Source organism: Nomia melanderi, unplaced genomic scaffold, assembly GCF_051020985.1.
Source record: "Nomia melanderi isolate GNS246 unplaced genomic scaffold, iyNomMela1 scaffold0045, whole genome shotgun sequence".
Taxonomy (NCBI): domain Eukaryota; kingdom Metazoa; phylum Arthropoda; class Insecta; order Hymenoptera; family Halictidae; genus Nomia; species Nomia melanderi.
In genome coordinates, this window is record NW_027475160.1 from 577,879 (window position 1) to 649,967 (window position 72,089).

The following is a 72,089-nucleotide window of genomic DNA, read 5'->3' on the forward strand; positions in this document are numbered from 1 at the left end:
CGACCTCGGACCACCAGGGGCCGAGAAAACTTCTGTCTCATGGGGCCGGACACTCAGGATCAGGGAAAAATCCAATATATATCTGGTGATATCTCGGGTGCTATTAGAGATAGCGCAATAAATCAAAGTGCATTGTCTGTAGGAGGCACTGGCGAATGAATCTGTGCAGCAGGAACGACCTCGGACCACCAGGCGCCGAGAAAATTACAGATATTCGGAATCCGTCACCCAAGGTCATGTAAAAATCCAATATATATCTGGTGATATCTCGGGTGCTATTACAGATAGCGCAATAAATCAAAGTGCATTGTTTGTAGGAGGCCCTGGCGCATGAATCTGTGCAGCGAGAACGACCTCGGACCACCAGGGGCCGAGAAAACCACCGACACATGGGGCCGGACTGTCAGGGTCGGGGAAAAATGCAATATATATCTGGTGATATCTCGGGTGCTATTAGAGATAGCGCAATAAACCAAACTGCATTGTCTGCAGGAGGCCCTGGCGCATGAATCTGTGCAGCGAGAACGACCTCGGACCACCACGGGCCGAGAAAACCACCGACACCTGGGGCCGGACTCTCAGGGTCAGGGGAAAATCCAATATATATATGGTGATATCTCGGGTGCTATTACAGATAGCGCAATAAATCAAAGTGCATTGTCTGTAGGAAGCCCTGGCGCAGGAATGTGTGCAGCAGGAACAACCTCGGACCACCAGGGGCCGAGAAAACCACCGACACATGGGGCCGGACTCTCAGGGTCAGGGGAAAATCCAATATATATATGGTGATATCTCGGGTGCTATTACAGATAGCGCAATAAATCAAAGTGCATTGTCTGTAGGAGGCCCTGGCGCATGAATCTGTGCAGCGGGATCGACCTCGGACCACCAGGGGCCGAGAAAACTTCTGTCTCATGGGGCCGGACACTCAGGATCAGGGAAAAATCCAATATATATCTGGTGATATTTCGGGTGCTATTAGAGATAGCGCAATAAATCAAAGTGCATTGTCTGCAGGAGGCCCTCGCGCATGAATCTGTGCAGCGGGAACGACCTCGGACAACCAGGGGCCGAGAAAACCACCGTCTCATGGGGTCGGACTGTCAGGGTCAGGGAAAAATCCAATATATATCTGGTGATATTTCGGGTGCTATTAGAGATACCGCAATAAATCAAAGTGCATAGTCTGCAGGAGGCCCTCGCGCATGAATCTGTGCAGCGGGAACGACCTCGGACAACCAGGGGCCGAGAAAACCACCGTCTCATGGGGTCGGACTGTCAGGGTCAGGGAAAAATCCAATATATATCTGGTGATATCTCGGGTGCTATTAGAGATAGCGCAATAAACCAAACTGCATTGTCTGCAGGAGGCCCTGGCGCATGAATCTGTGCAGCGAGAACGACCTCGGACCACCACGGGCCGAGAAAACCACCGACACCTGGGGCCGGACTCTCAGGGTCAGGGGAAAATCCAATATATATATGGTGATATCTCGGGTGCTATTACAGATAGCGCAATAAATCAAAGTGCATTGTCTGTAGGAAGCCCTGGCGCAGGAATCTGTGCAGCAGGAACAACCTCGGACCACCAGGGGCCGAGAAAACCACCGACACATGGGGCCGGACGCTCAGGGTCAGGGGAAAATCCAATATATATATGGTGATATCTCGGGTGCTATTACAGATAGCGCAATAAATCAAAGTGCATTGTCTGTAGGAGGCCCTGGCGCATGAATCTGTGCAGCGGGATCGACCTCGGACCACCAGGGGCCGAGAAAACTTCTGTCTCATGGGGCCGGACACTCAGGATCAGGGAAAAATCCAATATATATCTGGTGATATTTCGGGTGCTATTAGAGATAGCGCAATAAATCAAAGTGCATTGTCTGCAGGAGGCCCTCGCGCATGAATCTGTGCAGCGGGAACGACCTCGGACAACCAGGGGCCGAGAAAACCACCGTCTCATGGGGTCGGACTGTCAGGGTCAGGGAAAAATCCAATATATATCTGGTGATATTTCGGGTGCTATTAGAGATACCGCAATAAATCAAAGTGCATAGTCTGCAGGAGGCCCTCGCGCATGAATCTGTGCAGCGGGAACGACCTCGGACAACCAGGGGCCGAGAAAACCACCGTCTCATGGGGTCGGACTGTCAGGGTCAGGGAAAAATCCAATATATATCTGGTGATATCTCGGGTGCTATTACAGATAGCTCAATAAATCAAAGTGCATTGTCTGTAGGAGTCCCTGGCGCATGAATCTGTGCAGCGGGAACGACCTCGGACCACCAAGGGCCGAGAAAATCACCGTCTGAAGGGGCCGGACTGTCAGGTTCAGGGAAAAATCCAATATATATCTGGTGATATCTCGGGTGCTATTAGAGATACCGCAATAAATCAAAGTGCATTGTCTGCAGGAGGCCCTCGCGCATGAATCTGTGCAGCGGGAATGACCTCGGACAACCAGGGGCCGAGAAAATCACCGTCTCATGGGGCCGGACTGTCAGGGTCAGGGAAAAATGCAATATTTATCTGGTGATATCTCGGGTGCTATTAGAGATAGCGCAATAAACCAAAGTGCATTGTCTGCAGGAGGCCCTGGCGCATGAATCTGTGCAGAGAGAACGACCTCGGACCACCACGTGCCGAGAAAACCACCCACACATGGGGCCGGACTCTCAGGGTCAGGGGAAAATCCAATATATATATGGTGATATCTCGGGTGCTATTACAGATAGCGCAATAAATCAAAGTGCATTGTCTGTAGGAGGCCCTGGCGCATGAATCTGTGCAGCGGGATCGACCTCGGACCACCAGGGGCCGAGAAAACTTCTGTCTCATGGGGCCGGACACTCAGGATCAGGGAAAAATCCAATATATATCTGGTGATATTTCGGGTGCTATTAGAGATAGCGCAATAAATCAAAGTGCATTGTCTGCAGGAGGCCCTCGCGCATGAATCTGTGCAGCGGGAACGACCTCGGACCACCAAGGGCCGAGAAAATCACCGTCTCATGGGGCCGGACCCTCAGGGTCAGGGAAGAATCCAATATATATCTGGTGATATCTCGGGTGCTATTACAGATAGCGCAATAAATCAAAGTGCATTGTCTGTAGGAGGCACTGGCGAATGAATCTGTGCAGCAGGAACGACCTCGGACCACTAGGCGCCGAGAAAATTACAGATATTCGGAATCCGTCACCCAAGGTCATGTAAAAATCCAATATATATCTGGTGGTATCTCGGGTGCCATTACAGATAGCGCAATAAATCAAAGTGCATTGTCAGCAGGAGGCCCTGGCGCATGAATCTGTGCAGCGAGAACGACCTCGGACCACCAGGGGCCGAGAAAACCAGCGACACATGGGGTCGGACTGTCAGGGTGAGCGAAAAATCCAATATATATCTGGTGATATCTCGGGTGCTATTAGAGATAGCGCAATAAATCAAAGTGCATTGTCTGCAGGAGGCCCTCGCGCATGAATCTGTGCAGCGAGAACGACCTCGGACCACGAGGGGCCGATAAAACCACCGACACATGGGGCCGGACTCTCAGGGTCGGGGAAAAATGCAATATATATCTGGTGATATCTCGGGTGCTATTACAGATAGCGCCATAAATCAAAGTGGATTGTCTGTAGGAGGCCCTGGCGCATGAATCTGTGCAGCGGGATCGACCTCGGACCACGAGGGGCCGAGAAAATCACCGTCTCATGGGGCCGGACTGTCAGGGCCAGGGAAAAATACAATATATATCTGGTGATATCTCGGGTGCTATTAGAGATAGCGCAATAAACCAAAGTGCATTGTCTGCAGGAGGCCCTGGCGCATGAATCTGTGCAGCGGGATCGACCTGGGACCACCAGGGACCGAGAAAATCACCGTCTCATGGGGCCGGACTGTCAGGGTCAGGGGAAAATCCAATATATATATGGTGATATCTCGGGTGCTATTACAGATAGCGCAATAAATCAAAGTGCATTGTCTGTAGGAAGCCCTGGCGCAGGAATCTGTGCAGCAGGAACAACCTCGGACCACCAGGGGCCGAGAAAACCACCGTCTCATGGGGTCGGACTGTCAGGGTCAGGGAAAAATCCAATATATATCTGGTGATATCTCGGGTGATATTACAGATAGCGCAATAAATCAAAGTGCATTGTCTGTAGGAGGCCCTGGCGCACGAATCTGTGCAGCGGGATCGACCTCGGACCACCAGGGGCCGAGAAAACTTCTGTCTCATGGGGCCGGACTCTCAGGATCAGGGAAAAATCCAATATATATCTGGTGATATTTCGGGTGCTATTAGAGATAGCGCAATAAATCAAAGTGCATTGTCTGCATGAGGCCCACGCGCATGAATCTGTGGAGCGGGAACGACCTCGGACAACCAGGGTCCGGACTGTCAGGGTCAGGGAAAAATACAATATATATCTGGTGATATCTCGGGTGCAAATTAGAGATAGCGCAATAAACCAAAGTGCATTGTCTGCAGGAGGCCCTGGCGCATGAATCTGTGCAGCGAGAACGACCTCGGAACACCAGGGGCCGAGAAAACCACGGACACATGGGGCCGGACTGTCAGGGTCGGGGAAAAATCCAATATATATCTGGTGATATCTCGGGTGCTATTACAGATAGCGCAATAAATCAAAGTGGATTGTCTGTAGGAGGCCCTGGCGCATGAATCTGTGCAGCGGGATCGACCTCGGACCACCAGGGGCCGAGAAAATCACCGTCTCATGGGGCCGGACAGTCAGGATCAGGGACAAATCCAATATATATCTGGTGATATCTCGGGTGCTATTAGAGATAGTGCAATATATCAAAGTGCATTGTCTGTAGGAGGCACTGCCGAATGAATCTGTGCAGCAGGAACGACCTCGGACCACCAGGCGCCGAGAAAATTACAGATATTCGGAATCCGTCACCCAAGGTCATGTAAAAATCCAATATATATCTGGTGATATCTCGGGTGCCATTACAGATAGCGCAATAAATCAAAGTGCATTGTCTGTAGGAGGCCCTGGCGCATGAATCTGTGCAGCGAGAACGACCTCGGACCACCAGGGGCCGATAAAACCACCGACACATGGGGCCGGACTGTCAGGGTCGGGGAAAAATCCAATATATATCTGGTGATATCTCGGGTGCTATTACAGATAGCGCAATAAATCAAATTGGATTGTCTGTAGGAGGCCCTGGCGCATGAATCTGTGCAGCGGGATCGATATCGGACCACCAGGGGCCGACAAAATCACCGTCTCATGGGGCCGGACTGTCAGGGTCAGGGAAAAATCCAATATATATCTGGTGATATCTCGGGTGCTACTAGAGATTGCACAATAAATCAAAGTGATTTATCTGCAGGGGGGCCTGGCGCATGAATCTGTGCAGCGGGATCGTCCTCGGACCTCCAGGGGCCGTGAAAACCACCCTCTCATGAGGCCGGACACTCAGGGTCAGGGGAAAATCCAATATATATCTGGTGATATCTCGGGTGCTATTAGAGATAGCGCAATAAACCAAAGTGAATTATCTGCAGGAGGCCCTGGCGCATGAATCTGTGCAGCGGGAACGATCTCGGACCACCAGGGGCCTAGAAAACTACCGTCTCATGGGGCCGTACACTCAGGGTCAGGGGAGAATCCATTATATATCTAGTGATATCTCGGGTGCTATTACAGATAGCGCGATAAATCAAAGTGCATTGTCTGTAGGAGGCCCTGTCGCATGAATCTGTGCAGCGGGATCGACCTCGGAACACCAGGGGCCGAGAAAATCACCGTCTCATGGGGCCGGACTGTCAGGGTCAGGGAAAAATCCAATATATATATGGTGATATCTCGGGTGCTATTAGAGATAGCGCAATAAATCAAAGTGAATTATCTGCAGGGGGCCCTGGCGCATGAATCTGTGCAGCGGGATCGACCTAGGACCACGAGGGTACGAGAGAACCATCGACACATGGGGCCGGACTGTCAGGGTCAAGGAAAAATCCAATATATATCTGGTGATATCTCGGCTGCACTTTGAATTATTTCGCTATCTCTAAGTGCATGGTCTGCAGGAGGCCCTAGCTCATGAATCTGTTCAGCGGGAGCGACCTCGGACCACCAGGGGCCGAGAAAACTACCGTCTCATGGGGCCGGACACTCAGGGTCAAGGAAAAATCCAATATATATCTGGTGATATCTCGGGTGCTATTACAGATAGCAAAATAAATCAAAGTGCATTGTCTGTAGGAGGCCCTGGCGCATGAATCCGTGCAGCAGGATCGACCTCGGACCACCAGGGGCCGAGAAAATCACCGTCTCATGGGGCCGGACTGTCAGGGTCAGGGAAAAATCCAATATATATCTGGTGATATCTCGGGTGCTATTACAGATAGCACAATAAATCAAAGTGCATTGTCTGTAGGAGGCCCTGGCGCATGAATCCGTGCAGCGGGATCGACCTCGCACCACCAGGCGCTGAGAAAATTACAGATATTCGTAAGGCGTCACCCAAGGTCATGTAAAAATCCAGCATACATAAGGTGATACCTCGGGTGCTATAAGAGATAGCGCAATAAACCAAAGTGCATTGTCTGCAGGAGGACCTGGCGCATGAATCGGTGCAACGGGATCGACCTCCGACCACCAGGGGCCGAGAAAATCACCGTCTCATGGGGTCGGTCTGTCTGGGTCAGGGAAAAATCCAATATATATCTGGTGATATCTCGGGTACTATTAGAGATAACGCAATAAATCAAAGTGAATTATCTGCAAGGGACCCTGGCGCATGAATCTGTGCAGCGGGTTCGACCTCGGACAACGAGGGACCGAGAAAACCATCGACAAATGGGGCCGGACTGTCAGGGTCAGGGAAAAATCCAATATATATCTGGTGGTATCTCGGGAGCTATTAGAGATAGCGCAATAAGCCAAAGTAAATTATCTGCAGAGGGGCCTGGCGCATGAATCTGTGCAGCCGGAACGACCTCGGACCACCAGGGGCCGAGAAAACTACCGTCTAATGGGGCCGGTCACTCAGGATCGGGGAAAAATCCAATATATATATGCTGATATCTCGGGTGCTACTAGAATTAGCGCAATAAATCAAAGTGCATTGTCTGCATAAGGCTCTAGCGCATGAATCTGTGCAGCCGGAACGACCTTGGACCACCAGGGGCCGAGAAAACCACCGACACATGTGGCCGGACACTCAGGGTCGGGGAAAAATTCAATATATATATCTGGTGATATCTCGGGTGCTCTTACAGATAGCGCACTAAACCAAAGTAAACTATCTGCAGGAGGCCCTAGCGCATGAATCTGTGCAGCGGGATCGACCTCGGAACACCAGGGGCCGAGAAAATCACCGTCTCATGGGGCCGGACACTCAGGGTCAAGGAAAAATCCAATATATATCTGGTGATATCTCGGGTGCTATTAGAGATAGCGTAATAAATCAAAGTGAATTATCTGCAAGGGGCCCTGGCGCACGATTATGTGCAGCGGGATCGACCTCGGAGAACGAGGGATCGAGAAAACCATCGACAAATGGGGCCGGACTGTCAGGGTCAAGGAAAAATCCAATATATATCCGGTGATATCTCGGGTGCAATTAGAGATACCGCAATAAATCAAAGTGAATTATCTGCAGGGGGCCCTGGCGCATGAATCTGTGCAGCGGGAACGACCTCGGAACACCAGGGACCGAGAAAATCACCGTCTCATTGGGCCGGACTGTCAGGGTCAGGTAAAAATCCAATATATATCTGGTGATATCTCGGGTGCTATTAGAGATAGCGCAATAAATCAAAGTGAATTATCTGCAAGGGGCCCTGGCGCATGAATCTGTGCAGTTTGATCGACCTCGGAGCCCCAAGGGTCGAGAAAACCAACGAAACATGGGGCCGGGAACTCAGGGTCAGGGAAAAATCCAATATATATCTGGTAATATCTCGGGTGCTATCAGAGATAGCGCAATAAACCAAAGTGAATTATCTGCAAGAGGCAGTAGCGCATGTATCTGTGCAGCCGGAACGTCCTCGGACCACCAGGCGCCGAGAAAACTACCGTCTAATGGGGCTGGACACTCAGGGTCAGGGAAAAATCCAATATGTATATGGTGATATCTCGGGTGCTATTGGAGATAGCGCAATAAATCAACGTGCATTGTCTGCATAAGGCTCTAGCGCATGAATATGTGCAGCCGGAACGACCTTGGACCACCGGGGGCTGAGAAAACGGCCGTCTAATGGGGCCGGACACTCAGGGTCAGGGAAAAATCCAGTATATATCCGGTGATATCTCGGGTACTATTAGAGATAACGCAATAAATCAAAGTGAATTATCTGCAAGGGTCCCTGGCGCATGAATCTGTGCAGCGGGATCGACCTCGGACCACCAGGGGCCGAGAAAACTACCGTCTCATGGTGCCGGACTGTCAGGGTCAGGGAAAAATCCAGTATATATCCGGTGATATCTCGGGTGCTATTAGAGATAGCGCGATAAATCAAAGTGCTTTGTCTGCGGGAGGACCTGGCGCATGAATCTGTGCAGCGGCAACGACCTCGGACCACCAGGGGCCGAGAAAACCACTGATACATGATGCCGGACTGTCAGGATCAGGGAAAAATCCAATATATATCTGGTTATATCTCGAGTGCTATTAGAGGTAGCGCAATAAACCAAAGTGAATTATCTATAGGAGGCCCTGGCGCATGAATCTGTGCAGCGGGATCGACCTCGGACAACCAGGGGCCGAGAAAATCACCGTCTCATGGGGCCGGACACTCAGGGTCAGGGGAAAATCCAATATATATCTGGTGATATCTCGGGTGCTATTACAGATAGCGCAATAAATCAAAGTGAATTATCGGCAGGGGTCCTGACGCATGAATATGTGCAGCGGGAACGATATCGGACCACCAGGGGCCGAGAAAACTACAGTCTCATGGGGACGGACACTCAGGGTCGGGGGAAAACCCAATATATATCTGGTTATATCTCGGGTGCTATTAGAGATAGCGCAATAAACCAAAGTGAATTATCTGCAGGAGGCCCTGGCGCATGAATCTGTGCAGCGGGAACGATCTCGGACCACCAGGGGCCTAGAAAACTACCGTCTCATGGGGCCGTACACTCAGGGTCAGGGGAGAATCCAATATATATCTAGTGATATCTCGGGTGCTATTACAGATAGCGCAATAAATCAAAGTGCATTGTCTGTAGGAGGCCCTGGCGCATGAATCTGTGCAGTGGGGTCGACCTCGGAACACCAGGGGCCGAGAAAATCACCGTCTCATGCGGCCGGACACTCAGGGTCAAGGAAAAATCCAATATATATCTGGTGATATCTCGGGTGCTATTAGAGATAGCGCAATAAATCGAAGTGAATTATCTGCAAGGGGCCCTGGCGCACGAATCTGTGCAGCGGGATCGACCTCGGAGAACGAGTGACCGAGAAAACCATCGACAAATGGGGCCGGACTGTCAGGGTCAAGGAAAAATCCAATATATATCCGGTGATATCTCGGGTGCAATTAGAGATACCGCAATAAATCAAAGTGAATTATCTGCAGGGGGCCCTGGCGCATGAATCTGTGCAGCGGGAACGACCTCGGAACACCAGGGACCGAGAAAATCTCCGTCTCATTGGGCCGGACTGTCAGGGTCAGGTAAAAATCCAATATATATCTGGTGATATCTCGGGTGCTATAATAGATAGCGCAATAAATCAAAGTGCATTGTCTGTAGGAGGCCCTGGCGCATGAATCCGTGCAGCGGGATCGACCTCGGACCACCAGGGGCCGAGAAAACCACCGTCTCATGGGGTCGGGCACTCAGGGTGAGGGAAAAATCCAATATATATCTGGTGATATCTCGGGTGCTATTAGAGATAGCGCAATAAATCAAAGTGCATTGTCCGTAGGAGGCACTGGCGAATGAATCTGTGCGGCCGGAACGACCTCGGACCACCAGGGGCCGAGAAAACCACCGTCTCATGGGGCCGGACTGTCAGGGTCAGGGAAAAATCCAGTATATATCCGGTGATATCTCGGGTGCTATTAGAGATATCGCAATAAATCAAAGTGAATTATCTGCAGGGGGGCCTGGCGAATGAATCTGTGCAGCGGGATCGACCTCGGACCACGAGGGACCGAGAAAACCATCGACACATGGGGCCGGACTGTCAGGGTCAAGGAAAAATCCAATATATATCTGGTGATATCTCGGGTGCTATTACAGATAGCGCAATAAACCAAAGTGAATTGTCTGCAGGAAGCATTGGCGCATGAATCCGTGCAGCGGGATCGACCTCGGACCACCAGGGGCCGAGAAAACCACCGTCTCATGGGGTCGGACACTCAGGGTCAGGGAAAACTCCAATATATATCTGGTGATATCTCGGGTGCTATTAGAGATAGCGCAATAAATCAAAGTGCATTGTCCGTAGGAGGCACTGGCGAATGAATCTGTGCGGCCGGAACGACCTCGGACCACCAGGGGCCGAGAAAACCACCGTCTCATGGGGCCGGACTGTCAGGGTCAGGGAAAAATCCAGTATAAATCCGGTGATATCTCGGGTGCTATTAGAGATATCGCAATAAATCAAAGTGAATTATCTGCAGGGGGGCCTGGCGAATGAATCTGTGCAGCGGGATCGACCTCGGACCACGAGGGACCGAGAAAACCATCGACACATGGGGCCGGACTGTCAGGGTCAAGGAAAAATCCAATATATATCTGGTGATATCTCGGGTGCTATTACAGATAGCGCAATAAACCAAAGTGAATTGTCTGCAGGAAGCATTGGCGCATGAATCCGTGCAGCGGGATCGACCTTGGACCACCAGGGGCCGAGAAAACCACCGTCTCATGGGGTCGGACACTCAGGGTCAGGGAAAACTCCAATATATATCTGGTGATATCTCGGGTGCTATTAGAGATAGCGCAATAAATCAAAGTGCATTGTCCGTAGGAGGCACTGGCGAATGAATCTGTGCGGCCGGAACGACCTCGGACAACCAGGGGCCGAGAAAACCACCGTCTCATGGAGCCGGACTGTCAGGGTCAGGGAAAAATCCAGTATATATCCGGTGATATCTCGGGTGCTATTAGAGGTATCGCAATAAATCAAAGTGAATTATCTGCAGGGGGGCCTGGCGAATGAATCTGTGCAGCGGGATCGACCTCGGACCACGAGGGACCGAGAAAACCATCGACACATGGGGCCGGACTGTCAGGGTCAAGGAAAAATCCAGCATATATCTGGTGATATCCCGGGTGCTATTAGAGATAGCGCAATAAACCAAAGTGAATTGTCTGCAGGAAGTCTTGGCGCATGCATCTGTGCAGCGGGATCCACCTCGGACAACCAGGGGCCGAGAAAACCACCGTTTCATGGGGCCGGACACTCAGGGTCAGGGGAAAATCCAATATATATCTGGTGATATCTCGGGTGCTATTAGAGATAGCGCAATAAACCAAAGTGAATTATCTATAGGAGGCCCTGGCGCATGAATCTGTGCAGCGGGATCCACCTCGGACAACCAGGGGCCGAGAAAACCACCGTCTCATGGGGCCGGACACTCAGGGTCAGGGGAAAATCCAATATATATCTGGTGATATCTCGGGTGCTATTACAGATAGCGCAATAAATCAAAGTGAATTATCTGCAAGGGGCCCTGGCGCACGAATCTGTGCAGCGGGATCGACCTCGGAGAACGAGGGACCGAGAAAACCATCGACAAATGGGGCCGGACTGTCAGGGTCAAGGAAAAATCCAATATATATCCGGTGATATCTCGGGTGCAATTAGAGATACTTCAATAAATCAAAGTGAATTATCTGCAGGGGGCCCTGGCGCATGAATCTGTGCAGCGGGAACGACCTCGGAACACCAGGGACCGAGAAAATCACCGTCTCATTGGGCCGGACTGTCAGGGTCAGGTAAAAATCCAATATATATCTGGTGATATCTCGGGTGCTATAATAGATAGCGCAATAAATCAAAGTGCATTGTCTGTAGTAGGCCCTGACGCATGAATCCGTGCAGCGGCATCGACCTCGGACCACCAGGGGCCGAGAAAATCACCGTCTCATGGGGCCGGACTGTCAGGGTCAGGGAAAAATCCAATATATATCTGGTTATATCTCGAGTGCTATTAGAGATAGCGCAATAAACCAAAGTGAATTATCTATAGGAGGCCCTGGCGCATGAATCTGTGCAGCGGGATCCACCTCGGACAACCAGGGGCCGAGAAAATTACAGATATTCGGAATCCGTCACCCAAGGTCATGTAAAAATCCAGCATACATAAGGTGATATCTCGCGTGCTATTAGAGATAGCGCAATAAAACAAAGTGCATTGTCTGCAGGAGGCCCTGGCGCATGAATCTGTGCAGCGGGAACGACCTCGGACCATCAAGGGCCGAGAAAACCACCGTCTCATGGGGCCGGACACTCAGGGTCAGGGGAAAATCCAATATATATCTGGTGATATCTCGGGTGCTATTACAGATAGCGCAATAAATCAAAGTGAATTATCTGCAGGGGTCCTGACGCATGAATATGTGCAGCGGGAACGATCTCGGACCACCAGGGGCCGAGAAAACTACCGTTTCATGGGGCCGGACACTCAGGGTCAGGGGAAAATCCAATATATATCTAGTGATATCTCGGGTGCTATTAGAGATAGCGCAACAAACCAAAGTGAATTATCTGCAGGAGGCCCTGGCGCATGAATCTGTGCAGCGGGAACGATCTCGGACCACCAGGGGCCTAGAAAACTACCGTCTCATGGGGCCGTACACTCAGGGTCAGGGGAGAATCCAATATATATCTAGTGATATCTCGGGTGCTATTAGAGATAACGCAATAAATCAAAGTGAATTATCTGCAAGGGTCCCTGGCGCATGAATCTGTGCAGCGGGATCGACCTCGGACAACGAGGGACCGAGAAAACCATCGACAAACGGGGCCGGACTGTCAGCGTCAAGGAAAAATCCAATATATATCTGGTGATATCTCGGCTGCTATTAGAGATAGCGCAATAAACCAAAGTGAATTGTCTGCCGGAAGCCTTGGCGCATGCATCTGTGCAGCGGGATCCACCTCGGACAACCAGGGGCCGAGAAAACCACCGTCTCATGGGGCCGGACACTCAGGGTCAGGGGAAAATCCAATATATATCTGGTGATATCTCGGGTGCTATTAGAGATAGCGCAATAAACCAATGTGAATTATCTGCAGGAGGCCCTGTCGCATGAATCTGTGCTATGGGATCGACCTCGGACCACCAGGGCCCGCGAAAATCACCGTCTCATGGGGCCGGACTGTCAGGGTCAGGGAAAAATCATATGTATATCTGGTGATATCTCGGGTGCTATTAGAGATTGCGCAATACACCAAAGCGAATTGTCTGCAGGTAGCCCTGGCGCATGAATCTGTTCAGCGGGATCTACCTCGGACCACGAGGGACCGAGAAAACCATCGACACACGGGGCCGGACTGTCAGGGTCAAGGAAAAATCCAATATATATCTGGTGATATCTCGGGTGCTATTAGAGATAGCGCAATAAATCAAAGTGCATTGTCTGTAGGAGGCCCTGGCGCATGAATCTGTGCAGTGGGATCGACCTCGGAACACCAGGGGCCGAGAAAATCACCGTCTCATGGGGCCGGACACTCAGGGTCAAGGAAAAATCCAATATATATCTGGTGATATCTCGGGTGCTATTATAGATAGCGCAATAAATCAAAGTGAATTATCTGCAAGGGGCCCTGGCGCACGAATCTGTGCAGCGGGATCGACCTCGGAGAACGAGGGACCGAGAAAACCATCGACAAATGGGGCCGGACTGTCAGGGTCAAGGAAAAATCCAATATATATCCGGTGATATCTCGGGTGCTATTAGAGATAGCGCAATAAATCAAAGTGCATTGTCCGTAGGAGGCACTGGCGAATGAATCTGTGCGGCCGGAACGACCTCGGACCACCAGGGGCCGAGAAAACCACCGTCTCATGGGGCCGGACTGTCAGGGTCAGGGAAAAATCCAATATATATCTGGTGATATCTCGGGTGCTATTACAGATAGCGCAATAAATCAAAGTGCCTTGTCTGTAGGAGGCACTGGCGAATGAATCTGTGCAGCCGGAACGACCTCGGACCACCAGGGGCCGAGAAAATTACAGATATTCGGAATCCGTCACCCAAGGTCATGTAAAAATCCAGCATATATCTGGTGATATCCCGGGTGCTATTAGAGATAGCGCAATAAACCAAAGTGAATTGTCTGCAGGAAGCCTTGGCGCATGCATCTGTGCAGCGGGATCGACCTCGGACCACCAGGGCCCGCGAAAATCACCGTCTCATGGGGCCGGACTGTCAGGGTCAGGGAAAAATCATATGTATATCTGGTGATATCTCGGGTGCTATTAGAGATAGCGCAATACACCAAAGCGAATTGTCTGCAGGTAGCCCTGGCGCATGAATCTGTTCAGCGGGATCTACCTCGGACCACGAGGGACCGAGAAAACCATCGACACACGGGGCCGGACTGTCAGGGTCAAGGAAAAATCCAATATATATCTGGTGATATCTCGGGTGCTATTAGAGATAGCGCAATAAATCAAAGTGCATTGTCTGTAGGAGGCCCTGGCGCTTGAATCTGTGCTATGGGATCGACCTCGGACCACCAGGGGCCGAGAAAATCACCGTCTCATGGGGCCGGACTGCCAGGGTTAGGGAAAAATCATATATATATCTGGTGATATCTCGGGTGCTATTAGAGATAGCGCAATAAATGAAAGTGCTTTGTCTGCGGGAGGCCCTGGCGCATGAATCTGTGCAGCGGCAACGACCCCGGACCACCAGGGGCCGAGAAAACCACCGACACATGGGGCCGCACACTCAGGGTCAGGGAAAAATCCAATATATACCTGGTGATATCTCGGGTGCTATTACAGATAGCGTAATAAACCAAAGTGAATCACCTGCAGGAGGCCCTGGCGCACGAATCTGTGCAACGGGAACGACCTCAGACCACCAGGGGCCGAAAAAACTACTGTCTCATGGGGCCGGACACTGAGGGTCAGGGGAAAATCCAATATATATCTGGTGATATCTCGGGTGCTATTACAGATAGCGCAATAAATCAAAGTTCATTGTCTGTAGGAGGCCCTGGCGCATGAGTCTGTTGAGCGGGAACGACCTCGGACCACCAGGGGCCGAGAAAACCACAGTCTCATGGAGCCGGACTGTCAGGGTCAGGGAAAAATCCATTATATATCTGGTGATATCTCGGGTGCTATTAGAGATAGCGCGATAAATCAGAGTGCATTGTCAGCAGGAAGCCTTCGCGCATTATTCTGTGCAGCGGGAACGACCTCGGACCACCAGGGGCCGAGAAAACCACCGTCTCATAGGGCCGGACACTCAGGGTCAGGGAAAAATCCAATATATATCTGGTGATATCTCGAGTGCTATTACAGATAGCCCAATACATCAAAGTGCATTGTCTGTAGGAGGCCCTGTCGCATGAATTTGTGCTATGGGATCGACCTCGGACCACCAGGGCCCGCGAAAATCACCGTCTCATGGTGCCGGACTGTCAGGGTCAGGGAAAAATCATATATATATCTGGTGATATCTCGGGTGCTATTAGAGATAGCGCAATACACCAAAGCGAATTGTCTGCAGGAAGCCCAGGCGCATGAATCTGTTCAGCGGGATCTACCTCGGACCACGAGGGACCGAGAAAACCATCGACACACGGGGCCGGACTGTCAGGGTCAAGGAAAAATCCAATATATATCTGGTGATATCTCGGGTGCTATTAGAGATAGCACAATAAACCAAAGTCAATTATCTGCAGGAGGCCCTGGCGCATGTATCTGGGCAGCGGGAACGACCTCGGACCACCAGGGGCCGAGAAAACCACCGTCTCATGGGGCCGGACACTCAGGGTCAGGGAAAAATCCAATATATATCTGGTGATATCTCGGGTGCTATTACAGATAGCGCAATAAGTCAAAGTTCATTGTCTGTAGGAGGCCCTGGCGCATGAGTCTGTTCAGCGGGAACGACCTCGGACCACCAGGGGCCGAGAAAACCACAGTCTCATGGAGCCGGACTGTCAGGGTGAGGGAAAAATCCATTATATATCTGGTGATATCTCGGGTGCTATTAGAGATAGCGCAATAAATCAGAGTGCATTGTCAGCAGATAGCCTTCGCGCATTATTCTGTGCAGCGGGAACGACCACGGACCACCAGGGGCCGAGAAAACCACCGTCTCATGGGGCCGGACACTCAGGGTCAGGGAAAAATCCAATATATATCTGGTGAAATCTCGTGTGCTATTAGAGATAGCGCAAGAAACCAAAGTGAATTATCTGCAGGAGGCCCTGGCGCATGAATCTGTGCAGCGGCAACGACCTCGGACCACCAGGGGCCGAGAAAGCAACCGTCTCATGGGGCCGGACACTCAGGGTAAGGGAAAAATCCAATATATATCTGGTGATATCTCGGGTGCTATTACAGATAGCCTAATACATCAAAGTGCATTGTCTGTAGGAGGCCCTGTCGCATGATTCTGTGCAGCGGGAGCGAAATCGGACCACCAGCGGCCGAGAAAACCACAGTCTCATGTTGCCGGACACTCAGGGACAGAGGAAAATCCAATATATATCTGCTGATATCTCGGGTGCTATTAGAGATAGCTCAATAAACCAAAATGAATTATCTGCAGGAGTGCCTGGCACATGAATCTGTGCAGCGGGAACGACCTCGGACCACCAGGGGCCGAGAAAACCACCGTCTCATGGGGCCGGACTTTCAGGGTCGGGGAAAAATCGAGCATATATCTGGTGATATCTCGGGTGCTATTACAGATAGCCCAATACATCAAAGTGCATTGTCTGTAGGAGGCCCTGGCGCATGATTCTGTGCAGCGGGAACGACCTCGGACCAAGAGGGGCCGAGAAAACCACCGACACATGGGGCCGGACTTTCAGGGTCGGGGAAAAATCCAGCATATATCTGGTGATATCTCGGGTGCTATTAGAGATAGCGCGATAAATCAAAGTGCATTGTCTGCAGGACGCCCTGGCGCTTGATTCTGTGCAGCGGGAACTACCTCCGACCACCAGGGGCCGAGAAAACCACCGTCTCATGGGGCCGGACTGTCAGGGTCAGTGAAAAATCAAATATATATCTGGTGATATCTCGGGTGATATTAGAGATAGCGCAATAAACCAAAGTGAATTATCTGCAGGAGGCCCTGGCGCATGATTCTATGAAGCGGGAACGACCTCGGACCACCAGGGGCCGAGAAAACCACCGTCTCATGGTGCCGGACACTCAGGGTCAGGGAAAAATCCAATATATATCTGGTGATATCTCGGGTGCTATTACAGATAGCCCAATACATCAAAGTGCATTGTCTGTAGGAGGCCCTGGCGCATGATTCTGTGCAGCGGGAACGACCTCGGACCACCAGGGGCCGAGAATACCACAGTCTCATGTTGCCGGACACTCAGGGTCAGGGGAAAACCCAATATATATCTGGTGATATCTCGGGTCCTATTAGAGATAGCGCAATAAGCCAAAGTGAATTATCTGCAGGAGGCCCTGGCGCATGCATCTGTACAGCGGGAACTACCTCGGACCACCAGGAGCCGAGAAAACCACCGTCTCATGGGGCCGGACACTCAGGGTCAGGGGAAAACCCAATATATATCTGGTGATATCTCGGGTGCTATTAGAGATAGCGCAATAAACCAAAGTTCATTGTCTGTAGGAGGCCCTGGCGCATGATTCTATGAAGCGGGAACGACCTCGGACTACCAGGGGCCGGGAAAACCACCGTCTCATGGGGTCGAACACTCAGGGTCAGGGGAAAATCCAATATATATATGGTGATATCTCCGGTGCTATTAGAGATTGCGCAACACATCAAAGTGAATTATCTGCAGGGCGCCCTGGCGCATGAATCTGTGCAGCGGGAACGACCACGGACCACCAGGAGCCGAGAAAATCACAGTCTCATGGGGCCGGACTGTCAGGGTCAAGGAAAAATCCAATATATATCTGGTGATATCTCGGGTGCTATTACAGATAGCGCAATAAATCAAAGGGCATGGTCTGTACGAGGCCCTGGCGCATGAATCTGTGCAGCGGGATCGACCTCGGACCACGAGGGACCGAGAAAACCATCGACTCATGGGCCGGACTGTCAGGGTCAAGGAAAAATCCAATATATATATGGTGATATCTCGGGTGCTATTAGAGATAGCGAAATAATTCAAAGTGCATTGTCTGCAGGAGGCACCGGCGCATGAATCCGTGCAGCGGGATCGACCTCGGACCACCAGGGGCCGAGAAAATCACCGTCTCATTGGGCCGGACACTCAGGGTCAGAGGAAAATCCAATATATAACTGGTGATATTTCCGGTGCTATTAGAGATAGCGCAACACATCAAAGTGAATTATCTGCAGGGGGGCCTGGCGAATGAATCTGTGCAGCGGGATCGACCTCGGACCACGAGGGACCGAGAAAACCATCGACACATGGGGCCGGACTGTCAGGGTCAAGGAAAAATCCAATATATATCTGGTGATATCTCGGGTGCTATTACAGATAGCGCAATAAACCAAAGTGAATTGTCTGCAGGAAGCATTGGCGCATGAATCCGTGCAGCGGGATCGACCTCGGACCACCAGGGGCCGAGAAAACCACCGTCTCATGGGGTCGGACACTCAGGGTCAGGGAAAACTCCAATATATATCTGGTGATATCTCGGGTGCTATTAGAGATAGCGCAATAAATCAAAGTGCATTGTCCGTAGGAGGCACTGGCGAATGAATCTGTGCGGCCGGAACGACCTCGGACCACCAGGGGCCGAGAAAACCACCGTCTCATGGGGCCGGACTGTCAGGGTCAGGGAAAAATCCAGTATAAATCCGGTGATATCTCGGGTGCTATTAGAGAAAGCGCGATAGATCAAAGTGCTTTGTCTGCGGGAGGCCCTGGCGCATGAATCTGTGCAGCGGCAACGACCTCGGACCACCAGGGGCCGAGAAAACCACCGATACATGATGCCGGACTGTCAGGGTCAGGGAAAAATCCAATATATATCTGGTTATATCTCGAGTGCTATTAGAGATAGCGCAATAAACCAAAGTGAATTATCTATAGGAGGCCCTGGCGCATGAATCTGTGCAGCGGGATCGACCTTGGAACACCAGGGGCCGAGAAAATCACCGTCTCATGGGGCCGGACACTCAGGGTCAAGGAAAAATCCAATATATATCTGGTGATATCTCGAGTGCTATTATAGATAGCGCAATAAATCAAAGTGAATTATCTGCAAGGGGCCCTGGCGCACGAATCTGTGCAGCGGGATCGACCTCGGAGAACGAGGGACCTAGAAAACCATCGACAAATGGGGCCGGACTGTCAGGGTCAAGGAAAAATCCAATATATATCCGGTGATATCTCATGTGCTATTAGAGATAGCGCAATAAATCAAAGTGCATTGTCCGTAGGAGGCACTGGCGAATGAATCTGTGCGGCCGGAACGACCTCGGACCACCAGGGGCCGAGAAAACCACCGTCTCATGGGGCTGGACTGTCAGGGTCAGGGAAAAATCCAATATATATCTGGTGATATCTCGGGTGCTATTACAGATAGCGCAATAAATCAAAGTGCATTGTCTGTAGGAGGCACTGGCGAATGAATCTGTGCAGCCGGAACGACCTCGGACCACCAGGGGCCGAGAAAATTACAGATATTCGGAATCCGTCACCCAAGGTCATGTAAAAATCCAGCATATATCTGGTGATATCCCGGGTGCTATTAGAGATAGCGCAATAAACCAAAGTGAATTGTCTGCCGGAAGCCTTGGCGCATGCATCTGTGCAGCGGGATCCACCTCGGACAACCAGGGGCCGAGAAAACCACCGTCTCATGGGGCCGGACACTCAGGGTCAGGGGAAAATCCAATATATATCTGGTGATATCTCGGGTGCTATTAGAGATAGCGCAATAAACCTATGTGAATTATCTGCAGGAGGCCCTGTCGCATGAATCTGTGCTATGGGATCGACCTCGGACCACCAGGGCCCGCGAAAATCACCGTCTCATGGGGCCGGACTGTCAGGGTCAGGGAAAAATCATATGTATATCTGGTGATATCTCGGGTGCTATTAGAGATTGCGCAATACACCAAAGCGAATTGTCTGCAGGTAGCCCTGGCGCATGAATCTGTTCAGCGGGATCTACCTCGGACCACGAGGGACCGAGAAAACCATCGACACACGGGGCCGGACTGTCAGGGTCAAGGAAAAATCCAATATATATCTGGTGATATCTCGGGTGCTATTAGAGATAGCGCAATAAATCAAAGTGCATTGTCTGTAGGAGGCCCTGGCGCATGAATCTGTGCAGTGGGATCGACCTCGGAACACCAGGGGCCGAGAAAATCACCGTCTCATGGGGCCGGACACTCAGGGTCAAGGAAAAATCCAATATATATCTGGTGATATCTCGGGTGCTATTATAGATAGCGCAATAAATCAAAGTGAATTATCTGCAAGGGGCCCTGGCGCACGAATCTGTGCAGCGGGATCGACCTCGGAGAACGAGGGACCGAGAAAACCATCGACAAATGGGGCCGGACTGTCAGGGTCAAGGAAAAATCCAATATATATCCGGTGATATCTCGGGTGCTATTAGAGATAGCGCAATAAATCAAAGTGCATTGTCCGTAGGAGGCACTGGCGAATGAATCTGTGCGGCCGGAACGACCTCGGACCACCAGGGGCCGAGAAAACCACCGTCTCATGGGGCCGGACTGTCAGGGTCAGGGAAAAATCCAATATATATCTGGTGATATCTCGGGTGCTATTACAGATAGCGCAATAAATCAAAGTGCCTTGTCTGTAGGAGGCACTGGCGAATGAATCTGTGCAGCCGGAACGACCTCGGACCACCAGGGGCCGAGAAAATTACAGATATTCGGAATCCGTCACCCAAGGTCATGTAAAAATCCAGCATATATCTGGTGATATCCCGGGTGCTATTAGAGATAGCGCAATAAACCAAAGTGAATTGTCTGCAGGAAGCCTTGGCGCATGCATCTGTGCAGCGGGATCGACCTCGGACCACCAGGGCCCGCGAAAATCACCGTCTCATGGGGCCGGACTGTCAGGGTCAGGGAAAAATCATATGTATATCTGGTGATATCTCGGGTGCTATTAGAGATAGCGCAATACACCAAAGCGAATTGTCTGCAGGTAGCCCTGGCGCATGAATCTGTTCAGCGGGATCTACCTCGGACCACGAGGGACCGAGAAAACCATCGACACACGGGGCCGGACTGTCAGGGTCAAGGAAAAATCCAATATATATCTGGTGATATCTCGGGTGCTATTAGAGATAGCGCAATAAATCAAAGTGCATTGTCTGTAGGAGGCCCTGGCGCTTGAATCTGTGCTATGGGATCGACCTCGGACCACCAGGGGCCGAGAAAATCACCGTCTCATGGGGCCGGACTGCCAGGGTTAGGGAAAAATCATATATATATCTGGTGATATCTCGGGTGCTATTAGAGATAGCGCAATAAATGAAAGTGCTTTGTCTGCGGGAGGCCCTGGCGCATGAATCTGTGCAGCGGCAACGACCCCGGACCACCAGGGGCCGAGAAAACCACCGACACATGGGGCCGCACACTCAGGGTCAGGGAAAAATCCAATATATACCTGGTGATATCTCGGGTGCTATTACAGATAGCGTAATAAACCAAAGTGAATCACCTGCAGGAGGCCCTGGCGCACGAATCTGTGCAACGGGAACGACCTCAGACCACCAGGGGCCGAAAAAACTACTGTCTCATGGGGCCGGACACTGAGGGTCAGGGGAAAATCCAATATATATCTGGTGATATCTCGGGTGCTATTACAGATAGCGCAATAAATCAAAGTTCATTGTCTGTAGGAGGCCCTGGCGCATGAGTCTGTTGAGCGGGAACGACCTCGGACCACCAGGGGCCGAGAAAACCACAGTCTCATGGAGCCGGACTGTCAGGGTCAGGGAAAAATCCATTATATATCTGGTGATATCTCGGGTGCTATTAGAGATAGCGCGATAAATCAGAGTGCATTGTCAGCAGGAAGCCTTCGCGCATTATTCTGTGCAGCGGGAACGACCTCGGACCACCAGGGGCCGAGAAAACCACCGTCTCATAGGGCCGGACACTCAGGGTCAGGGAAAAATCCAATATATATCTGGTGATATCTCGAGTGCTATTACAGATAGCCCAATACATCAAAGTGCATTGTCTGTAGGAGGCCCTGTCGCATGAATTTGTGCTATGGGATCGACCTCGGACCACCAGGGCCCGCGAAAATCACCGTCTCATGGGGCCGGACTGTCAGGGTCAGGGAAAAATCATATATATATCTGGTGATATCTCGGGTGCTATTAGAGATAGCGCAATACACCAAAGCGAATTGTCTGCAGGAAGCCCAGGCGCATGAATCTGTTCAGCGGGATCTACCTCGGACCACGAGGGACCGAGAAAACCATCGACACACGGGGCCGGACTGTCAGGGTCAAGGAAAAATCCAATATATATCTGGTGATATCTCGGGTGCTATTAGAGATAGCACAATAAACCAAAGTCAATTATCTGCAGGAGGCCCTGGCGCATGTATCTGGGCAGCGGGAACGACCTCGGACCACCAGGGGCCGAGAAAACCACCGTCTCATGGGGCCGGACACTCAGGGTCAGGGAAAAATCCAATATATATCTGGTGATATCTCGGGTGCTATTACAGATAGCGCAATAAGTCAAAGTTCATTGTCTGTAGGAGGCCCTGGCGCATGAGTCTGTTCAGCGGGATCGACCTCGGACCACCAGGGGCCGAGAAAACCACCGTCTCATGGGGTCGGACACTCAGGGTCAGGGAAAACTCCAATATATATCTGGTGATATCTCGGGTGCTATTAGAGATAGCGCAATAAATCAAAGTGCATTGTCCGTAGGAGGCACTGGCGAATGAATCTGTGCGGCCGGAACGACCTCGGACCACCAGGGGCCGAGAAAACCACCGTCTCATGGGGCCGGACTGTCAGGGTCAGGGAAAAATCCAGTATAAATCCGGTGATATCTCGGGTGCTATTAGAGATATCGCAATAAATCAAAGTGAATTATCTGCAGGGGGGCCTGGCGAATGAATCTGTGCAGCGGGATCGACCTCGGACCACGAGGGACCGAGAAAACCATCGACACATGGGGCCGGACTGTCAGGGTCAAGGAAAAATCCAATATATATCTGGTGATATCTCGGGTGCTATTACAGATAGCGCAATAAACCAAAGTGAATTGTCTGCAGGAAGCATTGGCGCATGAATCCGTGCAGCGGGATCGACCTTGGACCACCAGGGGCCGAGAAAACCACCGTCTCATGGGGTCGGACACTCAGGGTCAGGGAAAACTCCAATATATATCTGGTGATATCTCGGGTGCTATTAGAGATAGCGCAATAAATCAAAGTGCATTGTCCGTAGGAGGCACTGGCGAATGAATCTGTGCGGCCGGAACGACCTCGGACAACCAGGGGCCGAGAAAACCACCGTCTCATGGAGCCGGACTGTCAGGGTCAGGGAAAAATCCAGTATATATCCGGTGATATCTCGGGTGCTATTAGAGGTATCGCAATAAATCAAAGTGAATTATCTGCAGGGGGGCCTGGCGAATGAATCTGTGCAGCGGGATCGACCTCGGACCACGAGGGACCGAGAAAACCATCGACACATGGGGCCGGACTGTCAGGGTCAAGGAAAAATCCAGCATATATCTGGTGATATCCCGGGTGCTATTAGAGATAGCGCAATAAACCAAAGTGAATTGTCTGCAGGAAGTCTTGGCGCATGCATCTGTGCAGCGGGATCCACCTCGGACAACCAGGGGCCGAGAAAACCACCGTTTCATGGGGCCGGACACTCAGGGTCAGGGGAAAATCCAATATATATCTGGTGATATCTCGGGTGCTATTAGAGATAGCGCAATAAACCAAAGTGAATTATCTATAGGAGGCCCTGGCGCATGAATCTGTGCAGCGGGATCCACCTCGGACAACCAGGGGCCGAGAAAACCACCGTCTCATGGGGCCGGACACTCAGGGTCAGGGGAAAATCCAATATATATCTGGTGATATCTCGGGTGCTATTACAGATAGCGCAATAAATCAAAGTGAATTATCTGCAAGGGGCCCTGGCGCACGAATCTGTGCAGCGGGATCGACCTCGGAGAACGAGGGACCGAGAAAACCATCGACAAATGGGGCCGGACTGTCAGGGTCAAGGAAAAATCCAATATATATCCGGTGATATCTCGGGTGCAATTAGAGATACTTCAATAAATCAAAGTGAATTATCTGCAGGGGGCCCTGGCGCATGAATCTGTGCAGCGGGAACGACCTCGGAACACCAGGGACCGAGAAAATCACCGTCTCATTGGGCCGGACTGTCAGGGTCAGGTAAAAATCCAATATATATCTGGTGATATCTCGGGTGCTATAATAGATAGCGCAATAAATCAAAGTGCATTGTCTGTAGTAGGCCCTGACGCATGAATCCGTGCAGCGGCATCGACCTCGGACCACCAGGGGCCGAGAAAATCACCGTCTCATGGGGCCGGACTGTCAGGGTCAGGGAAAAATCCAATATATATCTGGTTATATCTCGAGTGCTATTAGAGATAGCGCAATAAACCAAAGTGAATTATCTATAGGAGGCCCTGGCGCATGAATCTGTGCAGCGGGATCCACCTCGGACAACCAGGGGCCGAGAAAATTACAGATATTCGGAATCCGTCACCCAAGGTCATGTAAAAATCCAGCATACATAAGGTGATATCTCGCGTGCTATTAGAGATAGCGCAATAAAACAAAGTGCATTGTCTGCAGGAGGCCCTGGCGCATGAATCTGTGCAGCGGGAACGACCTCGGACCATCAAGGGCCGAGAAAACCACCGTCTCATGGGGCCGGACACTCAGGGTCAGGGGAAAATCCAATATATATCTGGTGATATCTCGCGTGCTATTACAGATAGCGCAATAAATCAAAGTGAATTATCTGCAGGGGTCCTGACGCATGAATATGTGCAGCGGGAACGATCTCGGACCACCAGGGGCCGAGAAAACTACCGTCTCATGGGGCCGGACACTCAGGGTCAGGGGAAAATCCAATATATATCTAGTGATATCTCGGGTGCTATTAGAGATAGCGCAACAAACCAAAGTGAATTATCTGCAGGAGGCCCTGGCGCATGAATCTGTGCAGCGGGAACGATCTCGGACCACCAGGGGCCTAGAAAACTACCGTCTCATGGGGCCGTACACTCAGGGTCAGGGGAGAATCCAATATATATCTAGTGATATCTCGGGTGCTATTAGAGATAACGCAATAAATCAAAGTGAATTATCTGCAAGGGTCCCTGGCGCATGAATCTGTGCAGCGGGATCGACCTCGGACAACGAGGGACCGAGAAAACCATCGACAAACGGGGCCGGACTGTCAGCGTCAAGGAAAAATCCAATATATATCTGGTGATATCTCGGCTGCTATTAGAGATAGCGCAATAAACCAAAGTGAATTATCTGCAGGAGGCCCTGGTGCATGAATCTGAGCAGCGGGAACGACCTCGGACCACCAGGGGCCGAGAAAACCACCGTCTCATGGGGTCGAACACTCAGGGTCAGGGAAAAATCCAGTATATATCCGGTGATATCTCGGGTGCTATTAGAGATAGCGCAATAAATCAAAGTGAATTATCTGCAGGGGGGCCTGGCGAATGAATCTGTGCAGCGGGATCGACCTCGGACCACGAGGGACCGAGAAAACCATCGAAACATGGGGCCGGACTGTCAGGGTCAAGGAAAAATCCAATATATATCCGGTGATATCTCGGGTGCTATTAGAGAAAGCGCGATAGATCAAAGTGCTTTGTCTGCGGGAGGCCCTGGCGCATGAATCTGTGCAGCGGCAACGACCTCGGACCACCAGGGGCCGAGAAAACCACCGATACATGATGCCGGACTGTCAGGGTCAGGGAAAAATCCAATATATATCTGGTTATATCTCGAGTGCTATTAGAGATAGCGCAATAAACCAAAGTGAATTATCTATAGGAGGCCCTGGCGCATGAATCTGTGCAGCGGGATCGACCTTGGAACACCAGGGGCCGAGAAAATCACCGTCTCATGGGGCCGGACACTCAGGGTCAAGGAAAAATCCAATATATATCTGGTGATATCTCGGGTGCTATTATAGATAGCGCAATAAATCAAAGTGAATTATCTGCAAGGGGCCCTGGCGCACGAATCTGTGCAGCGGGATCGACCTCGGAGAACGAGGGACCTAGAAAACCATCGACAAATGGGGCCGGACTGTCAGGGTCAAGGAAAAATCCAATATATATCCGGTGATATCTCATGTGCTATTAGAGATAGCGCAATAAATCAAAGTGCATTGTCCGTAGGAGGCACTGGCGAATGAATCTGTGCGGCCGGAACGACCTCGGACCACCAGGGGCCGAGAAAACCACCGTCTCATGGGGCTGGACTGTCAGGGTCAGGGAAAAATCCAATATATATCTGGTGATATCTCGGGTGCTATTACAGATAGCGCAATAAATCAAAGTGCATTGTCTGTAGGAGGCACTGGCGAATGAATCTGTGCAGCCGGAACGACCTCGGACCACCAGGGGCCGAGAAAATTACAGATATTCGGAATCCGTCACCCAAGGTCATGTAAAAATCCAGCATATATCTGGTGATATCCCGGGTGCTATTAGAGATAGCGCAATAAACCAAAGTGAATTGTCTGCCGGAAGCCTTGGCGCATGCATCTGTGCAGCGGGATCCACCTCGGACAACCAGGGGCCGAGAAAACCACCGTCTCATGGGGCCGGACACTCAGGGTCAGGGGAAAATCCAATATATATCTGGTGATATCTCGGGTGCTATTAGAGATAGCGCAATAAACCAATGTGAATTATCTGCAGGAGGCCCTGTCGCATGAATCTGTGCTATGGGATCGACCTCGGACCACCAGGGCCCGCGAAAATCACCGTCTCATGGGGCCGGACTGTCAGGGTCAGGGAAAAATCATATGTATATCTGGTGATATCTCGGGTGCTATTAGAGATTGCGCAATACACCAAAGCGAATTGTCTGCAGGTAGCCCTGGCGCATGAATCTGTTCAGCGGGATCTACCTCGGACCACGAGGGACCGAGAAAACCATCGACACACGGGGCCGGACTGTCAGGGTCAAGGAAAAATCCAATATATATCTGGTGATATCTCGGGTGCTATTAGAGATAGCGCAATAAATCAAAGTGCATTGTCTGTAGGAGGCCCTGGCGCATGAATCTGTGCAGTGGGATCGACCTCGGAACACCAGGGGCCGAGAAAATCACCGTCTCATGGGGCCGGACACTCAGGGTCAAGGAAAAATCCAATATATATCTGGTGATATCTCGGGTGCTATTATAGATAGCGCAATAAATCAAAGTGAATTATCTGCAAGGGGCCCTGGCGCACGAATCTGTGCAGCGGGATCGACCTCGGAGAACGAGGGACCGAGAAAACCATCGACAAATGGGGCCGGACTGTCAGGGTCAAGAAAAATCCAATATATATCCGGTGATATCTCGGGTGCTATTAGAGATAGCGCAATAAATCAAAGTGCATTGTCCGTAGGAGGCACTGGCGAATGAATCTGTGCGGCCGGAACGACCTTGGACCACCAGGGGCCGAGAAAACCACCGTCTCATGGGGCCGGACTGTCAGGGTCAGGGAAAAATCCAATATATATCTGGTGATATCTCGGGTGCTATTACAGATAGCGCAATAAATCAAAGTGCCTTGTCTGTAGGAGGCACTGGCGAATGAATCTGTGCAGCCGGAACGACCTCGGACCACCAGGGGCCGAGAAAATTACAGATATTCGGAATCCGTCACCCAAGGTCATGTAAAAATCCAGCATATATCTGGTGATATCCCGGGTGCTATTAGAGATAGCGCAATAAACCAAAGTGAATTGTCTGCAGGAAGCCTTGGCGCATGCATCTGTGCAGCGGGATCGACCTCGGACCACCAGGGCCCGCGAAAATCACCGTCTCATGGGGCCGGACTGTCAGGGTCAGGGAAAAATCATATGTATATCTGGTGATATCTCGGGTGCTATTAGAGATAGCGCAATACACCAAAGCGAATTGTCTGCAGGTAGCCCTGGCGCATGAATCTGTTCAGCGGGATCTACCTCGGACCACGAGGGACCGAGAAAACCATCGACACACGGGGCCGGACTGTCAGGGTCAAGGAAAAATCCAATATATATCTGGTGATATCTCGGGTGCTATTAGAGATAGCGCAATAAATCAAAGTGCATTGTCTGTAGGAGGCCCTGGCGCTTGAATCTGTGCTATGGGATCGACCTCGGACCACCAGGGGCCGAGAAAATCACCGTCTCATGGGGCCGGACTGCCAGGGTTAGGGAAAAATCATATATATATCTGGTGATATCTCGGGTGCTATTAGAGATAGCGCAATAAATGAAAGTGCTTTGTCTGCGGGAGGCCCTGGCGCATGAATCTGTGCAGCGGCAACGACCCCGGACCACCAGGGGCCGAGAAAACCACCGACACATGGGGCCGCACACTCAGGGTCAGGGAAAAATCCAATATATACCTGGTGATATCTCGGGTGCTATTACAGATAGCGTAATAAACCAAAGTGAATCACCTGCAGGAGGCCCTGGCGCACGAATCTGTGCAACGGGAACGACCTCAGACCACCAGGGGCCGAAAAAACTACTGTCTCATGGGGCCGGACACTGAGGGTCAGGGGAAAATCCAATATATATCTGGTGATATCTCGGGTGCTATTACAGATAGCGCAATAAATCAAAGTTCATTGTCTGTAGGAGGCCCTGGCGCATGAGTCTGTTGAGCGGGAACGACCTCGGACCACCAGGGGCCGAGAAAACCACAGTCTCATGGAGCCGGACTGTCAGGGTCAGGGAAAAATCCATTATATATCTGGTGATATCTCGGGTGCTATTAGAGATAGCGCGATAAATCAGAGTGCATTGTCAGCAGGAAGCCTTCGCGCATTATTCTGTGCAGCGGGAACGACCTCGGACCACCAGGGGCCGAGAAAACCACCGTCTCATAGGGCCGGACACTCAGGGTCAGGGAAAAATCCAATATATATCTGGTGATATCTCGAGTGCTATTACAGATAGCCCAATACATCAAAGTGCATTGTCTGTAGGAGGCCCTGTCGCATGAATTTGTGCTATGGGATCGACCTCGGACCACCAGGGCCCGCGAAAATCACCGTCTCATGGGGCCGGACTGTCAGGGTCAGGGAAAAATCATATATATATCTGGTGATATCTCGGGTGCTATTAGAGATAGCGCAATACACCAAAGCGAATTGTCTGCAGGAAGCCCAGGCGCATGAATCTGTTCAGCGGGATCTACCTCGGACCACGAGGGACCGAGAAAACCATCGACACACGGGGCCGGACTGTCAGGGTCAAGGAAAAATCCAATATATATCTGGTGATATCTCGGGTGCTATTAGAGATAGCACAATAAACCAAAGTCAATTATCTGCAGGAGGCCCTGGCGCATGTATCTGGGCAGCGGGAACGACCTCGGACCACCAGGGGCCGAGAAAACCACCGTCTCATGGGGCCGGACACTCAGGGTCAGGGAAAAATCCAATATATATCTGGTGATATCTCGGGTGCTATTACAGATAGCGCAATAAGTCAAAGTTCATTGTCTGTAGGAGGCCCTGGCGCATGAGTCTGTTCAGCGGGAACGACCTCGGACCACCAGGGGCCGAGAAAACCACAGTCTCATGGAGCCGGACTGTCAGGGTGAGGGAAAAATCCATTATATATCTGGTGATATCTCGGGTGCTATTAGAGATAGCGCAATAAATCAGAGTGCATTGTCAGCAGATAGCCTTCGCGCATTATTCTGTGCAGCGGGAACGACCACGGACCACCAGGGGCCGAGAAAACCACCGTCTCATGGGGCCGGACACTCAGGGTCAGGGAAAAATCCAATATATATCTGGTGAAATCTCGTGTGCTATTAGAGATAGCGCAAGAAACCAAAGTGAATTATCTGCAGGAGGCCCTGGCGCATGAATCTGTGCAGCGGCAACGACCTCGGACCACCAGGGGCCGAGAAAGCAACCGTCTCATGGGGCCGGACACTCAGGGTAAGGGAAAAATCCAATATATATCTGGTGATATCTCGGGTGCTATTACAGATAGCCTAATACATCAAAGTGCATTGTCTGTAGGAGGCCCTGTCGCATGATTCTGTGCAGCGGGAGCGAAATCGGACCACCAGCGGCCGAGAAAACCACAGTCTCATGTTGCCGGACACTCAGGGACAGAGGAAAATCCAATATATATCTGCTGATATCTCGGGTGCTATTAGAGATAGCTCAATAAACCAAAATGAATTATCTGCAGGAGTGCCTGGCACATGAATCTGTGCAGCGGGAACGACCTCGGACCACCAGGGGCCGAGAAAACCACCGTCTCATGGGGCCGGACTTTCAGGGTCGGGGAAAAATCGAGCATATATCTGGTGATATCTCGGGTGCTATTACAGATAGCCCAATACATCAAAGTGCATTGTCTGTAGGAGGCCCTGGCGCATGATTCTGTGCAGCGGGAACGACCTCGGACCAAGAGGGGCCGAGAAAACCACCGACACATGGGGCCGGACTTTCAGGGTCGGGGAAAAATCCAGCATATATCTGGTGATATCTCGGGTGCTATTAGAGATAGCGCGATAAATCAAAGTGCATTGTCTGCAGGACGCCCTGGCGCTTGATTCTGTGCAGCGGGAACTACCTCCGACCACCAGGGGCCGAGAAAACCACCGTCTCATGGGGCCGGACTGTCAGGGTCAGTGAAAAATCAAATATATATCTGGTGATATCTCGGGTGATATTAGAGATAGCGCAATAAACCAAAGTGAATTATCTGCAGGAGGCCCTGGCGCATGATTCTATGAAGCGGGAACGACCTCGGACCACCAGGGGCCGAGAAAACCACCGTCTCATGGTGCCGGACACTCAGGGTCAGGGAAAAATCCAATATATATCTGGTGATATCTCGGGTGCTATTACAGATAGCCCAATACATCAAAGTGCATTGTCTGTAGGAGGCCCTGGCGCATGATTCTGTGCAGCGGGAACGACCTCGGACCACCAGGGGCCGAGAATACCACAGTCTCATGTTGCCGGACACTCAGGGTCAGGGGAAAACCCAATATATATCTGGTGATATCTCGGGTCCTATTAGAGATAGCGCAATAAGCCAAAGTGAATTATCTGCAGGAGGCCCTGGCGCATGCATCTGTACAGCGGGAACTACCTCGGACCACCAGGAGCCGAGAAAACCACCGTCTCATGGGGCCGGACACTCAGGGTCAGGGGAAAACCCAATATATATCTGGTGATATCTCGGGTGCTATTAGAGATAGCGCAATAAACCAAAGTTCATTGTCTGTAGGAGGCCCTGGCGCATGATTCTATGAAGCGGGAACGACCTCGGACTACCAGGGGCCGGGAAAACCACCGTCTCATGGGGTCGAACACTCAGGGTCAGGGGAAAATCCAATATATATATGGTGATATCTCCGGTGCTATTAGAGATAGCGCAACACATCAAAGTGAATTATCTGCAGGGCGCCCTGGCGCATGAATCTGTGCAGCGGGAACGACCACGGACCACCAGGAGCCGAGAAAATCACAGTCTCATGGGGCCGGACTGTCAGGGTCAAGGAAAAATCCAATATATATCTGGTGATATCTCGGGTGCTATTACAGATAGCGCAATAAATCAAAGGGCATGGTCTGTACGAGGCCCTGGCGCATGAATCTGTGCAGCGGGATCGACCTCGGACCACGAGGGACCGAGAAAACCATCGACTCATGGGCCGGACTGTCAGGGTCAAGGAAAAATCCAATATATATATGGTGATATCTCGGGTGCTATTAGAGATAGCGAAATAATTCAAAGTGCATTGTCTGCAGGAGGCACCGGCGCATGAATCCGTGCAGCGGGATCGACCTCGGACCACCAGGGGCCGAGAAAATCACCGTCTCATTGGGCCGGACACTCAGGGTCAGAGGAAAATCCAATATATAACTGGTGATATTTCCGGTGCTATTAGAGATAGCGCAACACATCAAAGTGAATTATCTGCAGGAAGCCGTGGCGCATGAATCTGTTCAGCGGGATCGACCTCCGACCACCAGGGGCCGAGAAAACCGCCGTCTCATGGGGCCGGACACTCAGGGTCAGAGGAAAATCCAATATATATATATGGTGATATCTCGGGTGCTATTACAGATAGCGCAATACATCAGAGTGCATTGTCAGCAGGAAGCCTTCGCGCATTATTCTGTGCAGCGGGAACGACCTCGGACCACCAGGGGCCGAGAAAACCACCGTCTCATAGGGCCGGACACTCAGGGTCAGGGAAAAATCCATTATATATCTGGTGATATCTCGGGTGCTATTAGAGATAGCGCGATAAATCAGAGTGCATTGTCAGCAGGAAGCCTTCGCGCATTATTCTGTGCAGCGGGAACGACCTCGGACCACCAGGGGCCGAGAAAACCACCGTCTCATAGGGCCGGACACTCAGGGTCAGGGAAAAATCCAATATATATCTGGTGATATCTCGAGTGCTATTACAGATAGCCCAATACATCAAAGTGCATTGTCTGTAGGAGGCCCTGTCGCATGAATTTGTGCTATGGGATCGACCTCGGACCACCAGGGCCCGCGAAAATCACCGTCTCATGGGGCCGGACTGTCAGGGTCAGGGAAAAATCATATATATATCTGGTGATATCTCGGGTGCTATTAGAGATAGCGCAATACACCAAAGCGAATTGTCTGCAGGAAGCCCAGGCGCATGAATCTGTTCAGCGGGATCTACCTCGGACCACGAGGGACCGAGAAAACCATCGACACACGGGGCCGGACTGTCAGGGTCAAGGAAAAATCCAATATATATCTGGTGATATCTCGGGTGCTATTAGAGATAGCGCAATAAACCAAAGTGAATTATTTGCAGGAGGCCCTGGCGCATGAATCTGGGCAGCGGGAACGACCTCGGACCACCAGGGGCCGAGAAAACCGCCGTCTCATGGGGCCGGACACTCAGGGTCAGGGAAAAATCCAATATATATCTGGTGATATCGCGGGTGCTATTACAGATAGCGCAATAAATCAAAGTGCATTGTCTGTAGGAGGCCCTGGCGGATGAATCTGCAGCGAGAACGACCTCGGAACACCAGTGGCCGAGAAAACTACTGTCTCATGGGGCCGGACACTCAGGGTCAGGGGAAAATCCAATATATATCTGGGGATATCTCGGGTGCTATTAGAGATAGCACAATAAACCAAAGTCAATTATCTGCAGGAGGCCCTGGCGCATGTATCTGGGCAGCGGGAACGACCTCGGACCACCAGGGGCCGAGAAAACCACCGTCTCATGGGGCCGGACACTCAGGGTCAGGGAAAAATCCAATATATATCTGGTGATATCTCGGGTGCTATTACAGATAGCGCAATAAGTCAAAGTTCATTGTCTGTAGGAGGCCCTGGCGCATGAGTCTGTTCAGCGGGAACGACCTCGGACCACCAGGGGCCGAGAAAACCACAGTCTCATGGAGCCGGACTGTCAGGGTGACGGAAAAATCCATTATATATCTGGTGATATCTCGGGTGCTATTAGAGATAGCGCAATAAATCAGAGTGCATTGTCAGCAGATAGCCTTCGCGCATTATTCTGTGCAGCGGGAACGACCACGGACCACCAGGGGCCGAGAAAACCACCGTCTCATGGGGCCGGACACTCAGGGTCAGGGAAAAATCCAATATATATCTGGTGAAATCTCGTGTGCTATTAGAGATAGCGCAAGAAACCAAAGTGAATTATCTGCAGGAGGCCCTGGCGCATGAATCTGTGCAGCGGCAACGACCTCGGACCACCAGGGGCCGAGAAAGCAACCGTCTCATGGGGCCGGACACTCAGGGTAAGGGAAAAATCCAATATATATCTGGTGATATCTCGGGTGCTATTACAGATAGCCTAATACATCAAAGTGCATTGTCTGTAGGAGGCCCTGTCGCATGATTCTGTGCAGCGGGAGCGAAATCGGACCACCAGCGGCCGAGAAAACCACAGTCTCATGTTGCCGGACACTCAGGGACAGAGGAAAATCCAATATATATCTGCTGATATCTCGGGTGCTATTAGAGATAGCTCAATAAACCAAAATGAATTATCTGCAGGAGTGCCTGGCACATGAATCTGTGCAGCGGGAACGACCTCGGACCACCAGGGGCCGAGAAAACCACCGTCTCATGGGGCCGGACTTTCAGGGTCGGGGAAAAATCCAGCATATATCTGGTGATATCTCGGGTGCTATTACAGATAGCCCAATACATCAAAGTGCATTGTCTGTAGGAGGCCCTGGCGCATGATTCTGTGCAGCGGGAACGACCTCGGACCAAGAGGGGCCGAGAAAACCACCGACACATGGGGCCGGACTTTCAGGGTCGGGGAAAAATCCAGCATATATCTGGTGATATCTCGGGTGCTATTAGAGATAGCGCGATAAATCAAAGTGCATTGTCTGCAGGACGCCCTGGCGCTTGATTCTGTGCAGCGGGAACTACCTCCGACCACCAGGGGCCGAGAAAACCACCGTCTCATGGGGCCGGACTGTCAGGGTCAGTGAAAAATCAAATATATATCTGGTGATATCTCGGGTGATATTAGAGATAGCGCAATAAACCAAAGTGAATTATCTGCAGGAGGCCCTGGCGCATGATTCTATGAAGCGGGAACGACCTCGGACCACCAGGGGCCGAGAAAACCACCGTCTCATGGTGCCGGACACTCAGGGTCAGGGAAAAATCCAATATATATCTGGTGATATCTCGGGTGCTATTACAGATAGCCCAATACATCAAAGTGCATTGTCTGTAGGAGGCCCTGGCGCATGATTCTGTGCAGCGGGAACGACCTCGGACCACCAGGGGCCGAGAATACCACAGTCTCATGTTGCCGGACACTCAGGGTCAGGGGAAAACCCAATATATATCTGGTGATATCTCGGGTCCTATTAGAGATAGCGCAATAAGCCAAAGTGAATTATCTGCAGGAGGCCCTGGCGCATGCATCTGTACAGCGGGAACTACCTCGGACCACCAGGAGCCGAGAAAACCACCGTCTCATGGGGCCGGACACTCAGGGTCAGGGGAAAACCCAATATATATCTGGTGATATCTCGGGTGCTATTAGAGATAGCGCAATAAACCAAAGTTCATTGTCTGTAGGAGGCCCTGGCGCATGATTCTATGAAGCGGGAACGACCTCGGACTACCAGGGGCCGAGAAAACCACCGTCTCATGGGGTCGAACACTCAGGGTCAGGGGAAAATCCAATATATATATGGTGATATCTCCGGTGCTATTAGAGATAGCGCAACACATCAAAGTGAATTATCTGCAGGGCGCCCTGGCGCATGAATCTGTGCAGCGGGAACGACCACGGACCACCAGGAGCCGAGAAAATCACAGTCTCATGGGGCCGGACTGTCAGGGTCAAGGAAAAATCCAATATATATCTGGTGATATCTCGGGTGCTATTACAGATAGCGCAATAAATCAAAGGGCATGGTCTGTACGAGGCCCTGGCGCATGAATCTGTGCAGCGGGATCGACCTCGGACCACGAGGGACCGAGAAAACCATCGACTCATGGGCCGGACTGTCAGGGTCAAGGAAAAATCCAATATATATATGGTGATATCTCGGGTGCTATTAGAGATAGCGAAATAATTCAAGGTGCATTGTCTGCAGGAGGCACCGGCGCATGAATCCGTGCAGCGGGATCGACCTCGGACCACCAGGGGCCGAGAAAATCACCGTCTCATTGGGCCGGACACTCAGGGTCAGAGGAAAATCCAATATATAACTGGTGATATTTCCGGTGCTATTAGAGATAGCGCAACACATCAAAGTGAATTATCTGCAGGAAGCCGTGGCGCATGAATCTGTTCAGCGGGATCGACCTCCGACCACCAGGGGCCGAGAAAACCGCCGTCTCATGGGGCCGGACACTCAGGGTCAGAGGAAAATCCAATATATATATATGGTGATATCTCGGGTGCTATTACAGATAGCGCAATAAATCAGAGTGCATTGTCAGCAGGAAGCCTTCGCGCATTATTCTGTGCAGCGGGAACGACCTCGGACCACCAGGGGCCGAGAAAACCACCGTCTCATAGGGCCGGACACTCAGGGTCAGGGAAAAATCCATTATATATCTGGTGATATCTCGGGTGCTATTAGAGATAGCGCGATAAATCAGAGTGCATTGTCAGCAGGAAGCCTTCGCGCATTATTCTGTGCAGCGGGAACGACCTCGGACCACCAGGGGCCGAGAAAACCACCGTCTCATAGGGCCGGACACTCAGGGTCAGGGAATAATCCAATATATATCTGGTGATATCTCGAGTGCTATTACAGATAGCCCAATACATCAAAGTGCATTGTCTGTAGGAGGCCCTGTCGCATGAATTTGTGCTATGGGATCGACCTCTGACCACCAGGGCCCGCGAAAATCACCGTCTCATGGGGCCGGACTGTCAGGGTCAGGGAAAAATCATATATATATCTGGTGATATCTCGGGTGCTATTAGAGATAGCGCAATACACCAAAGCGAATTGTCTGCAGGAAGCCCAGGCGCATGAATCTGTTCAGCGGGATCTACCTCGGACCACGAGGGACCGAGAAAACCATCGACACACGGGGCCGGACTGTCAGGGTCAAGGAAAAATCCAATATATATCTGGCGATATCTCGGGTGCTATTAGAGATAGCGCAATAAACCAAAGTGAATTATTTGCAGGAGGCCCTGGCGCATGAATCTGGGCAGCGGGAACGACCTCGGACCACCAGGGGCCGAGAAAACCGCCGTCTCATGGGGCCGGACACTCAGGGTCAGGGAAAAATCCAATATATATCTGGTGATATCGCGGGTGCTATTACAGATAGCGCAATAAATCAAAGTGCATTGTCTGTAGGAGGCCCTGGCGGATGAATCTGCAGCGAGAACGACCTCGGAACACCAGTGGCCGAGAAAACTACTGTCTCATGGGGCCGGACACTCAGGGTCAGGGGAAAATCCAATATATATCTGGGGATATCTCGGGTGCTATTAGAGATAGCACAATAAACCAAAGTCAATTATCTGCAGGAGGCCCTGGCGCATGTATCTGGGCAGCGGGAACGACCTCGGACCACCAGGGGCCGAGAAAACCACCGTCTCATGGGGCCGGACACTCAGGGTCAGGGAAAAATCCAATATATATCTGGTGATATCTCGGGTGCTATTACAGATAGCGCAATAAGTCAAAGTTCATTGTCTGTAGGAGGCCCTGGCGCATGAGTCTGTTCAGCGGGAACGACCTCGGACCACCAGGGGCCGAGAAAACCACAGTCTCATGGAGCCGGACTGTCAGGGTCAGGGAAAAATCCATTATATATCTGGTGATATCTCGGGTGCTATTAGAGATAGCGCAATAAATCAGAGTGCATTGTCAGCAGATAGCCTTCGCGCATTATTCTGTGCAGCGGGAACGACCACGGACCACCAGGGGCCGAGAAAACCACCGTCTCATGGGGCCGGACACTCAGGGTCAGGGAAAAATCCAATATATATCTGGTGAAATCTCGTGTGCTATTAGAGATAGCGCAAGAAACCAAAGTGAAATATCTGCAGGAGGCCCTGGCGCATGAATCTGTGCAGCGGCAACGACCTCGGACCACCAGGGGCCGAGAAAGCAACCGTCTCATGGGGCCGGACACTCAGGGTAAGGGAAAAATCCAATATATATCTGGTGATATCTCGGGTGCTATTACAGATAGCCTAATACATCAAAGTGCATTGTCTGTAGGAGGCCCTGGCGCATGATTCTGTGCAGCGGGAACGACCTCGGACCAAGAGGGGCCGAGAAAACCACCGACACATGGGGCCGGACTTTCAGGGTCGGGGAAAAATCCAGCATATATCTGGTGATATCTCGGGTGCTATTAGAGATAGCGCGATAAATCAAAGTGCATTGTCTGCAGGACGCCCTGGCGCTTGATTCTGTGCAGCGGGAACTACCTCCGACCACCAGGGGCCGAGAAAACCACCGTCTCATGGGGCCGGACGGTCAGGGTCAGTGAAAAATCAAATATATATCTGGTGATATCTCGGGTGATATTAGAGATAGCGCAATAAACCAAAGTGAATTATCTGCAGGGGGCCCTAGCGCATGATTCTATGAAGCGGGAACGACCTCGGACCGCCATGGGCCGAGAAAACCACCGTCTCATGGTGCCGGACACTCAGGGTCAGGGAAAAATCCAATATATATCTGGCGATATCTCGGGTGCTATTACAGATAGCCCAATACATCAAAGTGCATTGTCTGTAGGAGGCCCTGGCGCATGATTCTGTGCAGCGGGAACGACCTCGGACCACCAGGGGCCGAGAATACCACAGTCTCATGTTGCCGGACACTCAGGGTCAGGGGAAAACCCAATATATATCTGGTGATATCTCGGGTCCTATTAGAGATAGCGCAATAAGCCAAAGTGAATTATCTGCAGGAGGCCCTGGCGCATGCATCTGTCCAGCGGGAACGACCTCGGACCACCAGGAGCCGAGAAAACCACCGTCTCATGGGGCCGGACACTCAGGGTCAGGGGAAAACCCAATATATATCTGGTGATATCTCGGGTGCTATTAGAGATAGCGCAATAAACCAAAGTTCATTGTCTGTAGGAGGCCCTGGCGCATGATTCTATGAAGCGGGAACGACCTCGGACTACCAGGGGCCGAGAAAACCACCGTCTCATGGGGTCGAACACTCAGGGTCAGGGGAAAATCCAATATATATATGGTGATATCTCCGGTGCTATTAGAGACAGCGCAACACATCAAAGTGAATTATCTGCAGGGCGCCCTGGCGCATGAATCTGTGCAGCGGGAACGACCACGGACCACCAGGAGCCGAGAAAATCACAGTCTCATGGGGCCGGACTGTCAGGGTCAAGGAAAAATCCAATATATATCTGGTGATATCTCGGGTGCTATTACAGATAGCGCAATAAATCAAAGGGCATGGTCTGTACGAGGCCCTGGCGCATGAATCTGTGCAGCGGGATCGACCTCGGACCACGAGGGACCGAGAAAACCATCGACTCATGGGCCGGACTGTCAGGGTCAAGGAAAAATCCAATATATATATGATGATATCTCGGGTGCTATTAGAGATAGCGAAATAATTCAAAGTGCATTGTCTGCAGGAGGCACCGGCGCATGAATCCGTGCAGCGGGATCGACCTCGGACCACCAGGGGCCGAGAAAATCACCGTCTCATTGGGCCGGACACTCAGGGTCAGAGGAAAATCCAATATATAACTGGTGATATTTCCGGTGCTATTAGAGATAGCGCAACACATCAAAGTGAATTATCTGCAGGAAGCCGTGGCGCATGAATCTGTTCAGCGGGATCGACCTCCGACCACCAGGGGCCGAGAAAACCGCCGTCTCATGGGGCCGGACACTCAGGGTCAGGGAAAAATCCATTATATATCTGGTGATATCTCGGGTGCTATTAGAGATAGCGCGATAAATCAGAGTGCATTGTCAGCAGGAAGCCTTCGCGCATTATTCTGTGCAGCGGGAACGACCACGGACCACCAGGGGCCGAGAAAACCACCGTCTCATAGGGCCGGACACTCAGGGTCAGGGAAAAATCCAATATATATCTGGTGATATCTCGGGTGCTATTAGAGATAGCGCAATACACCAAAGCGAATTGTCTGCAGGAAGCCCAGGCGCATGAATCTGTTCAGCGGGATCTACCTCGGACCACGAGGGACCGAGAAAACCATCGACACACGGGGCCGGACTGTCAGGGTCAAGGAAAAATCCAATATATATCTGGTGATATCTCGGGTGCTATTAGAGATAGCGCAATAAACCAAAGTGAATTATTTGCAGGAGGCCCTGGCGCATGAATCTGGGCAGCGGGAACGACCTCGGACCACCAGGGGCCGAGAAAACCGCCGTCTCATGGGGCCGGACACTCAGGGTCAGGGAAAAATCCAATATATATCTGGTGATATCGCGGGTGCTATTACAGATAGCGCAATAAATCAAAGTGCATTGTCTGTAGGAGGCCCTGGCGGATGAATCTGCAGCGAGAACGACCTCGGAACACCAGTGGCCGAGAAAACTACTGTCTCATGGGGCCGGACACTCAGGGTCAGGGGAAAATCCAATATATATCTGGGGATATCTCGGGTGCTATTAGAGATAGCACAATAAACCAAAGTCAATTATCTGCAGGAGGCCCTGGCGCATGTATCTGGGCAGCGGGAACGACCTCGGACCACCAGGGGCCGAGAAAACCACCGTCTCATAGGGCCGGACACTCAGGGTCAGGGAAAAATCCAATATATATCTGGTGATATCTCGGGTGCTATTACAGATAGCGCAATAAGTCAAAGTTCATTGTCTGTAGGAGGCCCTGGCGCATGCGTCTGTTCAGCGGGAACGACCTCGGACCACCAGGGGCCGAGAAAACCACAGTCTCATGGAGCCGGACTGTCAGGGTCAGGGAAAAATCCATTATATATCTGGTGATATCTCGGGTGCTATTAGAGATAGCGCAATAAATCAGAGTGCATTGTCAGCAGATAGCCTTCGCGCATTATTCTGTGCAGCGGGAACGACCACGGACCACCAGGGGCCGAGAAAACCACCGTCTCATGGGGCCGGACACTCAGGGTCAGGGAAAAATCCAATATATATCTGGTGAAATCTCGTGTGCTATTAGAGATAGCGCAGGAAACCAAAGTGAATTATCTGCAGGAGGCCCTGGCGCATGAATCTGTGCAGCGGCAACGACCTCGGACCACCAGGGGCCGAGAAAACAACCGTCTCATGGGGCCGGACACTCAGGGTAAGGGAAAAATCAAATATATATCTGGTGATATCTCGGGTGATATTAGAGATAGCGCAATAAACCAAAGTGAATTATCTGCAGGAGGCCCTGGCGCATGATTCTATGAAGCGGGAACGACCTCGGACCACCAGGGGCCGAGAAAACCACCGTCTCATGGTGCCGGACACTCAGGGTCAGGGAAAAATCCAATATATATCTGGTGATATCTCGGGTGCTATTACAGATAGCCCAATACATCAAAGTGCATTGTCTGTAGGAGGCCCTGGCGCATGATTCTGTGCAGCGGGAACGACCTCGGACCACCAGGGGCCGAGAAAACCACAGTCTCATGTTGCCGGACACTCAGGGTCAGGGGAAAACCCAATATATATCTGGTGATATCTCGGGTCCTATTAGAGATAGCGCAATAAGCCAAAGTGAATTATCTGCAGGAGGCCCTGGCGCATGCATCTGTCCAGCGGGAACGACCTCGGACCACCAGGAGCCGAGAAAACCACCGTCTCATGGGGCCGGACACTCAGGGTCAGGGGAAAACCCAATATATATCTGGTGATATCTCGGGTGCTATTAGAGATAGCGCAATAAACCAAAGTTCATTGTCTGTAGGAGGCCCTGGCGCATGATTCTATGAAGCGGGAACGACCTCGGACTACCAGGGGCCGAGAAAACCACCGTCTCATGGGGTCGAACACTCAGGGTCAGGGAAAAATTCAGTATATATCCGGTGATATCTCGGGTGCTATTAGAGATAGCGCAATAAATCAAAGTGAATTATCTGCAGGGGGGCCTGGCGAATGAATCTGTGCAGCGGGATCGACCTCGGACCACGAGGGACCGAGAAAACCATCTAAACATGGGGCCGGACTGTCAGGGTCAAGGAAAAATCCAATATATATCTGGTGATATCTCGGGTGCTATTACAGAGAGCGCAATAAACCAAAGTGAATTGTCTGCAGGAAGCATTGGCGCATGAATCTGTGCAGCGGGATCGACCTCGGACAACCAGGGGCCGAGAAAATCACCGTTTCATGGGGCCGGACTGCCAGGGTCAGGGAAAAATCCAATATATATCTGGTGATATCTCGGGTGCTATTAGAGATAGCGCAATAAACCAAAGTGAATTATCTGCAGGAGGCCCTGGCGCATGAGTCTGTGCAGCGGGAACGACCTCGGATCACCAGGGGCCGAGAAAACCACCGTCTCATGGGGCTGGACTGTCAGGGTCAGGGAAAAATCCAGTATATATCCGGTGATATCTCGGGTGCAATTAGAGATAGCGCGATAGATCAAAGTGCTTTGTCTGCGGGAGGCCCTGGCGCATGAATCTGTGCAGCGGCAACGACCTCGGACCACCAGGGGCCGAGAAAACCACCGTCTCATGGGGCCGGACACTCAGGGTAAGGGAAAAATCCAATATATATCTGGTGATATCTCGGGTGCTATTACAGATAGCCTAATACATCAAAGTGCATTGTCTGCAGGAGGCCCTGGCGCATGTATCTGTGCAGCGGGAACGACCTCGGACCATCAAGGGCCGAGAAAACCACCGTCTCATGGGGCCGGACACTCAGGGTCAGGGGAAAATCCAATATATATCTCGGGTGCTATAACAGATAGCGCAATAAATCAAAGTGAATTATCTGCAGGGGTCCTGCCGCATGAATATGTGCAGCGGGAACGATCTCGGACCACCAGGGGCCGAGAAAACTACCGTCTCATGGTGCCGGACACTCAGGGTCAGGGGAAAATCCAATATATATCTAGTGATATCTCGGGTGCTATTAGAGATAGCGCAACAAACCAAAGTGAATTATCTGCAGGAGGCCCTGGCGCATGAATCTGTGCAGCGGGAACGATCTCGGACCACCAGGGGCCGAGAAAACCACCGTCTCATGGGGCCGTACACTCAGGGTCAGGGGAGAATCCAATATATATCTAGTGATATCTCGGGTGCTATTACAGGTAGCGCAATAAATCAAAGTGCATTGTCTGTAGGAGGCCCTGGCGCATGAATCTGTGCAGTGGGATCGACCTCGGAACACCAGGGGCCGAGAAAATCACCGTCTCATGGGGCCGGACACTCAGGGTCAAGGAAAAATCCAATATATATCTGGTGATATCTCGGGTGCTATTAGAGATAGCGCAATAAATCAAAGTGAATTATCTGCAAGGGGCCCTGGCGCACGAATCTGTGCAGCGGGATCGACCTCGGACAACGAGGGACCGAGAAAACCATCGACAAACGGGGCCGGACTGTCAGCGTCAGGGAATCATCGAACATATATCTGGTGATATTTCGGGTGCTATTAGAGATAGCGCAAAAAATCAAAGTGATTTATCTGCAGGGGGTCCTGGCGCATGAATCTGTGCAGCGGGATCTACCTCGGACCACGAGGAACCGAGAAAACCATCGACACAGGGGGCCGGGCTGTCAGGGTCAAGGAAAAATCCAATATATATCTGGTGATATCTCGGGTGCTATTACAGGTAGCGCAATAAACCAAAGTGAATTGTCTGCAGGAAGCATTGGCGCATGAATCTGTGCAGCGGGATCGACCTCGGACAACCAGGGGCCGAGAAAATCACCGTCTCATGGGGCCGGACTGTCAGGGTCAGGGAAAAATCCAATGTATATCTGGGGATATCTCGGGTGCTATTAGAGATAGCGCAATAAACCAAAGTGAATTATCTGCAGGAGGCCCTGGCGCATGAGTCTGTGCAGCGGGTACGACCTCGGACCACCAGGGGCCGAGAAAACCACCGTCTCATGGGGCCGGACTGTCAGGGTCAGGGAAAAATCCAGTATATATCCGGTGATATCTCGGGTGCTATTAGAGATAGCGCGATAAATCAAAGTGCTTTGTCTGTGGGAGGCCCTGGCGCATGAATCTGTGCAGCGGCAACGACCTCGGACCACCAGGGGCCGAGAAAACCACCGATACATGATGCCGGACTGTCAGGGTCAGGGAAAAATCCAATATATATCTGGTTATATCTCGAGTGCTATTAGAGATAGCGCAATAAACCAAAGTGAATTATCTATAGGAGGCCCTGGCGCATGAATCTGTGCAGCGGGATCCACCTTGGACAACCAGGGGCCGAGAAAACCACCGTCTCATGGGGCCGGACACTCAGGGTCAGGGGAAAATCCAATATATATCTGGTGATATCTCGGGTGCTATTAGAGATAGCGCAATAAACCAAAGTGCAATGTCTGCAGGAAGCATTGGCGCATGAATCTGTGCAGCGGGATCGACCTCGGACAACCAGGGGCCGAGAAAATCACCGTCTCATGGGGCCGGACTGTCAGGGTCAGGGAAAAATCCAATGTATATCTGGGGATATCTCGGGTGCTATTAGAGATAGCGCAATAAACCAAAGTGAATTATTTGCAGGAGGCCCTGGCGCATGAGTCTGTGCAGCGGGTACGACCTCGGACCACCAGGGGCCGAGAAAACCACCGTCTCATGGGGCCGGACTGTCAGGGTCAGGGAAAAATCCAGTATATATCCGGTGATATCTCGGGTGCTATTAGAGATAGCGCGATAAATCAAAGTGCTTTGTCTGTGGGAGGCCCTGGCGCATGAATCTGTGCAGCGGCAACGACCTCGGACCACCAGGGGCCGAGAAAACCACCGATACATGATGCCGGACTGTCAGGGTCAGGGAAAAATCCAATATATATCTGGTTATAGCTCGAGTGCTATTAGAGATAGCGCAATAAACCAAAGTGAATTATCTATAGGAGGCCCTGGCGCATGAATCTGTGCAGCGGGATCCACCTTGGACATCCAGGGGCCGAGAAAACCACCGTCTCATGGGGCCGGACACTCAGGGTCAGGGGAAAATCCAATATATATCTGGTGATATCTCGGGTGCTATTAGAGATAGCGCAATAAACCAAAGTGCAATGTCTGCAGGAGGACCTGGCGCATGAATCGGTGCAACGGGATCGACCTCCGACCACCAGGGGCCGACAAAATCACCGTCTCATGGGGTCGGTCTGTCTGGGTCAGGGAAATATCCAATATATATCTGGTGATATCTCGGGTACTATTAGAGATAACGCAATAAATCAAAGTGAATTATCTGCAAGGGTCCCTGGCGCATGAATCTGTGCAGCGGGATCGACCTCGGACCACGAGGGACCGAGAAAACCATCGACACATGGGGCAGGACTGTCAGGGTCAAGGAAAAATCCAATATATATCTGGTGATATCTCGGGTGCTATTACAGATAGCGCAATAAACCAAAGTGAATTGTCTGCAGGAAGCATTGGCGCATGAATCTGTGCAGCGGGATCGACCTCGGACAACCAGGGGCCGAGAAAATCACCGTCTCATGGGGCCGGACTGTCAGGGTCAGGGAAAAATCCAATGTATATCTGGGGATATCTCGGGTGCTATTAGAGATAGCGCAATAAACCAAAGTGAATTATCTGCAGGAGGCCCTGGCGCATGAGTCTGTGCAGCGGGTACGACCTCGGACCACCAGGGGCCGAGAAAACCACCGTCTCATGGGGCTGGACTGTCAGGGTCAGGGAAAAATCCAGTATATATCCGGTGATATCTCGGGTGCTATTAGAGATAGCGCGATAAATCAAAGTGCTTTGTCTGTGGGAGGCCCTGGCGCATGAATCTGTGCAGCGGCAACGACCTCGGACCACCAGGGGCCGAGAAAACCACCGATACATGATGCCGGACTGTCAGGGTCAGGGAAAAATCCAATATATATCTGGTTATATCTCGAGTGCTATTAGAGATAGCGCAATAAACCAAAGTGAATTATCTATAGGAGGCCCTGGCGCATGAATCTGTGCAGCGGGATCCACCTTGGACAACCAGGGGCCGAGAAAACCACCGTCTCATGGGGCCGGACACTCAGGGTCAGGGGAAAATCCAATATATATCTGGTGATATCTCGGGTGCTATTAGAGATAGCGCAATAAACCAAAGTGCAATGTCTGCAGGAGGACCTGGCGCATGAATCGGTGCAACGGGATCGACCTCCGACCACCAGGGGCCGACAAAATCACCGTCTCATGGGGTCGGTCTGTCTGGGTCAGGGAAATATCCAATATATATCTGGTGATATCTCGGGTACTATTAGAGATAACGCAATAAATCAAAGTGAATTATCTGCAAGGGTCCCTGGCGCATGAATCTGTGCAGCGGGATCGACCTCGGACAACGAGGGACCGAGAAAACCATCGACAAACGGGGCCGGACTGTCAGCGTCAAGGAAAAATCCAATATATATCTGGTGATATCTCGGCTGCTATTAGAGATAGCGCAATAAACCAAAGTGAATTATCTGCAGGAGGCCCTGGTGCATGAATCTGAGCAGCGGGAACGACCTCGGACCACCAGGGGCCGAGAAAACCACCGTCTCATGGGGTCGAACACTCAGGGTCAGGGAAAAATCCAGTATATATCCGGTGATATCTCGGGTGCTATTAGAGATAGCGCAATAAATCAAAGTGAATTATCTGCAGGGGGGCCTGGCGAATGAATCTGTGCAGCGGGATCGACCTCGGACCACGAGGGACCGAGAAAACCATCGAAACATGGGGCCGAACTGTCAGGGTCAAGGAAAAATCCAATATATGTCTGGTGATATCTCGGGTGCTATTACAGAGAGCGCAATAAACTAAAGTGAATTGTCTGCAGGAAGCATTGGCGCATGAATCTGTGCAGCGGGATCGACCTCGGACAACCAGGGGCCGAGAAAATCACCGTTTCATGGGGCCGGACTGCCAGGGTCAGGGAAAAATCCAATATATATCTGGTGATATCTCGGGTGCTATTAGAGATAGCGCAATAAACCAAAGTGAATTATCTGCAGGAGGCCCTGGCGCATGAGTCTGTGCAGCGGGAACGACCTCGGATCACCAGGGGCCGAGAAAACCACCGTCTCATGGGGCCGGACTGTCAGGGTCAGGGAAAAATCCAGTATATATCCGGTGATATCTCGGGTGCTATTAGAGGTAGCGCGATAGATCAAAGTGCTTTGTCTGCGGGAGGCCCTGGCGCATGAATCTGTGCAGCGGCAACGACCTCGGACCACCAGGGGCCGAGAAAACCACTGATACATGATGCCGGACTGTCAGGGTCAGGGAAAAATCCAATATATATCTGGTTATATCTCGAGTGCTATTAGAGATAGCGCAATAAACCAAAGTGAATTATCTATAGGAGGCCCTGGCGCATGAATCTGTGCAGCGGGATCGACCTCGGACAACCAGGGGCCGAGAAAATCACCGTCTCATGGGGCCGGACACTCAGGGTCAGGGGAAAATCCAATATATATCTGGTGATATCTCGGGTGCTATTAGAGATAGCGCAACAAACCAAAGTGAATTATCTGCAGGAGGCCCTGGCGCATGAATCTGTGCAGCGGGAACGATCTCGGACCACCAGGGGCCTAGAAAACTACCGTCTCATGGTGCCGTACACTCAGGGTCAGGGGAGAATCCAATATATATCTAGTGATATCTCGGGTGCTATTACAGATAGCGCAATAAATCAAAGTGCATTGTCTGTAGGAGGCCCTGGCGCATGAATCTGTGCAGTGGGATCGACCTCGGAACACCAGGGGCCGAGAAAATCACCGTCTCATGGGGCCGGACACTCAGGGTCAAGGAAAAATCCAATATATATCTGGTGATATCTCGGGTGCTATTAGAGATAGCGCAATAAATCAAAGTGAATTATCTGCAAGGGGCCCTGGCGCACGAATCTGTGCAGCGGGATCGACCTCGGAGAACGAGGGACCGAGAAAACCATCGACAAATGGGGCCGGACTGTCAGGGTCAAGGAAAAATCCAATATATATCCGGTGATATCTCGGGTGCTATTAGAGATAGCGCAATAAATCAAAGTGCATTGTCCGTAGGAGGCACTGGCGAATGAATCTGTGCGGCCGGAACGACCTCGGACCACCAGGGGCCGAGAAAACCACCGTCTCATGGGGCCGGACTGTCAGGGTCAGGGAAAAATCCAATATATATCTGGTGATATCTCGGGTGCTATTACAGATAGCGCAATAAATCAAAGTGCATTGTCTGTAGGAGGCACTGGCGAATGAATCTGTGCAGCCGGAACGACCTCGGACCACCAGGGGCCGAGAAAATTACAGATATTCGGAATCCGTCACCCAAGGTAATGTAAAAATCCAGCATTTATCTGGTGATATCCCGGGTGCTATTAGAGATAGCGCATAAACCAAAGTGAATTGTCTGCAGGAAGCCTTGGCGCATGCATCTGTGCAGCGGGATCCACCTCGGACAACCAGGGGCCGAGAAAACCACCGTCTCATGGGGCCGGACACTCAGGGTCAGGGGAAAATCCAATATATATCTGGTGATATCTCGGGTGCTATTAGAGATAGCGCAATAAACCAATGTGAATTATCTGCAGGAGGCCCTGTCGCATGAATCTGTGCTATGGGATCGACCTCGGACCACCAGGGCCCGCGAAAATCACCGTCTCATGGGGCCGGACTGTCAGGGTCAGGGAAAAATCATATGTATATCTGGTGATATCTCGGGTGCTATTAGAGATAGCGCAATACACCAAAGCGAATTGTCTGCAGGTAGCCCTGGCGCATGAATCTGTTCAGCGGGATCTACCTCGGACCACGAGGGACCGAGAAAACCATCGACACACGGGGCCGGACTGTCAGGGTCAAGGAAAAATCCAATATATATCTGGTGATATCTCGGGTGCTATTAGAGATAGCGCAATAAATCAAGGTGCATTGTCTGTAGGAGGCCCTGGCGCATGAATCTGTGCTATGGGATCGACCTCGGACCACCAGGGGCCGAGAAAATCACCGCCTCATGGGGCCGGACTGTCAGGGTCAGGGAAAAATCATATATATATCTGGTGATATCTCGGGTGCTATTAGAGATAGCGCAATAAATCAAAGTGCTTTGTCTGCGGGAGGCCCTGGCACATGAATCTGTGCAGCGGCAACGACCCCGGACCACCAGGGGCCGAGAAAACCACCGACACATGGGGCCGCACACTCAGGGTCAGGGAAAAATCCAATATATACCTGGTGATATCTCGGGTGCTATTACAGATAGCGTAATAAACCAAAGTGAATCACCTGCAGGAGGCCCTGGCGCATGAATCTGTGCAACGGGAACGACCTCGGACCACCAGGGGCCGAGAAAACTACTGTCTCATGGGGCCGGACTGTCAGGGTCAGGGAAAAATCATATATATATCTGGTGATATCTCGGGTGCTATTAGAGATAGCGCAATACACCAAAGCGAATTGTCTGCAGGAAGCCCTGGCGCATGAATCTGTTCAGCGGGATCTACCTCGGACCACGAGGGACCGAGAAAACCATGGACACACGGGGCCGGACTGTCAGGGTCAAGGAAAAATCCAATATATATCTGGGGATATCTCGGGTGCTATTAGAGATAGCGCAATAAACCAAAGTGAATTATTTGCAGGAGGCCCTGGCGCATGAATCTGGGCAGCGGGAACGACCTCGGACCACCAGGGGCCGAGAAAACCACCGTCTCATGGGGCCGGACACTCAGGGTCAGGGAAAAATCCAATATATATCTGGTGATATCGCGGGTGCTATTACAGACAGCGCAATAAATCAAAGTGCATTGTCTGTAGGAGGCCCTGGCGGATGAATCTGCAGCGAGAACGACCTCGGACCACCAGTGGCCGAGAAAACTACTGTCTCATGGGGCCGGACACTCAGGGTCAGGGGAAAATCCAATATATATCTGGGGATATCTCGGGTGCTATTAGAGATAGCACAATAAACCAAAGTCAATTATCTGCAGGAGGCCCTGGCGCATGTATCTGGGCAGCGGGAACGACCTCGGACCACCAGGGGCCGAGAAAACCACCGTCTCATGGGGCCGGACACTCAGGGTCAGGGAAAAATCCAATATATATCTGGTGAAATCTCGTGTGCTATTAGAGATAGCGCAAGAAACCAAAGTGAATTATCTGCAGGAGGCCCTGGCGCATGAATCTGTGCAGCGGCAACGACCTCGGACCACCAGGGGCCGAGAAAACCACCGTCTCATGGGGCCGGACACTCAGGGTAAGGGAAAAATCCAATATATATCTGGTGATATCTCGGGTGCTATTACAGATAGCCTAATACATCAAAGTGCATTGTCTGTAGGAGGCCCTGGCGCATGATTCTGTGCAGCGGGAGCGAAATCGGACCACCAGCGGCCGAGAAAACCACAGTCTCATGTTGCCGGACACTCAGGGACAGGGGAAAATCCAATATATATCTGCTGATATCTCGGGTGCTATTAGAGATAGCTCAATAAACCAAAATGAATTATCTGCAGGAGTGCCTGGCACATGAATCTGTGCAGCGGGAACGACCTCGGACCAAGAGGGGCCGAGAAAACCACCGACACATGGGGCCGGACTGTCAGGGTCGGGGAAAAATCCAGCATATATCTGGTGATATCTCGGGTGCTATTAGAGATAGCGCGATAAATCAAAGTGCATTGTCTGCAGGACGCCCTGGCGCATGATTCTGTGCAGCGGGAACTACCTCCGACCACCAGGGGCCGAGAAAACCACCGTCTCATGGGGCCGGACTGTCAGGGTCAGGGAAAAATCAAATATATATCTGGTGATATCTCGGGTGATATTAGAGATAGCGCAATAAACCAAAGTGAATTATCTGCAGGAGGCCCTGGCGCATGATTCTATGAAGCGGGAACGACCTCGGACCACCAGGGGCCGAGAAAACCACCGTCTCATGGTGCCGGACACTCAGGGTCAGGGAAAAATCCAATATATATCTGGTGATATCTCGGGTGCTATTACAGATAGCCCAATACATCAAAGTGCATTGTCTGTAGGAGGCCCTGGCGCATGATTCTGTGCAGCGGGAACGACCTCGGACCACCAGGGGCCGAGAATACCACAGTCTCATGTTGCCGGACACTCAGGGTCAGGGGAAAACCCAATATATATCTGGTGATATCTCGGGTCCTATTAGAGATAGCGCAATAAGCCAAAGTGAATTATCTGCAGGAGGCCCTGGCGCATGCATCTGTCCAGCGGGAACGACCTCGGACCACCAGGAGCCGAGAAAACAACCGTCTCATGGGGTCGAACACTCAGGGTCAGGGAAAAATCCAGTATATATCCGGTGATATCTCGGGTGCTATTAGAGATAGCGCAATAAATCAAAGTGAATTATCTGCAGGGGGGCCTGGCGAATGAATCTGTGCAGCGGGATCGACCTCGGACCACGAGGGACCGAGAAAACCATCGAAACATGGGGCCGGACTGTCAGGGTCAAGGAAAAATCCAATATATATCTGGTGATATCTCGGGTGCTATTACAGAGAGCGCAATAAATCAAAGTGAATTATCTGCAAGGGGCCCTGGCGCACGAATCTGTGCAGCGGGATCGACCTCGGACAACGAGGGACCGAGAAAACCATCGACAAACGGGGCCGGACTGTCAGCGTCAGGGAATCATCGAACATATATCTGGTGATATTTCGGGTGCTATTAGAGATAGCGCAATAAATCAAAGTGATTTATCTGCAGGGGGTCCTGGCGCATGAAGCTGTGCAGCGGGATCGACCTCGGACCACGAGGAACCGAGAAAACCATCGACACAGGGGGCCGGGCTGTCAGGGTCAAGGAAAAATCCAATATATATCTGGTGATATCTCGGCTGCTATTAGAGATAGCGCAATAAACCAAAGTGAATTATCTGCAGGAGGCCCTGGTGCATGAATCTGAGCAGCGGGAACGACCTCGGACCACCAGGGGCCGAGAAAACCACCGTCTCATGGGGTCGGACACTCAGCGTCAGGGAATCATCGAACATATATCTGGTGATATTTCGGGTGCTATTAGAGATAGCGCAATAAATCAAAGTGATTTATCTGCAGGGGGTCCTGGCGCATGAATCTGTGCAGCGGGATCTACCTCGGACCACGAGGAACCGAGAAAACCATCGACACAGGGGGCCGGGCTGTCAGGGTCAAGGAAAAATCCAATATATATCTGGTGATATCTCGGGTGCTATTACAGGTAGCGCAATAAACCAAAGTGAATTGTCTGCAGGAAGCATTGGCGCATGAATCTGTGCAGCGGGATCGACCTCGGACAACCAGGGGCCGAGAAAATCACCGTCTCATGGGGCCGGACTGTCAGGGTCAGGGAAGAATCCAATGTATATCTGGGGATATCTCGGGTGCTATTAGAGATAGCGCAATAAACCAAAGTGAATTATCTGCAGGAGGCCCTGGCGCATGAGTCTGTGCAGCGGGTACGACCTCGGACCACCAGGGGCCGAGAAAACCACCGTCTCATGGGGCCGGACTGTCAGGGTCAGGGAAAAATCCAGTATATATCCGGTGATATCTCGGGTGCTATTAGAGATAGCGCGATAAATCAAAGTGCTTTGTCTGTGGGAGGCCCTGGCGCATGAATCTGTGCAGCGGCAACGACCTCGGACAACCAGGGGCCGAGAAAACCACCGATACATGATGCCGGACTGTCAGGGTCAGGGAAAAATCCAATATATATCTGGTTATATCTCGAGTGCTATTAGAGATAGCGCAATAAACCAAAGTGAATTATCTATAGGAGGCCCTGGCGCATGAATCTGTGCAGCGGGAACGACCTCGGACCACCAGGGGCCGAGAAAACCACCGTCTCATGGGGCCGGACACTCAGGGTCAGGGGAAAATCCAATATATATCTGGTGATATCTCGGGTGCTATTAGAGATAGCGTAATAAATCAAAGTGCATTGTCTGTAGGAGGCCCTGGCGCATGAATCTGGGCAGCGGGGACGACTTCGGACCTCCAGGGGCCAAGAAAACCACCGTCTCATGTGGCCGGACACTCACGGTAAGGGGAAAATCCAATATATATCTGGTGATATCTCGGGTGCTATTACAGATAGCGCAATAAATCAAAGTGCATTGTCTGTAGGAGGCCCTGCCGCATGAATCTGGGCAGCGTTAACGACCTCGCACAACCAGGGGCCGAGAAAACCACGTCTAATGGGGCCGGACACTCAGGGTCAGGGAAAAATCCAGCATATATCTGGTGATATCTCGGGTGCTATTAGAGATAGCGCAATAAATCAAAGTGCATTGTCTGCAGGAAGCCCTGGCGCATGATTCTTTGCAGCGGGAACTACCTCGGACCACCAGGGGCCGAGAAAATCACCCTCTCATGGGGCCGGACTGTCAGGATCGCGGAAAAATCCAGCATATATCTGGTGATATCTCGGGTGCTATTAGAGATAGCGCAATAAATCAAAGTGAATTATCTGCAGGAGGCCCTGGCGCATGCATCTGTCCAGCGGGAACGACCTCGGACCACCAGGAGCCGAGAAAACCACCGTCTCATGGGGCCGGACACTCAGGGTCAGGGAAAAATCCAATATATATCTGGTGATATCTCAGGTGCTATTACAGATAGCGCGATAAATCAAAGTGCATTGTCTGTAGGTGGCACTGGCGAATGAATCTGTGCAGCAGGAACGACCTCGGACCACCAGGGGCCGAGAAAACTACAGATCTTCGCGATCCGTTACCCAAGGTCATGTAAAAATCCAGCATACATCTGGTGAAATCTCGGTTGCTATTACAGATAGCGCAATAAACCAAAGTGCTTTGTCTGCGGGAGGCCCTGGCGCATGAATCTGTGCAGCGGGAACGAACTCGGACCACCAGGGGCCGAGAAAACCACCGTCTCATGGGGCCGGACACTCAGGGTCAGGGGAAAATCCAATATATATCTGGTGATATCTCGGGTGCTATTAGAGATAGCGCAATAAACTAAAGTGAATTATCTGTAGGAGGCGCTGGCGCACGAATCTGTGCAGCGGGAACGACCTCGGACCACCAGGGGCCCAGAAAACCACCGTCCCATGGGGCCGGACACTCAGGGTCAGGGAAAAATCCAATATATATCTGGTGATATCTCGGGTGCTATTACAGATAGCGCAATAAACCACAGTGCTTTGTCTGCGGGAGGCCCTGGCCCATGAATCTGTGCAGCGGTAACGATCTCTGACCACCAGGGCCCGAGAAAACCACCGTCTCATGGGGCCGGACACTCAGGGTCAGGGAAAAATCCAGTCTATATCTGGGGATATCTCAGGTGCTATTACAGATAGCGCGATAAATCAAAGTGCATTGTCTGCAGGAAGCCCTGGCGCACGAGTCCGTGCAGCGGGAACGACCTCGGACCACCAGGGGCCAAGAAAACCACAGTCTCATGGGGCCGGACTGTCAGGGTCAGGGAAAAATCCATTATATATCTGGTGATATCTCGGGTGCCATTTGAGATAGCGCGATAAATCAAAGTGCATTGTCGGTAGGCGGCACTGGCGAATGAATCTGTGCAGCAGGAACGACCTCGGACCATCAGGGGCCGAGAAAATTACAGATATTCGGAATCCGTCACCCAAGGTCATGTAAAAATCCGGCATATATCTGGTGATATCTCGTGCGCTATTACAGATAGCGCAATAAACCAAAGTGCATTGTCTGTAGGAGGCCCTGGCGCATGAATATGTGCAGCGGGAACGACCTCGGACCACCAGGGGCCGAGGAAACCACAGTCTCATGGGGCCGGACACGCAGGGTCAGGGGAAAATCCAATATATATCTGGTGATATCTCGGGTGCCATTACAGATAGCGCGATAAATCAAAGTGCATTGTCTGTAGGTGCCACTGGCGAATGAATCTGTGCAGCAGGAACGACCTCGGACCACCAGGGTCCGAGAAAACCACCGTCTCATGGGGCCGGACAATCAGGTTCAGGGAAAAATCCAATATATATCTGGTGGTATCTCGGGTGCTATTAGAGATAGCGCAATAAATCAAAGTGCATTGTCAGTAGGTGGCCCTGAGGCATGAATCTGGGCAGCAGGAACGACCTCGGACCACCAGGGGCCGAGGAAACCACCGTCTCATTCGGCCGGACACTCAGGGTCAGGAAAAATCCAATATATATGTGGTGATATCTCGGGTGCTATTACAGATAGCGCAATAAACGAAAGTGAATTATCTGTAGGAGGCCCTGGCGCATGAATCTGTGCAGCGGGAACGACCTCGGACCACCAGGGGCCGAGAAATCCACCGTCTCATGGGGCCGGACACTCATTGTCAGGGAACAATCCAATATATACCTGGTGATATCTTGGGTGCTATTAGAGATAGCGCAATAAACCAAAGTGAATAATCTGCAGGAGGCCCAGGCGCATCCATCTGTGCAGCGGAAACGACCTCGGATCACCAGGGTCCGAGAACACCACCGTCTCATGGGGCGGGACACTCAGGGTCGGTTGAAAAATTCAATATATATCTGGTGATATCTCGTGTGCTATTACAGATAGTGCAAAAAATCAAGGTGCATTGTCTGTAGGAGGCCCTGGCGCATGAATCAGGCCAGCTAGAACGACCTCGGACCACCAGGGGCCGAGAAAACCACCGTCTCATGGGGCCGGATACTCAGGGTCAAGGAAAAATCCAATATATATCTGGTGGTATCTCGGGTGCTATTAGAGATAGCGCAATAAATCAAAGTGCATTGTCCGTAGGAGGCCCTGGCGCATGAATCTGTGCAGCGCGAAAGACCTCGGACCACCAGGGGCCGAGGAAACCACAGTCTCATGGGGCCGGACACGCAGGGTCAGGGGAAAATCCAATATATATCTGGTGATATCTCGGGTGCCATTAGAGACAGCGCGATAAATCAAAGTGCCTTGTCTGCGGGAGGCCCTGTCGCATGAATCTGTCAGGGTCGGGGAAAAATCCAATATATATCTGGTGGTATCTCGGGTGCAATTAGAGATAGCGCAATAAATCAAAGTGCTTTGTCTGCGGGAGGCCCTGGCGCATGAATCTGTGCAGCGGGAACGACCTCGGACCACCAGGGGCCGAGAAAACCACCGTCTCATGGGGCCGGACACTCAGGGTCAGGGAAAAATCCAATATATATCTGGTGATATCTCGGGTGCTATTACAGATAGCGCAATAAATCAAAATGCATTGTCTGTAGGTGGCACTGACGAATGAATCTGTGCAGCAGGAACGACCTCGGAACACCAGGGGGCGAGAAAATTACAGATATTCGGAATCCGTCACTCAAGGTCATGTAAAAATCCAGCATATATCTGGTGATATCTCGGGTGCTATTAGAGATAGCGCAATAAACCAAAGTGCATTGTCCGTAGGAGGCCCTGGCTCATGAATCTGTGCAGCAGGATCGACCTCGGACCACCAGGGACCGAGAAAACCACCGAAACATGGGGCCGGGCACTCAGGGTCAGGGAAAAATCCAATATATATCTGGTGGTATCTCGGCTGCTATTAGAGATAGCGCTATAAATCAAAGTGAATTATCTGCAGAAGGCCCTGGCGCATAAATCTGTGCAGCGGGAACGACCTCGGACCACCAGGGGCCGAGAAAACTACCGTCTCATGGGGCCGGACTGTCAGGGTCAGGAAAAAATCCAATATATATCTGGTGATATCTCGGGTGCTATTAGAGATTGCGCAATAAATCATAGTGAATTATCTGCAGGAGGCCCTGACGCATGCATCTGTGCAGCGGGAACGACCTCGGACGACCAGGGGCCGAGAAAACCACCGTCTCATGGGGCCGGACATTCAGGGTCAGGGATAAATCCAATATATATCTGGTGATATCTCGGGTGCTAGTACAGATAGCGCAATAAATCATAGTGCATTGTCTGTAGGAGGCCCTGCCGCATGAATCTGGGCAGCGGGAACGACCTCGGACCGCCAGGGGCCGAGAAAACCACAGTCTCATGCGGCCGGACACTCAGGGTCAGGGGAAAATCCAATATATGTCTGGTGATATCTCGGGTGCTATTACAGATAGCGCAATAAACCAAAGTGAATTATCTGCAGGAGGCCCTGGCGCATGAATCTGTGCTGCAGGAACGACCTCGGACTACAAGGGGCCGAGAAAACCACCTTCTCATGGGGCCGGACACTCAGGGTCAGGGAAAAATCCAATATATATCTGGTGATATCTCGGGTGCTATTACAGATAGCGCAATAAACCAAAGTGCTTTGTCTGCGGGAGGCCCTGGCGCATGAATCTGTGCAGCGGGAACGACCTCGGACCACCAGGCGCCGAGAAAATCACCGTCTCATGGGGCCGGACTGTCAGGGTCAGGAAAAAATCCAATATATATCTGTTGATATCTCGGGTGCTATTACAGATAGCGCAATAAATCAAAGTGCATTGTCTGTAGGAGGCCCTGGCGCATGAATCTGTGCAGCGGGAACGACCTCGGACAACCAGGGGCCGAGAAAACCACTGTCTCATGGGGCCGGACACTCAGGGTCAGGGAAAAATCCAGTCTATATCTGGGGATATCTCAGGTGCTATTACAGATAGCGCGATAAATCAAAGTGCATTGTCTGCAGGAAGCCCTGTCGCACGAGTCCGTGCAGCGGGAACGACCTCGGACCACCAGGGGCCAAGAAAACCACAGTCTCATGGGGCCGGACTGTCAGGGTCAGGGAAAAATCCATTATATATCTGTTGATATCTCGGGTGCTATTACAGATAGCGCAATAAATCAAAGTGCATTGTCGGTAGGCGGCACTGGCGAATGAATCTGTGCAGCAGGAACGACCTCGGACCACCAGGGGCCGAGAAAATTACAGATATTCGGAATCCGTCACCCAAGGTCATGTAAAAATCCGGCATATATCTGGTGATATCTCGTGCGCTATTACAGATAGCGCAATAAACCAAAGTGCATTGTCTGTAGTAGGCCCTGGCGCATGAATCTGTGCAGCGGGAACGACCTCTGACCACCAGGGGCCGAGAAAACCACCGTCTCATGGGGCCGGACACTCAGGGTCAGGGAAAAATCCAATATATATCTGGTGATATCTCGGGTGCTATTACAGATAGCGCAATAAATCAAAGTGTATTGTCTGTAGGATGCCCTGGCGCATGAATCTGTGCAGCGGGAACGACCTCGGACCACAAGGGGCCGAGAAAACCAGTCTCATGGGGCCGTACACTCAGGGTCAGGGGAAAATCCAATATATATCTGGTGATATCTCGGGTGCTATTAGAGATAGCGCAATAAACCAATGTGATTTGTCTGTAGGAAGCCCTGGCGCATGAATCTGGCCAGCGGGAACGACCTCGCACCACCAGGGGCCGAGAAAACCACCTTCTCATGGGGCCGGACACTCAGGGTCAGGGAAAAATCCAATATATATCTGGTGATATCTCGGGTTCTATTACAGATAGCGCAATAAATCAAAGTGCATTGTCTGTAGGAGGCCCTGGCGCATGAATGTGGCCAGCGGGAAAGACCTCGGACCACCAGGGGCCTAGAAAACCACAGTCTCATGGGGCCGGACACTCAGGGTCAGGGGAAAATCCAATATATATCTGGTGATATCTCGGGTGCTATTAGAGATAGCGCAATAAACGCCAGTGAATTATCTGCAGGAGGCCCTGGTGCATGAATCTGTGCCGCGGGAACGTCCTCGGACCACCAGGGGCCGGGAAAACCACAGTCTCATGGGGCCGGACACTCAGGGTCGGGGGAAAATCCAATATATATCTGGTTATATCTCGGGTGCTATTAGAGATAGCGCAATAAACCAAAGTGAATTATCTGCAGGAGGCCCTGCTGCATAAATCTGTGCAGCGGGAACGACCTCGGACCACCAGGGGCCGAGTAAACCACCCTCTCATGGGGCCGGACACTCAGGGTCAGGGAAAAATCCAATATATATCTGGTAATATCTCGGGTGCTATTAGAGATAGCGCAATAAACCAAAGTGAATTATCTGCAGGAGGCCCTGTTGCATAAATCTGTGCAGCGGGAACGACCTCGGACCACCAGGGGCCGAATAAACCACCCTCTCATGGGGCCGGACACTCAGGGTCAGGGAAAAATCCAATATATATCTGGTGATATCTCGGGTGCTATTACAGATAGCGCAATAAATCAAAGTGCATTGTCTGTAGGAGGCCCTGGTGCATGAATCTGTGCAGCGGGAACGACCTCGGACCACCAGGGGCCGAGAAAACCACAGTCTCATGGGGCCGGACACTCAGGGTCGGGGGAAAATCCAATATATATCTGGTTATATCTCGGGTGCTATTAGAGATAGCGCAATAAACCAAAGTGAATTATCTGCGAGAGGCCCTGGCGCATAAATCTGTGCAGCGGGAACGACCTCGGACCACCAGGGGCCGAGAAAACCAGCGTCTCATGGGGCCGGACACTCAGGGTCAGGGAAAAATCCAATATATATCTGGTGATATCTCGGGTGCTATTAGAGACAGCGCAATAAATCAAAGTGCATTGTCTGTAGGAGGCCCTGGCGCATGAATCTGTGCAGCGTGAACGACCTCGGACCCCCATGGCCGAGAAAACCACAGTCTCATGGGGCCGGACACTCAGGGTCAGGGGAAAATCCAATATATATCTGGTGATATCTCGGGTGCTATTACAGATAGCGCAATAAATCAAAGTGCATTGTCTGTAGGAGGCCCTGGCGCATGAATCTGTGCAGCGGGAACGACCTCGGACCACCAGGGGCCGAGAAAACCAGCGTCTCATGGGGCCGGACACTCAGGGTCAGGGAAAAATGCAACATATATCTGGTGATATCTCGGGTGCTATTACAGATAGCGCAATAAATCAAAGTGCACTGTCTGTAGGAGGCGCTGGCGGATGAATCTGGGCAGCGGGATCGTCCTCGGACCACCAGGAGCCGAGAAAACCACCGTCTCATGTGGCCGGACACTCAGGGTCAGGGGAAAATCCAATATATATCTGGTGATATCTCGGGTGCTATTAGCGATAGCGCAATAAACCAAAGTGAATTATCTGCCGGAGGCCCTGGCCCATAAATATGTGCAGCGGGAACGACCTCGGACCACCATGGGCCGAGAAAACCAGCGTCTCATGGGGCCGGACACTCAGGGTCAGGGAAAAATCCAATATATATCTGGTGATATCTCGGGTGCTATTAGAGACAGCGCAATAAATCAAAGTGCATTGTCTGTAGGAGGCCCTGGCGCATGAATCTGTGCAGCGGGAACGACCTCGGACCCCCATGGCCGAGAAAGCCACAGTCTCATGGGGCCGGACACTCAGGGTCAGGGGAAAATCCAATATATATCTGGTGATATCTCGGGTGCTATTACAGATAGCGCAATAAATCAAAGTGCATTGTCTGTAGGTGGCACTGACGAATGAATCTGTGCAGCAGGAACGACCTCGGAACACCAGGGGGCGAGAAAATTACAGATATTCGGAATCCGTCACTCAAGGTCATGTAAAAATCCAGCATATATCTGGTGATATCTCGGGTGCTATTAGAGATAGCGCAATAAACCAAAGTGCATTGTCCGTAGGAGGCCCTGGCTCATGAATCTGTGCAGCAGGATCGACCTCGGACCACCAGGGACCGAGAAAACCACCGAAACATGGGGCCGGGCACTCAGGGTCAGGGAAAAATCCAATATATATCTGGTGGTATCTCGGCTGCTATTAGAGATAGCGCTATAAATCAAAGTGAATTATCTGCAGAAGGCCCTGGCGCATAAATCTGTGCAGCGGGAACGACCTCGGACCACCAGGGGCCGAGAAAACTACCGTCTCATGGGGCCGGACTGTCAGGGTCAGGAAAAAATCCAATATATATCTGGTGATATCTCGGGTGCTATTAGAGATTGCGCAATAAATCATAGTGAATTATCTGCAGGAGGCCCTGACGCATGCATCTGTGCAGCGGGAACGACCTCGGACGACCAGGGGCCGAGAAAACCACCGTCTCATGGGGCCGGACATTCAGGGTCAGGGATAAATCCAATATATATCTGGTGATATCTCGGGTGCTAGTACAGATAGCGCAATAAATCATAGTGCATTGTCTGTAGGAGGCCCTGCCGCATGAATCTGGGCAGCGGGAACGACCTCGGACCGCCAGGGGCCGAGAAAACCACAGTCTCATGCGGCCGGACACTCAGGGTCAGGGGAAAATCCAATATATGTCTGGTGATATCTCGGGTGCTATTAGAGATAGCGCGATAAATCAAAGTGCATTGTCTGCAGGAAGCCCTGTCGCACGAGTCCGTGCAGCGGGAACGACCTCGGACCACCAGGGGCCAAGAAAACCACAGTCTCATGGGGCCGGACTGTCAGGGTCAGGGAAAAATCCATTATATATCTGGTGATATCTCGGGTGCCATTTGAGATAGCGCGATAAATCAAAGTGCCTTGTCTGCGAGAGGCCCTGTCGCATGAATCTGTGCAGCGGCAACGACCTCGGACCACCAGGGGCCGAGAAAACCACCGTCTCATGGGGCCAGACACTCAGGGTCAGGGGAAAATCCAATATATATCTGGTGATATCTCGGGTGCTATTAGAGATAGCGCAATAAATCAAAGTGCATTGTCGGTAGGCGGCACTGGCGAATGAATCTGTGCAGCAGGAACGACCTCGGACCACCAGGGGCCGAGAAAATTACAGATATTCGGAATCCGTCACCCATGGTCATGTAAAAATCCGGCATATATCTGGTGATATCTCGTGCGCTATTACAGATAGCGCAATAAACCAAAGTGCATTGTCTGTAGGAGGCCCTGGCGCATGAATCTGTGCAGCGGGAACGACCTCTGACCACCAGGGGCCGAGAAAACCACCGTCTCATGGGGCCGGACACTCAGGGTCAGGGAAAAATCCAATATATATCTGGTGATATCTCGGGTGCTATTACAGATAGCGCAATAAATCAAAGTGTATTGTCTGTAGGATGCCCTGGCGCATGAATCTGTGCAGCGGGAACGACCTCGGACCACAAGGGGCCGAGAAAACCACAGTCTCATGGGGCCGTACACTCAGGGTCAGGGGAAAATCCAATATATATCTGGTGATATCTCGGGTGCTATTAGAGATAGCGCAATAAACCAATGTGATTTGTCTGTAGGAAGCCCTGGCGCATGAATCTGGCCAGCGGGAACGACCTCGCACCACCAGGGGCCGAGAAAACCACCTTCTCATGGGGCCGGACACTCAGGGTCAGGGAAAAATCCAATATATATCTGGTGATATCTCGGGTTCTATTACAGATAGCGCAATAAATCAAAGTGCATTGTCTGTAGGAGGCCCTGGCGCATGAATGTGGCCAGCGGGAAAGACCTCGGACCACCAGGGGCCTAGAAAACCACAGTCTCATGGGGCCGGACACTCAGGGTCAGGGGAAAATCCAATATATATCTGGTGATATCTCGGGTGCTATTAGAGATAGCGCAATAAACGCCAGTGAATTATCTGCAGGAGGCCCTGGTGCATGAATCTGTGCCGCGGGAACGTCCTCGGACCACCAGGGGCCGGGAAAACCACAGTCTCATGGGGCCGGACACTCAGGGTCGGGGGAAAATCCAATATATATCTGGTTATATCTCGGGTGCTATTAGAGATAGCGCAATAAACCAAAGTGAATTATCTGCGAGAGGCCCTGGCGCATAAATCTGTGCAGCGGGAACGACCTCGGACCACCAGGGGCCGAGAAAACCAGCGTCTCATGGGGCCGGACACTCAGGGTCAGGGAAAAATCCAATATATATCTGGTGATATCTCGGGTGCTATTAGAGACAGCGCAATAAATCAAAGTGCATTGTCTGTAGGAGGCCCTGGCGCATGAATCTGTGCAGCGTGAACGACCTCGGACCCCCATGGCCGAGAAAACCACAGTCTCATGGGGCCGGACACTCAGGGTCAGGGGAAAATCCAATATATATCTGGTGATATCTCGGGTGCTATTACAGATAGCGCAATAAATCAAAGTGCATTGTCTGTAGGAGGCCCTGGCGCATGAATCTGTGCAGCGGGAACGACCTCGGACCACCAGGGGCCGAGAAAACCAGCGTCTCATGGGGCCGGACACTCAGGGTCAGGGAAAAATGCAACATATATCTGGTGATATCTCGGGTGCTATTACAGATAGCGCAATAAATCAAAGTGCACTGTCTGTAGGAGGCGCTGGCGGATGAATCTGGGCAGCGGGATCGTCCTCGGACCACCAGGAGCCGAGAAAACCACCGTCTCATGTGGCCGGACACTCAGGGTCAGGGGAAAATCCAATATATATCTGGTGATATCTCGGGTGCTATTAGCGATAGCGCAATAAACCAAAGTGATTTGTCTGTAGGAAGCCCGGGCGCATGAATCTGGCCAGCGGGAACGACCTCGCACCACCAGGGGCCGAGAAAACCACCGTCTCATTGGGGCGGACACTCAGGGTCAGGGGAAAATCCAATATATATCTGGTGATATCTCGGGTGCTATTAGAGATGGCGCAATAAACCAAAGTGAATTATCTGCAGGAGGCCCTGCCGCATGAATCTGTGCAGCGGGAACGACCTCGGACCACCAGGGGCCGAGAAAACCAGCGTCTCATGGGGCCGGACTCTCAGGGTCAGGGAAAAATCCAATATATATCTGGTGATATCTCGGGTGCTATTAGAGACAGCGCAATAAATCAAAGTGCATTGTCTGTAGGAGGCCCTGGCGCATGAATCTGTGCAGCGTGAACGACCTCGGACCCCCATGGCCGAGAAAACCACAGTCTCATGGGGCCGGACACTCAGGGTCAGGGGAAAATCCAATATATATCTGGTGATATCTCGGGTGCTATTACAGATAGCGCAATAAATCAAAGTGCATTGTCTGTAGGAGGCCCTGGCGCATGAATCTGTGCAGCGGGAACGACCTCGGACCCCCATGGCCGAGAAAACCACAGTCTCATGGGGCCGGACACTCAGGGTCAGGGGAAAATCCAGTATATATCTGGTGATATCTCGGGTGCTATTACAGATAGCGCAATAAACCAAAGTGATTTGTCTGTAGGAAGCCCGGGCGCATGAATCTGGCCAGCGGGAACGACCTCGCACCACCAGGGGCCGAGAAAACCACCGTCTCATTGGGCCGGACACTCAGGGTCAGGGGAAAATCCAATATATATCTGGTGATATCTCGGGTGCTATTAGAGATGGCGCAATAAACCAAAGTGAATTATCTGCAGGAGGCCCTGGCGTATGCATCTGTGCAGCGGGAACGACCTCGGACCACCAGGGGCCGAGAAAACCACCGTCTCATTGGGCCGGACACTCAGGGTCAGGGAAAAATCCAATATATATCTGGTGATATCTAGGGTGCTATTAGAGATAGCGCAATAAACCAAAGTGAATTATCTGCAGGAGGCCCTGGCGCATGAATCTGTGCAGCGGGAACGACCTCGGACCACCAGGGGCCGAGAAAACCAGCGTCTCATGGGGCCGGACACTCAGGGTCAGGGAAAAATCCAATATATATCTGGTGATATCTCGGGTGCTATTACAGATAGCGCAATAAATCAAAGTGCATTGTCTGTAGGAGGCCCTGGTGCATGAATCTGTGCAGCGGGAACGACCTCGGACCACCAGGCGCCGAAAAAACCACAGTCTCATGGGGCCGGACACTCAGGGTCGGGGGAAAATCCAATATATATCTGTTGATATCTCGGGTGCTATTAGAGATAGCGCAATAAATCAAAGTGCATTGCAGGTAGGAGGCTTTGGCGCATGAATCTGTGCAGCGGGATCGACCTCGGACCACCAGGGGCCGCGAAAACCACCGTCTCATGGGGCCGGACACTCAGGGTCAGGGGAAAATCCAATATATATCTGGTGATATCTCGGGTGCAATTGGAGATAGCGAAATAAATCAAAGTGCATTGTCTGCAGGAGGCCCTGGCGCATGAATCTGTGCAGTGGGAACGACCTCGGACCACCAGAGGCCGAGAAAACCGCCGTCTCTTGGGGCCGGGCACTCAGGGACAGGGAAAAATCCAATATATATATGTGGTGATATCTCGGGTGCTATTAGAGATAGCGCAATAAAACAAAGTGAATTATCTGCAGGAGGCCCTGGCGCATGAATCTGTGCAGCGCGAACGACCTCGGACCACCAGGGGCCGAGAAAACTACCGTCTCATGGGGCCGGACACTCAGGGACAGGGAAAAATCCAATATATATCTGGTGATATCCCCGGAGCTATTAGAGATAGCGCAATAAACCAAAACGCATTGCCTGCAGGATGCCCTAGCGCATGAATCTGTGCAGCGGGATCGACCTCGGACCACCGGGGGTCGAGAAAACCACCGAAACATGCGGCCGGGCACTCAGGGTCAGGGAAAAATACAATATATATCTGGTGATATCTCGGGTGCTATTAGAGATAGCGCAATAAATCAAAGTGCATTGCAGGTAGGAGGCTTTGGCGCATGAATCTGTGCAGCGGGATCGACCTCGGACCACCAGGGGCCGAGAAAATCACCGTCTCATGGGGCCGGACTGTCAGGGTCAGGGAAAAATCCAATATATATCTGGCGATATCTCGGGTGCTGTTAGAGATAGCGAAATAAATCAAAGTGCATTGTCTGCAGGAGGCTCTGGCGCATGAATCTGTGCAGCGGGAACGACCTCCGCCCACCAGGGGCCGAGAAAATCACCGTCTCAAGGGGACGGGCACTCAGGGTCAGGGTAAAATCCAATATATATCTGGTGTTATCTCGGGTGCAATTAGAGATAGCGCAATAAACCAAAGTGAATTATCTGCAGGAGGCTCTGGCGCATGAATCTGTGCAGCGGGAACGACCTAGGACCACCAGGGGCCGAGAAAACCACCGTCCCATGGGGCCGGACACTCATGTTCAGGGAAAAATCCAATATATATCTGGTGATATCTCGGGTGCTATTACAGATAGCGCAATAAATCAAAGTGCATTGTCTGTAGGAGGCCCTGGCGCATGGGTCTGTGCAGCGGGAACGACCTCGGACCACCAGGGGCCGAGAAAACCGCAGTCCCATGGGGCCGGACACTCATGGTCAGGGGAAAATCCAATATATATCTGGTGATATCTCGGGTGCTATTACAGATAGCGCAATAAATCAAAGTGCATTGTCTGCAGGAGGCCCTTGCGCATGAATCTGTGCAGCAGGAACGACCTCGGACCACCAGGGGCCGAGAAAATTACCGTCTCATGGGGCCGGACACTCAGGGTCAGGGAGAAATCCAATATATATCTGGTGATATCCCCGGAGCTATTAGAGATAGCGCAATAAATCAAAGTGCATTGTCTGTAGGAGGCCCTGGCGCATGAATCTGTGCAGCGGGAACGACCTCGGACCCCCAGGGGCCAAGACAACCACCGTCTCATGGGGCCGGACACTCAGGGTCAGGGGAAAATCCAATATATATCTGGTGATATCTCGGGTGCTATTAGAGATAGCGCAATAAAGCAAAGTGAATTGTCTGTAGAAAGCCCTGGCGCATGAATCTGGCCAGCGGGAGCGACCTCGCACCACCAGGGGCCGAGAAAACCACCGTCTCATTGGGCCGGACATTCAGGGTCTGGGGAAAATCCAATATATATCTGGTGATATCTCGGGTGCTATTAGAGATAGCGCAATAAATCAAAGTGCATTGCAGGTAGGCGGCTTTGGCGCATGAATCTGTGCAGCGGGATCGACCTCGGAATACCAGGGGTCGAGAAAACCACCGTCTCATGGGGCCGGACACTCATGGTCAGGGGAAAATCCAATATATATCTGGTGATATCTCGGGTGCTATTACAGATAGCGCAATAAATCAAAGTGCATTGTCTGCAGGAGGCCCTTGCGCATGAATCTGTGCAGCGGGAATGACCTCGGACCACCAGGGGCCGAGAAAACTACCGTCTCATGAAGTCGGACACTCAGGGTCAAGGAAAAATCCAATATACATCTGGTGATCTCTCGGGTGCTATTACAGATAGCGCAATAAATCAAAGTGCATTGCCTGTAGGAGGCCCTGGCGCATGAATCTGTGCAGCGGGCACGACCTCGGACCACCAGGGGCCGAGAAAGCCACCGACACATGGGGCCCGACACTCAGGGTCAGGGAAAAATCCAATATATATCTGGTGATATGTCGGGTGCTATTAGAGATAGCGCAATAAACCAAAGTGAATTGTCTGCAGGAGGCCCTGTCGCATGAATCTGTGCAGCGGGATCGACCTCGGACAACCAGGGGCCGAGAAAACCACCGTCTCATGGGGCCGGACACTCAGGGTCAGGGAAAAATCCAATATATATCTGGTGATATCTCGGGTGCTATTACAGATAGCGCAATAAATTAAAGTGCATTGTCTGTAGGTGGCCCTGACGCATGAATCTGGGCAGCGGGAACGACCTCGGACCACCAGGGGCCGAGGAAACCACCGTCTCATTCGGCCGGAAACTCAGGGTCAGGGAAAAATCCAATATATATCTGGTGATATCTCGGGTGCTATTACAGATAGCGCAATAAATCAAAGTGCAGTGTCTGTAGGAGGCCCTGGCGCATGAATGTGGCCAGTGGGAACGACCTCGGACCACCAGGGGCCGAGATAACCACCGTCTCATGGGGCCGAACACTCAGGGTCGGGGAAAAATCCAATATATATCTGGTGATATGTCGGGTGCTATTAGAGATAGCGCAATAAACCAAAGTGAATTGTCTGCAGGAGGCCCTGTCGCATGAATCTGTGCAGCGGGATCGACCTCGGACCACCAGGGGCCGAGAAAACCACCGTCTCATGGGGCCGGACACTCAGGGTCAGGGAAAAATCCAATATATATCTGGTGATATCTCGGGTGCTATTACAGATAGCCCAATAAATCAAAGTGCATTGTCTGTAGGAGGCCCCGGCGCATGAATCTGTGCAGCGGGAACAACCTCGGACCACCAGGGGCCGAGAAAACCACAGTCTCATTCGGCCGGAAACTCAGGGTCAGGGAAAAATCCAATATATATCTGGTGATATCTCGGGTGCTATTACAGATAGCGCAATAAATCAAAGTGCAGTGTCTGTAGGAGGCCCTGGCGCATGAATGTGGCCAGTGGGAACGACCTCGGACCACCAGGGGCCGAGAATACCACCGTCTCATGGGGCCGGACACTCAGGGTCAGGGGAAAATCCAATATATATCTGGTGATATCTCGGGTGCTATTACAGATAGCCCAATAAATCAAAGTGCGTTGTCTGTGGGAGGCCCCGGCGCATGAATCTGTGCAGCGGGAACAACCTCGGACCATCAGGAGCCGAGAAAACCACAGTCGCATGGGGCCGGTCACTCAGGGTCAGGGGAAAATCCAATATATATCTGGTGATATCTCGGGTGCTATTAGAGATAGCGCAATAGATCAAAGTGAATTATATGCAGGAGGCCCTGGCGCATGAATCTGTGCAGCGGGAACGACCTCGGACCACAAGGGGCCGAGAAAACCACAGTCTCATGGGGCCGGACACTCAGGGTCAGGGGAAAATCCAATATATATCTGGTGATATCTCGGGTGCTATTACAGATAGCCCAATAAATCAAAGTGCATTGTCTGTAGGAGGCCCCGGCGCATGAATCTGTGCAGCGGGAACAACCTCGGACCACCAGGGGCCGAGAAAACCACAGTCTCATGGGGCCGGTCACTCAGGGTCAGGGGAAAATCCAATATATATCTGGTGATATCTCGGGTGCTATTAGAGATAGCGCAATAAACCAAATTGCATTGTCTGTAGGATGCCCTGGCGCATGAATCTGTGTAGCGGGAACGACCTCGGACCACAAGGGGCCGAGAAAACCACAGTCTCATGGGGCCGGACACTCAGGGTCAGGGGAAAATCCAATATATATCTGGTGATATCTCGGGTGCTATTAGAGATAGCGCAATAAACCAAAGTAAATTATCTGCAGGAGGCCCGGGCGCATGCATCCGTGCAGCGGGAACGACCTCGGACCACCAGGGGCCGAGAAAACCACAGTCTCATGGGGCCGGACACTCAGGGCCAGGGGAAAATCCAATATATATCTGGTGATATCTCGGGTGCTATTACAGATAGCCCAATAAATCAAAGTGCGTTGTCTGTAGGAGGCCCCGGCGCATGAATCTGTTCAGCGGGATCGACCTCGGACAACTAGGGACCGAGAAAACCATCGGCACATGGGGCCGGACTGTCAGGGTCAGGAAAAAATCCAATATATATCTGGTGATATCTCGGGTGCTATTAGAGATAGCGAAATAAACCAAAGTGTATTATCTGCAGGAGGCCCTGGCGCATAAATCTGTGCAGCGGAAACGACCTCGGACCACCAGGGGCCGAGAAAACCACCGTCTCATGGGGTCGGTCACTCAGGGTCAGGGAAAAATCCAATATATATCTGGTGATATCTCGAGTGCTCTTACAGATAGCGCAATAAATCAAAGTGCATTGTCTGTAGGAGGCTCTGGCGCATGAATCTGTGCAGCGGGAACGACCTCGGGCCACCAGGGGCCGAGAAAACTACAGTCTCATGGGGCCGGACACTCAGGGTCAGGGAAAAATCCAATATATATCTGGTGATACCTCGGGTGCTATTAGAGATAGCGAAATAATTCAAAGTGCATTGTCTGCAGGAGGCCCTGGCGCATGAATCTGTGCAGCGGGAACGACCTCGGACCACCAGGGGCCGGGAAAACCACCGCCCCATGGGGTCGGACACTCAGGGTCAGAGGAAAATCCAATATATAACTGGTGATACCTCCGGTGCTATTAGAGATAGCGCAACACATCAAAGTGAATTATCTGCAGGGCGCCCTGGCGCATGAATCTGTGCAGCGGGAACGACCACGGACCACCAGGGGCCGAAAAAATCACCGTCTCATTGGGCCGGACACTCAGGGTCAGAGGAAAATCCAATATGTATATGGTGATATCTCGGGTGCTATTAGAGATAGCGAAATAATTCAATGTGCATTATCTGTAGGAGGCCCTGGCGCATGGATCCGTGCAGCGGGATCGACCTCGGACCACCAGGGGCCGAGAAAATCACCGTCTCATGGGGCCGGACTGTCAGGTTCAAAGAAAAATCCAATATATATCTGGTGATATCTCGCGTGCTATTAGAGATAGCGCAATAAATCAAAGTGCTTTGTCTGCAGGAGGCCCCAGCGCATGAATCTGTGCAGCGGGAACGACCTCGGACCACCAGGGGCCGAGAAAATCACCGTCTCATGGGGCCGGACTGTCAGGGTCAGGGAAAAATCCAATATATATCTGGTGATATCTCAGGTGCTATTAGAGATAGCGCAATAAATCAAAGTGCATTGTCGGCAGGAGGCACCGGCGCATGAATCTGTGCAGCGGGAACGACCTCGGACCACCAGGGGCCGAGAAAATCACAGTCTCATGGGGCCGGACACTCAGGGTCAGGGAAAAATCCAATATATATCTGGTGATACCTCGGGTGCTATTACAGATTGCCCAATAAATCAAAGTGCATTGTCTGTAGGAGGCCCCGGCGCATGGATCTGTGCAGCGGGAACGACCTCGGACCACCAGGGGCCGAGAAAACCACAGTCTCATGGGGCCGGACACTCAGGGTCTGGGGAAAATCCAATATATATCTGGTGATATCTCGGGTGCTATTAGAGATAGCGCAATAAACCAAAGTAAATTATCTGCAGGAGGCCCAGGCGCATGAATCTGTGCAGCGGGAACGACCTCGGACCACAAGGGGCCGAGAAAACCACAGTCTCATGGGGCCGGACACTCAGGGTCAGGGGAAAATCCAATATATATCTGGTGATATCTAGGGTGCTATTAGAGATAGCGCAATAAACAAAAGTAAATTATCTGCAGGAGGCCCTGGCGCATGAATCTGTGCAGCGGGAACGACCTCGGAACACAAGGGGCCGAGAAAACCACAGTCTCATGGGGCCGGACACTCAGGGCCAGGGGAAAATCCAATATATATCTGGTGATATCTCGGGTGCTATTACAGATAGCCCAATAAATCAAAGTGCATTGTCTGTAGGAGGCCCCGGCGCATGAATCTGTGCAGCGGGAACAACCTCGGACCACCAGGGGCCGAGAAAACCACAGTCTCATTCGGCCGGAAACTCAGGGTCAGGGAAAAATCCAATATATATCTGGTGATATCTCGGGTGCTATTACAGATAGCGCAATAAATCAAAGTGCAGTGTCTGTAGGAGGCCCTGGCGCATGAATGTGGCCAGTGGGAACGACCTCGGACCACCAGGGGCCGAGAATACCACCGTCTCATGGGGCCGGACACTCAGGGTCAGGGGAAAATCCAATATATATCTGGTGATATCTCGGGTGCTATTACAGATAGCCCAATAAATCAAAGTGCGTTGTCTGTGGGAGGCCCCGGCGCATGAATCTGTGCAGCGGGAACAACCTCGGACCATCAGGAGCCGAGAAAACCACAGTCGCATGGGGCCGGTCACTCAGGGTCAGGGGAAAATCCAATATATATCTGGTGATATCTCGGGTGCTATTAGAGATAGCGCAATAGATCAAAGTGAATTATATGCAGGAGGCCCTGGCGCATGAATCTGTGCAGCGGGAACGACCTCGGACCACAAGGGGCCGAGAAAACCACAGTCTCATGGGGCCGGACACTCAGGGTCAGGGGAAAATCCAATATATATCTGGTGATATCTCGGGTGCTATTACAGATAGCCCAATAAATCAAAGTGCATTGTCTGTAGGAGGCCCCGGCGCATGAATCTGTGCAGCGGGAACAACCTCGGACCACCAGGGGCCGAGAAAACCACAGTCTCATGGGGCCGGTCACTCAGGGTCAGGGGAAAATCCAATATATATCTGGTGATATCTCGGGTGCTATTAGAGATAGCGCAATAAACCAAATTGCATTGTCTGTAGGATGCCCTGGCGCATGAATCTGTGCAGCGGGAACGACCTCGGACCACAAGGGGCCGAGAAAACCACAGTCTCATGGGGCCGGACACTCAGGGTCAGGGGAAAATCCAATATATATCTGGTGATATCTCGGGTGCTATT